At 51.7% G+C, this 71,171-nt stretch overlaps 1 protein-coding gene across 1 annotated transcript; it reads right to left on the reverse strand.

Annotated features, from left to right (window-relative positions):
- Positions 1-25,863: 25,863 nt before the first annotated feature.
- Positions 25,864-53,350, reverse strand: LOC139703277 (matrix-remodeling-associated protein 5-like). The gene is made up of 7 exons (XM_071606473.1): positions 53,151-53,350; positions 50,923-51,138; positions 45,330-45,459; positions 44,227-44,617; positions 35,934-40,838; positions 32,759-33,659; positions 25,864-28,751 (listed from the first exon to the last, which is right to left on the reverse strand). The coding sequence occupies exons 2-7, from the start codon at positions 51,108-51,110 to the stop codon at positions 26,834-26,836; spliced, it is 8,433 nt and encodes a 2,810-aa protein (XP_071462574.1). The 5' UTR covers positions 51,111-51,138; positions 53,151-53,350; the 3' UTR covers positions 25,864-26,833.
- Between the last annotated feature and the right edge of the window lie 17,821 nt (positions 53,351-71,171).

Below are 71,171 nucleotides of genomic sequence, written 5' to 3' on the forward strand. Positions count from 1 at the left end.
CAGTTCAGGGCTTAATAATTTCTTTATGTATGTTGTGTTTGCACAGGAACAAAATGGAGAGATACGTCATCCCTTCCCCCGATCCCTGAGGGTTCAGGGCGCCATATTGGAAGTCTTCCTTGTGAGGTGCATTCCCACAACCGGTACAGTTTTCACCCATAAAAATATCCATCAAATAGAGGCAAAATCTAAGGGCGTTGGTTAGATGCAAACCCACGTGGGCAGGAGACAGAGTGAGGGTGTTGGGCTTGCCTTGCTTCTCTTGGGGGGGGTGGTCACTGGGTCATTGCCAACTGCCCCTGTATACTTGGTGTGTGGTCAATATGTTCAACTGCCTCGTACAGCTATTGCCCCACGAGCTTGAGTCAAGGACAGAGGTACGTGTGACAGGGCTTCTGTCATCCTGGTGGAAATTAGACCAATTTCAGCTTGGAGAGGAACATCTGGTTCCTGGGAGCCTGCTCTTTGTCATGCAAAAAGAGAGAGGTTCTATGTAATGAACTTGAAAATCCTCAGGATCTTTGATCAGCCCGTAGAGTGTGTGATGCCAGGTGCTTGGTACCATGTGGTGACAGAGCATTTCTAAGTCCCTCAGCAGCCCCCATGTGCACTCAAGCTTGATTTAGATGTTCTCTATTCATTCACCAGGTTGCATTTCCAGGGTTACCACATTTGATGACATCACCCATAACAAAATTGGAGTTATTTTTGCACCAGTGTCCTTGTAAGAAAACCAAACACAGAAAGTTATGATTGACACCAAAATTAAAATTTTTATTTTTTCTTTTTCATAAAGGGGTAGGATCTCACCTTGGGCTGCTTTGAAGATGGCGGATGTACCAAAGGCTCTTGAGGGCATTTACGAATGTCAATGTGATCAAAGGCAAAGCGGGGAGACAATTCAAATCTCAATTTTGAGAAAATAAATGAAAATGGACATATGTTTTTTTTTAAGACTGGTAAAAGAACTCAGTGACCATGAGGACAATAGTATCCAACCAAGAGAGATGTTACCCCTTAAGGAGACTGACGCCTGAAGGTGTTATTAGCTGTAACCACTGTGTGGGGCTGCTCCTGGCTCCTGGTGTGTGGGGCCCAGAGAGGCTGCTCCACATCCTGCAGCACACAGCACAGCCCACCCCAGAGCACCCCCAGCCCCAGATGCCCCCAGTGCAGAGGATACCTGCAGGACAGAGTCTCTGTGCATCATCCGTCCACCCAGCTGTCACCTGTCCATCTCTATCACCTATCTATCTACCATCTGTTTATCCTCCATCTATCTTCCCTAACTGTGTGTTTTTCTATCCATTTATCCATCAGTCTCTTTCCTCTATCTATTCATCCACCCATGTCTACCAAGACCTAGTTCCTCTCTAGATTCTTTGTCTACAATGAGATGAGTTAGACTCACTCCTAAGGAAACCAGAGGGTTATCAACACAACAGGAATCCACACTCCCCCAGCCCCAGAGAGCAGAAGGCTGGACCCGGGTCCCCAGCTGAGCTCCCTCCAGGGCTCCAGGGGGCTCCTCCTGCCTCTCCAGCTCCTGGGCTCCAGGTGGCCCTGGGCTGGTGGCCCCTCACTGCAGTCTCTGCCTCTGTCTCCACGGGGCTCCTCCTGTATGTCTGTGTCCCCTCCTCTGTCTCTTGGGAGGACACAGCCATTGCACGAGGGCCGCCTAACTCAGGAAGAGCCCATCTCAGGACCCTTCACTAACGACATCTGCAGAGACCCTGTTTCCAAGTAAGGTCTCAGCCATGGTTTATATGTGTCTCCCCCAAATTCTTGTGTTGGAAACTTATTCCCCAAAGGTCTGGACCAATCATGTTTGTAGGTGGAGCATTTGGGGAGCAATTAGGGTTAGATGAGGTCATGAGGGTGGGTCCCATGGGGGCATTAGTAGCTGTATAAGAGGAACAGAGTCCCCAGGTGCCGTGCCTGCACTGTCTTACCACGTTGACACCCTGTGCCATGTTAGAATGGAGCCCAAGGCAAGTACCAGATGCCAGCACCATGCTCTTAGATGTCTAGTATCCAGATATAAGAGAGAGATTTTTTAAAAAGCTCTATTTTTTTTAACCAATCACCTGGTCTCAGACATTTTGTTATAGCAACAGGAAATGATCAGGACATACATACAGACAGGTACCTGCTGTTAAAATGGGGACCCATATTTATTTATTTATTTTTTTGGGGGAAACTCTTGAGCTCTCTGCAGTATGAACCTTCCTAACTGATGTGGGCAGAGGATGCTTCCCAGTGGATAGCAGCCGCCCTGGACTCTGAGGGACTCTTGGCTTTGTGATTTAAGATTTTAAGAACTGTGACTATATATATATATATATATATATATATATATATATATATATATATATAGAGAGAGAGAGAGAGAGAGAGAGAGAGAGATAAAATTCACTATGATGAATATTTTAAAAGTCAAGAATTCATAGAATTATTATCCAAAATCCCTCTTTTTCTCTTCTTCTAGGACATGTCTAAATTGGGTTATTCCCATTTCCCTTTATGACATCACCCTGGGAAGCCGACTAATTCTCTATTCATTCACCAGGTTGCATTTCCAGGGTTACCACATTTGATGACATCACCCATAACAAAATTGGAGTTATTTTTGCACCAGTGTCCTTGTAAGAAAACCGAACACAGAAAGTCATGATTGACACCAAAATGGCACCCCACTATCTTGAAAACGCCTGCTAGGTACCAACATCATTCATTTATTGGCCACAGAAAGACCAGGGGAGTCAGTGGGTGGGTGGAAGTTTTGGATAATGATTGACACATTGGTTTGACCAGTGATGGGCTCTAGGCACTCTCTAGGTCAAATAGGAGTCCATGAATGTTAATGTCCAGGCCGGGTGCTTGCCCCAGGGAACAGGCTAATGTCACATCATGTGTGCAGCCATCAGTGACCCCTTCTCAATAACTATTATGGTTTAGATATGGATCAAGCGTCCCCCAAGAGTTCCTGCGTGGTGACCTAACTCAAATGTGGTGCTGAGAGATGGGGGATGGGGAGGTGATTAAGATTCGAAATGGACATCAGGGTGTGTTGAGAGCCACAGTCCAAGTGGCCCCAGCAAACTTCCAGCTGATTGGCTCCTCTGCGGTGATGCTCATTGGGCTGTTTTCCCGCCCTTTCAGACCACGGAGGTGCTCATTGGGGGACTCTTTTGGCTCCGCCCACATGACCCAGCCAATCAGCCTCAAGAGTGGGAGGAGTGGGGGTTGAGAGGCTGGCTGGAAGAGCCGGTGGTGGCAGTTGGGCTCTGAGGGAATTCCTGGAGAGCAGCGTGGTGCTGTGAGTGTGTGTGTGTGTTCTAAAAATAAAGTTCCTTCATGCTTGACAAGTGGCTCATGAATTGTGCCCAGCCAGATTGCAGCAAGGGTGGATCCCCCTTGATTGAATTCTGGTGGCTTTATAAGAAGAGAGACAGACAGACAGACAACAGGACACACATGCATGCTCCCAGTGTCTTTCCATGAGATGTCCTGTGCCAGTCATAGCGTACTGCAGTAAGAAGGCCATCATCAGACGTGGTGCCTTGACATTGTACCTCAAGAACCCTGAGATCAAACAAACAAACCTCTTTTCTTTATGAAAGTGCCCAGCCTCAGGTACTGTGTTGCAGTAATGGAAAAATGAACGGATATAGGAGCAATTCTGCCCTCATCCTTTTCCAGGAGGACCTATAACAAACAAATCCACATTCCTCTGTGCAGCATGTTGTCAAGTCTTGGTCACGTTGAGCATGGACCTTGTACGTCCGACTTATCTGCGCCTGTGAATGAACTCATCTAACTTTGGAGGAGCATAGAAGTAAGACTTGGTAATCCTATAGGTGTTTTTACAGCATCTGTGCCACTGTCACCCAATTCTGGGGACCCGCTGGGAGAGGAGAGCACAGAAGCTCAGATCGATCCACTGTGCGTCACTTTGGCAGGCTACAGTGTGAGGTCCTCTCTAGTCTGAAGTGCCACCTGAGCGTGACTTACTGTTCTCCTAAAATCCTGTGATCCTGTGCTGTGGGATTTGGTGAGTTAGGTGGTAGTCTGCCCCCTAAAACCCACACTCATGCTGTTTAAGGCAGCCTTTGCCCTGCTGTGACCAAAAGACCTGACCAGAACATTTTAGAGGAGGAAAAGACTATTTGAGCTCATCGCTTCAGAGGTTCAGTCCGTGGTTGGCCGACTCCATGGCTCTGGCCCAAGGGGAGCAGAACAAGATGGCGGCAGGGCCTGGAGGAGGAGAGCAGCTCAGGACAAGGCACCAGGGAGCAGAGAGAGCTCTGCTCACCAGGGACAGGACAGAGACCCCAAAGGCACAGCCCAGGGACCCCCTCCTCCAGCCACACCCCACCTGCTGCAGTCACCACCCAGTGAGTCCATTCAAGTGGGTTAATCCACTCACAAGGTTAAAACTCTTATAACTCAATCATTTTATGTCTGAACTTTCTTTCATTTCTTCACACATGAGCTTTTGGGGGATGACCTATATCTATATTTTAACACACATCATAATCTTTGGAACCTGTGTGTTATGGAATATATGTTTATCTCCTCCTCCCCCAATTGACATACTGGATCCCTAACTCCCATGGGAATATTTGGAGATGAGACTTTTGGGAGAGATGATACTTTGGATCTAGAGTGTCCCCTGATGGCTTCTAGAGCAATGGAACCAGCCAACCATAGACTGAGACCCTTGAAACCAAGGGTCCCAAGTGAATCTTTCCTCCTCTAACTTGATTTTCTCAGGTGTTTTGTTATAGCAACGTAATAGTGACTAATACCGTCTTCAAAGTCCACATTGATAACATGACTGCTTTCCTAAAGTGTTTTCCATATGATGTCAGAAAAGAAATGAGAATTTTTATTCCATTGTAGCTATTTTATACTGTGTTCCTACATGGTTTAGTACAGGAATTGCATTCATTTAATTTCTCTGTCATTAATAAATATGACACCATTTTCATTGTGAATGTCGCATTAAGTCATGAAACCAACCTCCTCCTTTGTAGCAGGGCATGTCAATCAGCCACTTCATATATTAATATGATATCCATCAAGTTCCTTTTATGAACGCTCCATTGGATCAATCATCAGCAATGCTCCGATGAGCAGCACCCAAAGTTCCTGGGTTGATTCGCTCTGTTCCTAGAACTCATCCTTGAAACCACATTTAATCCCCATGATTCATGATGCTAATGTTCTATGAGGTCACTGGGAACACTGAACGAGCAAATATTGTGAGATTGCTCCAAGGGCAAAGATAGCCGTCGGTTCCTATGCCCTCTGGTCACAGCGGGACCGTCAACCAATCCATATGTGAGCTTGTCTTCTGTTGAAGGGCACCATATTGGAGATTGATTTACCCACATTGGACACACAGCCAAGTGTGCTATCCCTCATGTCTACACCCAGCTCTGTAAAATGTGCTGACATCTTTGGTATTTGCTGAGTATTGGTTCCAGGACCCCCCTGTGGACACCCAACTCCATCTATGCCAAAGACCCTAATATAAGATGGTGCGGTATTTGGACAGAAGCTCTGCGCATCATCCCCCAGATGTTGAAGTCTCCTCTGGAGGGCTTGTACTTCCCAATGGAATTTGAATGCTAGTTTTTTGGTACCAGTTTGTTTAGGTCACAATGATAAGGAAAAAAAAAAAGCAATTTGTGCTTTATACAAATTGTATTTCAATCCAGCCGAATTTCTTGCGCATCTATGGAACACAAGGGTGTAGACGGCTGAGTGTGTCTTTTGGTCTGTAAGGCACATCCCACTCTCCCTGCATTTAGGAACGCCGGACAGTATTTCAGCACTGTTTGTGGGGCTATTTTAAGCAGCATGATCCCCAACAAGAATTTCAAGTATGCAAACACATGGCACTCCGCAGACGACCGAAACGACGTTTATAGGATGACATCTAAAATAAGTAGGCAGAGTAGGATTGTTTTTCACCTCCGCTGGGAACACGCCGATCAGCTGAATGAACTCTTTCCTCTGTGCCTGCCAACGACCCCAAAACCCATGTGCACATTCATTCTGAGGTTACCTGCCCACTTTAGGGACCAGGTCAATTTGCAAATACAGAATCCATAAACAGCGATGGTTGATGGTACTCAGAGACTTTTAAAATTACATACTTCAAACTCTTTAGAATTTTAGCCAGCTCTGTGCCCTTTTATTTTTGTCAATGGTGTGAAAGACAGTCGCTGGGGTTGGCATTTTACATGTCTTTAAAAAATTACACAAAAGCCAGGCACGATTGTGCATGCCTGTAATCACAGCAGCTCAGGAGGCTGAGGCTGGAGGATCGCGTATTGGAGGCCAGCCTCAGCAATTCAGTGAGGCTCTAAGCTACCTAATAAGACCCTGTCTCAAATTAAAAAGAAAAATAAAAAGGGCTGAAAAGAGAGCTCAGTGGTTGAGCATCCCGAGTTCAATCCCTGATACAAAAAATTTTAAAAAATTATACAAATACTCTGAGAAATTTTTGCTGCTCTTGTGTAAACAATATTGGGAAAATAACTGGGGAAAATATTGGGAAAATGTAAAGATAAATCTTAGATGGGGAACTGGGAAACCTGCCTAAGGCTGGAAGTGTGTGCTGAGACTTGAACCCAGGTCAGACCAGAAGCAACGGTTAGAAAAAAACATGAAGAATTAAGTGATCTCATTCTGCTTTAACAAAACCCCTCTTCCCCCCCCCCCCCAAGTCCTCTCTACTCTTACATTTGCCTTTCCACTTCTCCCCGCTTCCTGCTGAATTTGCTCGTGTTCATCTCTTTCTCCACATGAGGGAGGTCCTACTTCAAAGTGCTTTTCATCCCTGCGAACGTCCCAAGTTCCTGTAGCAGAAACAAGAGCACGTCTCCTACTTTTTATGTATTTCAGTAACTACTTATTTGGCACTTCTTCCACAAGCTGAATGTGTGTGTGCCTTTCCCCGAATTCTTATGTTGAAATCCTCACCCTCCGGTGGTGGCATTAGAGGATGAGGGCACTAGGAGGTGATGAAGAGGATGAGTGACCTTATAAAAGAGACCCTGTCCCTTCTCCATGTGGGGACTGACTTGAGGGAGCTATGCTATTAACATACTCTTAACACATTTGAGTCTGTTTTGGGTCATCTTTTCATTGCTTTGACCCTGACAAGGTCAATTAGAGGAGGAGGACTTTATTTGGGGCTCATGGTTTCTGAGGTTGAGTCCATGGCGGGCTGACTCCATGGCTCTGGCCCAAGGGGAGCAGAACAAAATGGCGGCAGGGCCTGGAGGAGGAGAGCAGCTCAGGACAGGGCACCAGGGAGCAGAGAGAGCTCTGCTCACCAGGGACAGGACAGAGACCCCAAAGGCACAGCCCAGGGACTCCCTCCTCCAGCCACACCCCACCTACTACAGTCACCACCCAGTTAGTCCATTCAAGTGGATTAATCCACTTTTTAGATTAAGACTGTCATTACCTAGTCACTTTACCTCTGAATAAATATAATTTAACAGCCATTCACATGATATTCACGTTGCATTAAGTATTTTAAGTCATCTGCAGATGGTTTAAAGTATACAACAGGCTGTGAATAGGGTCTCTGCAATCACTATGCCATTTATAAGGAACTTGAGCCCCTGCAGATCTGCATATCCATGGGGGATCTTGGCATCCACCATGTTGTAGTTAGTTTTCTTGTTTGTTGCTGTGACCAAAAGACCTGACAAGAGCAATGATGGAGGAGGGAAAGTTTATTTGTGTTCAAGGTTTCTGAGGTTCGGTCCATGATTGGCCGACTCCATGGCTCTGGCCCAAGGAGAGGCAGAACAAGATGGCGGCAGGGCCTGGAGGAGGAGAGCAGCTCAGGACAGGGCACCAGGGAGCAGAGAGAGCTCTGCTCACCAGGGACAGGATAGAAACCCCAAAGGCACAGCCCAGGGACCCCCTCCTCCAGCCACACCCCACCTGCTGCAGTCACCACCCAGTGAGTCCATCCAAGTGGATTAATCCACTTATGAGGTTACATCTCTGAAGACGTAGTCACTTCATGTCTGAATAAATACAATTTAACAGCCATTCGCATGATATTCACATTGCATTAAGTATTCTAAGTCATCTGCAGATGGTTTAAAGAATACAAGAGGCTGTGAATAGGGTCTCTGCAATTACTATGCCAATATGTTATAAGGGACTTGAGCCCCTGCAGATCTGGGTATCCATGGGGGATCTTGGCATCCACAATGTTGTAGTCACTTTCCTTGTTTGTTGCTGTGACCAAAAGACCCGACAAGAGCAATGATAGAGGAGGGAAAGTTTATTTGTGTTCAAGGTTTCCAAGGTTCAGTCCATGGCTGGCTGACTCCATGGCTCTGGCCCAAGGGGAGGCAGAACAAAATGGCGGCAGGGCCTGGAGGAGGAGAGCAGCTCAGGACAGGGCAGTGGGGAAGCCGAGACAGAGAGAGAGAAGAAGGGGTCAGGGTCAAGATATATTCTGCAAAACCATGTTCCCATTGACCCACTTTCTCCAACCATGCTGCAATTGTGTACAGCCTCCACCATTTCCCCAAAGTGCCTTCAGCTCTCAATGGATTAATCCACTGATAAGATCAGGGTCATCATGATGCAATCACTTTCCAAAAGCCTGACCACTGGACAGTGCCAACAAGCCTTCCGCACAAAAAGATTAGGGGGATCCGTTCCTAACAATGACTCATCAATTTTCTGTCTCCATGAATAATTTCCTTATGCTGGAAATTACATGGACTTGAACCCACACAACACCTCCCTTTCTCTATCTGGCTTCTTCCTCTCAGCCTAATGTTCTCAAAATTTGTCTTTGTCGTAACGTGAATCATCACTGTAAATTTCTCTTCCTGGCTCCGTACTATTCCATTGCATGGATATACCATTGTTGTTTATTTATTCTCCCCAGTGGATGGACATTTGGGTTAGTTCCATGGTTCAGGGTTTTGAATAATGCTGTGAGAAACACAGATTTGTTTAAATACTTCCTTTTTCCATTTTCGATCCTGTCTTGTGGGTTCTACTTCCAGGAATCATCAAATTGTTCTTTCCTTTAAGGTATTTGGCTCTGTCTTAGCTGAAATATCGCCTCTTTACACATATCCTGCCATTGGATTTGATATCATTTGGTTCTGGAGTGTCCCCCAAGGCTTCTGTGTTGAAGGTTTGGTCCCCAATGCAGCAACGTGTAGAAGTGACTGGATCGGGAGGTCTCTGGCCTCATCAATGGATTAATCCATTGGTGGATTCCTAGCGGAATGGTCTATTGGGAGGGCGTGGAGACTACTGGAGGTCTCTAACTGGTAGGAGACAGAGTGTGTATTTGGGGACCTTCCCTTGAGGACTATATCCTGTCCCTGGCCCCTTCCTCTCCCTTGGCTTCCTGATTATCATGCATGAACCGAGAAGCTTCCTTCCACCACATCCTTCCGCCATGACACCTTGCTCACCTCAGACCTAGGACAATGGAGCGCTTTGACCATGGACTGAATCTCTGAAACCATGAGCCAAAATAACCTTTTCCTCCTCTAAGATGTTCTTGTTGGGTATTTTGTCACAGTAACAAAAAACTGATTAGCACAGGAATCCACCCGTGCGGCACCTACATGGTACTTTCTGATTCCCACCTGATTTATTTTATATCTCCCACACATCTCTGCCTTTCTATACAGTTTTTTTTTTTTAATTTACTCTCTGCCTCTCTGTGAGAGATGATGAGCTTCAACAAGTCAGTTTTATACTCCTCATCCTCGGACCTTTGTACCTTGCGTGAACTTAGTAGATGCTCAATAAATATTTGAGAAATGAATAATTAACCCATAGTGACCTTAATGCCAACGGTTCTGTCTGCGCTCCAGAATCTCTCCTCCAAACTCACGTTGGCAGAGAGGGCGGACATCAATTAAACTGATTTCTGGAGGAATTAAAATCTCATCGATGAGCTCTTATGGCCCCTTGAGGTGTTGGAGAGACCCGGACGGCAAATCCCAGCCTGGACTCTGACTCTTGCAGATGTTCCACAGATGGTTTGGGAGACCCAAAGCACAGATGAAGAGGAGCAAAGCGCCGCACACAGAGGTCCAGAGGAGAAAGGTGGAACAGCTCGTTTAACGACTTCACGATCCTGTCCAAATTGGACCGTTCCTCCGGGTGCCGTGCCTTTCCCTCTAAATTGGACTTGGCAGAGGGAAACGGTTTTCGAGCCTGGCAGGGCTGATGGTTGGATCAGCGTCTGTGGTTTCTGAGCTCATTTTTGGTCCCTGCAAGTCCAGGCAGACAGACCAGCTCTAGGGCTCTGTGTTGACGGCCCCAAAAATAGACAGATGGGATCATCCATTGAGGGGCCTCATTTCCCACCCAAGAATCCCACAGAGAGTCACAAGGCTGGACGTTGCCATCGCAAATACATCTGTCGTTGCATCCTAATCATAAAGAAGATCCACCGGAGCACCTCTTCCCACATGGCTCTTCCCCCCGGGGCCATGTCAACCGTGCAAGAGGCATTTGGCTTGCACCCACTGGATCTTTGCTTCGCGCCAGAATGATTGACTTATGGTGGCCGTCGGGCACGATTGCATTTGGCACTGCACCGTGTTCCAAAGGGGGGGAGTTAGGCCAGCCGCTCAGAGCCTGCGGAGTAACACAGTAAACCCTGAGATGAGTGACAGTCCTGACAGCCTGCGTCCTTGTCACGCTCTGGTCCTCAGGAATGCGGGCGGCTGGCCGTGCCAGCGCAGGGGGCCCGGAGATGTCCTCGCCTTGATAAATCTGCTTCTGCATCCAGCTTTTTCTGCCACGCTCTGGGCCCTGTCTTTAATTTATTGCCACTCTGGGCTTGGCAAGGGGAGCACCCATCTGCCAGTCTGCAGGACGATGCCCAGCCAAGACTTGCAGTTTCCAAGTGACTTCCCGGCAAGATCGTGGAGGGGCTGAGGAGCAAGGCACAAAAGTCAGATTGCACTCACTTCAGTCAACCCCCTGCATCTGCCCACAGCCCTTCTCAATTCCAGGTCACTTGGCAGGGCTTTGCAGGGGTGATTGCTCCTCCAAGGTGGTCTTGCACCCTCCAGCCGTCTCCAGAGCGGCCATGAGTCACTGCTTCTCCCTAAACAGGGTCGGGCTCTGAGCTGACTTGTCAGGGCCGTTGCAGGTCCCAGCCTGCAATCCCCACCACCCTCTGAAGGAGGCTGGTGTTTACACGTCAACTGGAAGGACGACTTAATTCCTGGAGGCTGCAGATAAATCGTGGGGGGCGGCTACACATGTGGGAACTAGCATCTCATCCTGCTACCCCCGGGGGGGGACAAAGGTGACCCCGGGGAAGAGAGCAGGAGACGGAGTGTCCATGGGCAAAGTCTGTTTGGGGCTCTGGGGTGACCCATCATGGAAGAGACCAAAGTGAAATGGCGTGTGGCTTCTCCCCTGTCCGCTTCCTCCAATGGAATACCTCATGGTGACTTGGCCTCTGCGCCACGTGAGGTTCTCTTTGGCAACGCACACACATGCTTTTGCATTTTGAGCTCGGGAGCCAAAATCAACTCCCCCACCTCCACCTGCAAGAGTCAAAGAACAAAGATCATTTAAGAATATTGGGTAAGGCTGGGGACCTTCTGGTAATTGGAGACCATGAAACTCCATCCAAGATGGCGGAACGCATTGGCTCCACAAAGCCCAACACTGCCTGAGGAAGAGTCCCCCCCTGTTGATACTGAAGGATTTGCTTTCCTGGGCACAGGACTCGATTCGGGACTCCCTTCCAGATATTGGGAAGACGGTACAGATTTTCAGCACCCTGTTGGGGGATTCTAAGGGTCAGATCCCTTGGTGAGAGGAGTGGCTACTGGACGGTGGTGACATGTGTTGGAGGAACATCCTAGGATCCAGGGACACCGGGAGCCAGAGTGGAAGAGGGCAGATGTTCTCACTTGGAATCCCAAGCAGCTGGTTGGGGCGGGTCCCTTGGGACTTCTAGGCTTGCTCGATGGGAACAAATGTTGGAGTTGGCAATTCTCTGCTCATCTGCAGTGCAGACAGCTCCCTCCCCTCTCTCTGTTGATATTAATTAAAGGCCAATTAAGCATCATGTGTGCCTCTTACAGAGAGATTCCCAAAGACCTCTCAAGCTGCTCTTCACGATTTCTCCCCAAAGTTCAGTAGCCAAGTTGGGCACCTGTCAAATCCATCATGGAAAGAAAAGATAAAAGACACTTGATAGGCAGGTACCCAGAGTCAGTTGACATGGACCCTGATCGTCCCCAATTTCAGATTTCGAAACACTAAACCTCAGTGGATGGTACCTTGGGATGAATGTTCATGGTGACCCCCAAATCAATATATTGGCACCGAATGCCTCACTGTAACGGTATTAGGAGTGGGGTCATTGGAAGTGATGAGGTCATGGGGTGCAGCCCAGGAAGGGGAACAGGGTCCTCATAAAAGAGACCCAGAGAGCCCCCTGCCCTTCCACCATGGTGGATCCAGGAGAAGGCGCCCTCTGTGAGCAGGAAGCAGCCTCAGCCAACCTGGCCTCGGCCCCACCTGGACCTCGAGCTGCAGCCTCCAGGGCTGTAGGGAAGGGCTCCTTTTGGGGTCACCCAGTCTAATGACATAATTGCTATAGCAACCTGATCTGACTAAGGCAACGGGATACTATCTGGGTCCTTACCACGAAGAAGTGTCTGAAAATTCAGTGGTTTAAGTGACACTTGGAAGTGAACAAACAAGTCCTCGACTGAGGATAGAAGAATGTGATTTTTTCCTTGTGGTCTGGGGAAACAGCAAGCATTTCCCGGAACTGCGAGTGTTGCAAGAATTTCACAATAAGCCAGGTGCAATGGTGCACACCTGTGAGCCCAGCAGCTCCGGAGGCTGAGGCAGGAGGATCACAAGGTCCAAGCCAGCCTCTACCAAAGTGAGGCCCTAAGCACCTCAGGGAGACCCTGTCTCTAAATAAAATGCAAAATAGGGCTGGGGATGGGTAAACCTTTTCCCCACATCTTCACCAATGCTCAGTATTATTTGTGTTCTTGATAGTAGCCATTCTGACTCGACTGAGACGGAATCTCAGCATAGTTGTGACGTGCATTTCCCTGATTGCTAGAGACGGGGCACATTTTTTCACCTATTATTTGTTGATGGATTGTATTTCTTCTTCTTCTGTGAAGTGTCGATTCAGTTCCTTAGCCCATGGATGGATTGGGTTATTTGGTTTCTTAGGGTTAAGTTTTTTTGAGGTGCAGGTGAGCACTTTTAATACACTCTGAACATCCCAGGAAGTCATTCAGTGGGGACTGAGAACCGCTGAAGTTGGTTAGTTTGGAAATCTCCCTCTACCACGAGGCCATGTCTTCTGTGCGAGCTCTGCACACGGCACTTCTCTGCCTCTCTGTACCTGGTTTCATTCTATTTTTCTTTCCTTTATGATTGACCATGGGCATCTGGGAGCACAGAAGAAAAGTTGGTGGTTCTCTTGGGGTGACCTGGGAAGCCCGACCTTGCCATTTATGAAAGCATCTATTATGTTCAAATATGATCCATTTCTTATACTGCCAGTGTGAACCAAATAGAATATTTAAAATCATCTGCCCCCGGGTGCTTCTTACCAGTGGATTTTATTAAAGTTTTGTAAAGGAAGTGCTCTGAAACCTTCCCCAGAAAATTCCACCCAGAGGATTCCCAGTCCCCTCCCCTGGGTCTTTCCATGCATGCTCCGCCATTTTGTTTACAAGATCCTCGCTTTAGTGGGTGATAGAAACCACTTGGTTCTAATTTACAGGCACATGTTATTACTTGGGGTTTTGCTGAGTGGAGACAGACAGAGTTTAGCAACAAGAACTTTGGGTAAGTTAAAAGAAAAGGCTTCCAGAGACGGGATTCATGGCCACCAGCGGTTTTTCATCAAGGAGCCAAACGACACTTTGTTCAACAGTGGGACTGCACCGACACGAGGGGTCCTTTAGAGATTGTGTTGCCTGCTGACACTTTGGCCATTTTACTTTATCTAAGGACACTCTGGGGTTTGCAGAACCAAGAAGCTGCCTCTTCCCAGAATCTACCCCTGCTATTGAGCAACACCAGACCACCACGGGATTTCGCCTTAGTCATAACCTGAGCCTGCTCTTTCCATGTTGTTAGATTTTATTAAACCCTGGAGATGTTTTATCTTTGCACCTTGCTCATACCTGGGATGCCCCTTTCTAGATTCTACCCATTCCACGGATGAAGCCCGGGATCCTGGGTACACCCAGAAGGAAAGAGCAGCAGGTCCAGGAATGACTGACAGCCTTGCTTGCTGCTCAGATCACAGGGTGAAGGAGATTTGGTGGGAGACCTTGCAAACCTGACCATGTCGCCTGAATATTGGATTCCCCTAAGAATTCGTCAAACACAGGCGTCTGGGAACCACTCGCTCCTCATTCAGTGGACCTGGGGAGGAAGTGTACATTTCTAGCAAGTTCTCAGGAGACTCTGATCATGGTGGCCCAGGGTCCCCACTTTCTTTTTCTTGGGAGGTACCAGGGATTGAACTCAGGGGCACTCGACCCCTGAGCCCCCTCCCCAGCCCTATTTTGCCTTTTATTTAGAGACAGGGTCTCCCTGAGTTGCTGAGGGCCTCCCTTTGGCTGAGGCTGGCTTTGAACTCACAATCCTCCTATCTCAGCCTCCCAAGGCTCTGGGATGACAGTTATGGGACACCAAGCCATCCTGCCTGATTTTTTATAAGGAAGTTGAATGGTCCTTGGATTTGGCGTTCTCGGGGTCTGGCTCCCATCACCTAGGGAACTACAGACCCCCCACCCCCACCCTCCGTTAACTAGATAAAGGACTTCTCCGTGCTCTTTTGCAATTTCCACCCCTCTATGCACATGAGTTACCTTTGCATCTTACCATTCTTGCAATTTTCCAATGAGAAATAGTACCATGCAACATAAAACTGGGTTCCTGCAGCACCCGTAGAATTTGCAAAATCACGGGTTACAAAATTTCACAGCGCTCCGATGGGTCCCAGGCATTTCTTCAGCATGGACATCGAACACGGCTGCAAGTTCGTATTTAGACACGTTGTTCTGATGAATTTTTTTTTTTTCCTTAATGCTCTCCTTGGGCTGCAATCTCAGCATCCTCCGTTGCCCGTCCCGCCGTATCATTTATCTCTGTCCCGTTGAGCTCTGTTGCATGACTTTGGTGAACTGTTCCTTTATCACGGGGGCCATGTGTCTTTGCACTGTTATTACACATCATATAAATCTCCCTGTAAAACCAGGAGAGAATTCCGGGCCGGGGGGGGGGGGGGGGGGTGGCTTTCTAAAACTTATGCAAGTACTTCTTGTTCTGCTTGACCCCGGACTTTTCTTTTTTTTGCTCCCATGGTTACGGTTTTTGGAAAATAAAATAAAATAGACTGCAAGGCTCTCCTCCAGGTCTTGTGTTCCCTGGGATCCCGCCTCCTGTGTGATTCATCGCTCAGGAATCTGCAGGGCGCTTTAGACAGAGCTCTTGGAGCTGCCCAGGCTTTTGTGAACTCCACCCTGAGCATGGAAACCATCCTCCCAGCCCCAACAGGCCCTCGCTCGCTCGCTCGCTCGCTTATTTATTCTGGCCTTTTGCATGACAGACGCCAGTTGCTCGGTGCACCGTGAGGACATCCGTCCAACGTTCAGGATCACGATCGTCTCATGCACCGGGAACACCCCGGGCGTCGTGAAAACCCTGCACCCTGGGTCTCCCTCTCCTTTGACCCGTTCTTGAGTTTTGCAAAATAAATGTGGGATTTTTTTTTTCCTCCCCGATTCTCTGCTTCAGCCTTCCGCTCGCCGGTTTCCGTGGTGGACAGAATGTCTGAGTCATTCCCAGTTGCTCAGAGTGAATTTCTCTTCATGCTTTTGCAAAAAAAAAAAAAAAGATTTTTTTTTTCTTGCAAGTGGGTGTGGGGGAGAGGTGGCATTTCTGGGTCTCGCCTTGGGCTGGACCCTGGGATCGCTGGGTCCATGCACATAGAAGGAGTTGACCTGGGACCTTAACGGTCACCAACCGGGTTTGGTAGGTGTGTAGGGACTTTGGCCCTGGCCGAGGGTGCTCTGAGCAGATTTTAGTGGGTTGCAGAGAAAGAGCCGGTTGTTCTCATTGAGCTTGATCGCCACATCTTGGACCGAGTCATGAAAGTTTCACAGGAAGCTCATTAAACCTTTCACCAATGTGCAATCAGAACAAGCTCGGGGTTAACCTAGGAGGCTTAAATCCAAACAAAAATCCACAATTTTGCCCTATGTCTCTCTGTTCTCTGGGTGCTCAGCTATAGTTTGAATTTTGCCCTAATCACCGAACCTTTTTTCTCTTTATCACGTTTGTTTCCCACATCCTGGTTAATGCGTAACAGTCCTTACAGCTAATGTTTAAAATAATGGGAGGGACGATTAATTTTTTTTTTATGGACTCATTCCCAAGCCGGATACTGAATGCACATCTGGAATGGTTACTTCTCACTATTGGCCTTGATACCTGCTGTCCAACATCTAACAACGGGGCTCTGTCTCTTGGCCTCTCCAACTTTGGTGGAATAAGACACCTTGCTAAGTCACTCAGGTTCAAACTCGACTTGACATTGCTATTTCCCCTCAGGCATCCAACAGTCACCCAAAATGCCACACTGCACTTTTATCTTTCCACCTGGAACCGCAGGCAGCCATTTCGAGCTAAATTGAACTCTTCATGGTTTCCCCAAATCTCGCAAGATCTTCATCCTCTGCTTGTCTGAGCCAATTATCCGCCATTTGCAAAAAAATGATCCTTGAGTGATCGTGCAAGCCAGTTGTCCACCATAGGCAAACCACATCAACAATTGTGTGACCTTCTCTATGGACCCATTTTCAAATCCAACCTTGTTCTCTCTTTACGGGTCTCCCAATTTCCTCTGCTAAAGAGCCCACTGTGGGTATCCCACCATGCCAAAAGTTCTCTGTCCCATGTCTTTCAGCAAAGGGCAAGTCATTTTCCCTGGTAGATATTCACCAACAATGAGAAGGTCTAAATGAACAAAACTGGAATATCAGTAATGGACATTGATTGATCTACTCCGTGCGCCATCTTGAATATTGTCACTCTGCGGGTTCAATGGAGGCTGGTGGAAGATTTTGGGAAGAAACCATTGCAACTGTACTCAACATTTGAAGCTTTTGTTGGTTATCATCCCCTGAGCAATTACAACAGCATGACATTCTCATTGCAGTAGCTGTCTTTGATAATCTAGAGAGGATTTAAAGTATATGGAGAATGTGTGTCCACTGGACACAAAGAGCGTGCCATCTGAGATAAGGGACCAGAACATCTGTCGATTTTGAGATCCTGGTGGGTTTCCTGGAACCCGTTATCCCAAGTGGACAGCAATGGCTGCCACTTCGGATCCAAGTCCATCTCTGCGAAAAGGAAACTCGGTCCATAAAAATGCAGGCTTCACATTTCATCAAATGCTGCGTGAATGGTGAACACTCCTGCCCGAAGCTAACGGTAAACTTGGTAAAGAAAGGCCGGTTCCTATCCGGCCCTCCTGCTGACCAGCCCAAAGCCCCAAATGCACACAGAAGAAACAAAATTCCAAGAAGCTTAGCACACGGGCCCGGTGGGAAGTCAGAGGGTGAATTCTTGCAACCTCGGCTTTTTCTTTCGTTTCTTTTTGAACCATGTGAAAACCATTCATTTTCTTTTTCCGTGGGAGTCCCTCAGCCGCACAGAGAGAATCATGTATCTGGAAACCAAACGAGCAGCGCTGGGGACCGTTTTGGGGGGAACTGGGGACGTCTTGAGAAAAGAGGGTCCTTTAGAGGATTCTCTGCAATCCTTGCACGAATTCCCAATTCCACGCTCAATGCTGCGTCCCAGTCTGTCCGTCACAAATCTCCCCCAAGGGACTGAGTCTGATGATCCGAGGTACCCAATGGAATGGGCTCCATCGATTCTGCTAAGTTGTTAAAAAATACATAAAACGTAGCTTCTCTGAACTGCATACAGGCAAATCCAGGCAGGAAACAACCATTTCTGTATATATGGGGAAGTCGGAATGTCCTGCAAAGTGACAGCGTCCAAGGTGACATTTCATTGGGTTATTGTAATAATTAGGACCATAAAAAAAAAAAAAAAAAGCAAATTGCACCTTTACCTCCCAGGGTGTGTTCCAGAGAGTTCCAAAGAGTCAATGTTTCAGTACGCCAAAAATGAAAAAAAAAAAAAAGATTATAAACTGTCCAAGTTTTATGTTCATTGAAGATCTGTTAATACCATGCTATGTTTTTTTTTTGGGGGGGGGGGGGTTTGGTACTGGGGATTGAACTCAGGGTTCCTGGACCCCTGAGCTCCTCCCCAGCCCTATTTTGCATTTTATTTAGAGACAGGGTCTCCCTGAGTTGCTTACAGCCTCACTTTCGCTGAGGCTGGTTTTGAACTCCCCAACCTCCTGCCTCAGCCTCCCAAGGATACTGTGGTGGGGTTTCAAGGTGGGATTTGCTTCAGTGATCACAATTTTTGGGGGAGAGATGTTGTTTCAACTTTCCTAAACCAGTATGGTACCTGTCAATCAAAATTATTATTATTATTATTATTATTATTTGCAGGGCTTTGGAAATGTGTTTGCACGAGCATTTGCTAGGGTCATAGGCTGCATTGCAATCATTGGACATCTCAGGACTTTCACAGATAAGATGAAGGGTTAAATTCTTCATCCCCCTCCACCCTGGGCTGATAAACAAAATATGGAAAAGAAAATGAACCCCGAGTCGGAGGGTTTGATGGATGAACCACTCTAAAACGACAGCGTCCTCACACCCAGTGTCAAGCTGAGTGCCTTGAGAACATTCGCGCTCAGCAAAGGGATTGCAAATCAGTTTCTAAACTTTTTTTCCCCCTCTATTTCTGTATCTTGATATTTATGGGCGTTGTAATAGGAAAGGAAGGCTTGTTACAGAACCCTGGTCGGGTTCCAGCCGTGTGTGTGAATGCATTGCAAATGGGCTCTTGCTTCCAAGAGGAGGCTTATCTGCCTCCCAGAGTCCGCTCCTCTCTGTCCCTCCGGCCACCTGGTCTCCTGATGGGTGGCCTTTGCCCCCCCCCCCCTGGATTCATGCAGGAAACACTTCAAGAAAGATCATTCTCCTTTATTTGGAAATATCCCCCATTGCAAAATCTTCTGTAGGAAAATAAATACCAGGGGAGATTTTTTTTTTTTTTTTCTCTTCCTATGAGTTTAAGTCTGGACTTGAGGAAAGTCTGAGTTTCCAATATCAACAACCATGAAACCCAACAGAAGATTTTTTTTTCCGGTGACCCTCTGAAAGACGTTTCATTTCTCTTCCTTTAGCTGTTTAAAACAGCCCTGGACCTGCTGTTGTTATGCAAAGAGAAATGCACCGAAAAGGGTACACACTAACCTCAGAGGCACATTTTTTTGGGGGAGAGCTACCAATTCCCACCGCCGAAAAATGAAATGATTGCATTATGTTCATGGGTTTCTCGAACGCTCCCATAACATCAAATAATAATAAAAATAATGATAAAGAACAGCGTGAGCTTTCGCGGTGGACAAGGAATCTCCTGAGGTTTTTTAGCCTTCTTACATTTCATTATCGTCTTAAAAATTCACGTTTCTGGACGCGAATGAAAAATAACCTTGGGTTTCCCTTCCAAGAGCCACAGGTCCACATTTATTTTATTTCCCATGACAGAAAGTTGAATTCAGTTTCCCATAACAATGCATCATTTTCTATTTTTGTTCCAGACCTCTTAAAAAAAAAAAAAAAAACTTAAATAGACTTTAAAAAAAAATAGTCTCTTAAATGACAAAGAGTACCTACACGTTTGCAGACGGTGAGGAAGGCTTGGTAGAAAATTTTAAGGTTTTATTTTGATTAATTATCCAGCAAAAAAATATGTCAGGGACGGATGCCGGGACGGCAGACGGTGTTTCTCTGTGGCCACTGGAGGGGAGGGTTGGGGCTGGCCACAGAGTCCCCCCCTGAGCCCTGCACCTCTCATTGAGAATAAGGATATTTTGCCAAAGATTCTGTCATACAGTTGGAAAAGGAGTTCAAGTGCTTTCCAAAGCCAAAGTGCAATGCATAAACTTGAATGACAGCATCATTGCATCAGGAAAGCGATAATAATTTCTGCAGCAATAAGAGCTGATTTGCACTCATCTGCCCTGATCCCCTGGGGAGACCCCCTTTGGATGCCTGAAAACCCTGGACAGGACCGAGCCCTAAATGTGGTGCCTTTTCCCACATACACATCCCTGTGATGAAGCTTGATTTATGAGTTGGACACAGTGGGAGATTAATAATAATAACTGATGGGAAAAAAATGGATCAAGGGCTATAGTAGGTGAATAAAAGTTATGGGTGGCTTCCCATTGGTAGATATTTACCACGTGGCCCAACTTGGTTGCAAGGGATCCTGGGAAATGTAGTCTCTTCTACATTCTGCAATATGGCGGAGATGCAGGGCGTTGCTTGTGCGTCTCAATGCAAATAAGGTGTCGGACGAAAGAATAAGAAAAACCTATTGATGCGGTTGTTTTGATTTTTTTTTTGCAATTATATTTCTTGTTCCAGAAAGTTAAAATTAAGATTTTTTTTAAAAATTCATATCTGGGGTTTGTAATTTTTTCCTAAGTTTTATAATATATATAATCTACCTATACGTGTGTGTATGTGTGTGTATGTATGTGTGTGTGTGTGTGTGTGTGTATATATATATATCACGTTTAAAAGTCTTTTATATTTTTTGGAGATTATGTAATAACAGAGAGAAGAGGTGGCATTCCAAGTGTAGGCACGAACAACTCAGAAGGATGCTATGGAAGAGAGAAAATATAACTTGGAGCCGGGTGCAGAGGTGCACGCCTGTAATCCCAGTGGTGCAGGAGGCTGAGGCAGGAGGATTGCGAGTTGGAGACCAGCCTCAACAACAGCAAGGTGCTAAGTAGTTTTAAGTTAGGACTTCTTCAGATTTGGGAAGATTTGCACAACACAAAGAGATCTCCTGGGGATGGGTCCCAAGCCTGGACGTGAGATTCATTTATGTCTCACGCATACCTCCTCCACATAGCTCTAAGGCATAGTATATGCTAATTTTTTTGTGCCTGTGTTTGGATTGTAACCCATCGCGTGAAGCCAGGTGAAGAGTTTTAAACTTGTTGACACCCTGTTGACTTTGAAAAAGTTTTGGATTTTGGACCCTGGATAGGAATTTGGAATTTTAGATTAAGGAATGCTCAGACTGAATACACTAAAATATGCATATATACTATATTCATATATACTGTAAATGAGCATGCATATCATGTAACATCATATGTATGTTATTTTATATTAATTTATATAAGGTTTTATATATATCCATCATCTATGTATCTACCCCAATCATTTATCCATTATCTATGTACATCTATTTATCTAGCATCTGTTTCCTATCATTTCTCATTTATCTTGTCCAAGACTAATAATGACAAAACAGTTGTTCCAATACCATTTATATTCTGTGGGTTTTTTTTTTCTTTTTTATGGAGGAATGATACTATTTATAACACTGTGCTAACGTGCCAAAGAATTCCATTGAACAAGAAAGCTATTCATTTTTTGCAGGGGAGGGGACCCAAAACATCAGCCATTCTTTGTGACTTTGCGCAGGGCCGGTGAGTCTTAGGGTGTGGGCAGGAGAGAGGAGCCCAGATATTGGATTTATTTCCTTTTTTCAGGTAATTTCAGTGCAACGGGCAGCCAGTGGGAAGTACCAGAGGTTAGGAGATTTCCCGGAACGTGGCACAGCTATTAAGATGAGATAAAAGAGTCCTGTTGGCCCCTTATCCCCTTCCTGTGGGTGAGTGAGTTACCTTATATTATTTGCTTCATCTCAACAAGCCTCAGATTCCCAGTATGCCCAGCGGGTCTATGACCTTGCTCCAGGGTGCCTTTGAGAATCAAATGCAAAAATGTATCAATCGGGATTCAGACTCAGCACCCTGTCACCCATTATTAACATTTTAAAAATTTAAATTAAATTTAATTTTCAATGAAGGAGCATGCATACATGTTGGAACTCATTATTATGGTTGCATTCAACTTTAATCTTTTATCTATTATTTTTTCCCCAAGGGATAGATGTCTAAAAACATAATATGGATTTCAACAGTTCCTCTTCATGGTCTATTTGTGGATCAAAGTGGTCATAGGTCGTCTGGGATGAAGGGACTTAAGGGTTAATTATTTCCAGCAGGGGTCAGCCATGGGACAAGCAGGAGTGTGGAGGAGACATGGGACAAGGGACATGGGAGCCTCCTTGGATTTGACCTTGAGCTGCAGCCTCTGAGCTCCAGCTGAGACACCAGCTCACTTTCTGAGTGCCCACGGCCCTAGTGAGGAGCCTCAGGCATTTTTTCTCTTTGCACACCACCCCTTACAGAAATCCCCTTCCACTGGAGACAACGTTAGCGCTCAGCCTTGGATGTCTTGGCTTTTACATAATCAAAAAATATCGTAGAGCCAGGCAGGGTGGTACCTGCCTGTTATCCCAGTGGCTCTGGAGGCTGAGGCAGGAGGATCGCAAGTTCAAAACCAGCCTCAGCCAAAGTGAGGCCCTGAGCAACTCAGTGAGACTCTGTCTCTAAATAAAATGCAAAATAGGGCTGGGGAGGGGGCTCAGGGGTCGAGTGCCCCTGTGTTCAAGCTCTGGTACCAAAAAAAAAAAATTTAAGATAAATACCAATCCCCGTGGTTGTGTGTGAGCCCCCAAGTGCAGGAACACATGCACACTTGGAATATCCCCCCGCACCCCTGAGCTGTAGGCTGACGACTTCCTTCCATGCAACTGGCCATTGACTGACCATCACCCTGGGGTATAACGGGAACTGCCACACTCCATCGGTTTCCCCAATCATCCTGCCAGGACGGTGACACCAACCGCACTCGACAGATGAGAAACGGAGCCTGGGTGGCCCTCCTGGGTCTGCAGCTACTCAGTGGCTTGCAGTTCCACCCCGTCCCCCAAAGCTGGGCACATGGATGGTTCTGATCCTGGGGAAGTCTTTCATTTGCACGGAACATGTGCACATTTTCCTTTAGTGCCATGATTCCCCGAGTCCAGCGGGGGCTTGAGTAGCAATTCTACAGCGTTAGGTAGCACAAGTCACCCACAAAGGGTTTAATTTAAATAAAGTCCACGGAGCGGGGGGATGGTTCAGTTCCTGGGCCATTTTGGAGGGGAGACTTGAGCACCTGTGGATGTTGATATTTGCAGGGTCCTGCAAGCAAAGAGACCGAGAGATGACCGCTTGGAGTGGGACCCTGGCATCCCGAGCGAGCACCACATTTTCTGTTGGCATGGTGACCCCCTCGCTTACCAATCCGATAGCAGAAGCACCTAGATGCAACGAAGGCATGCCCAAGCTTGCAATTTCTGCACGGGGAGGGGAGCACTGTCTCCAATATGGCGGAAGGTGGCCCTTGAGATTCCCCCAGGAATGGACACCCACCATCTACCCATCGGTCACTCAGAAACACGGCTGGCGTAGCAGGTAGGATTGCATTCCCCCCTGCAAATATGTCTGTGTCCCAACCCAACACCCTGAATCCACGCCCTGTCAGCTTATTTGGGTGACACGCAATCACGGGATGGCTCTCCAGAAGAGGTTGTTCTGCACATCGAAGTGACAGATGTCCTCGGAATAGAAAAGATGTGTGGGAGGCCACTGGGTGTGCACCAAACACCAGCGGTCCGGCCATTCATCACGGTGGCTGAGCGCCCCTTAATCCCGGGACGCTCTGCAAGCCAGTCAGCGAAGAAGTGGAAGCCAATTAAGTTGTCTCCCGAAGCCGTCACGTTCCATCGTGGCCGGGAGCTCTCAGAACGCGCTGTGGTTCCGGGACCCGCCCCAATAGGCAACTGGCGTTTGGGACATTTTGCTTTCTTCTTGGTCTGGCTTTGGTTTGCTCCAATGAGCTACTGAACTGAATGGGATTTTCCTTTTAGCAAGAGACACAACAGGAGGCAGAGACTGCAGTGAGGGGCCACCAGCCCAGGGCCACCTGGAGACCCAGGAGCTGGAGAGGCAGGAGGAGCCCCCTGGAGCCCGTGGACAGCTGGATCTCACATTTGGGCCATTGCAGCCGAGAGATAATAAATTTCAGTTAATTGGAGGCATCAAGTGTACGGTCACCTATTAACGCAGCCCCAGGAACACGGCAGGATGTGAGGGTCCTTCCGTCTCTGCAGGTGACCAGCAGAAGGTGAACCCACAGGAAGCCCCGAGGATACATGTCCTAACAACATTCCAGCAGAGAAGTCCCTATAAGAAAGGAGGCTAGAGCCAGCCCCTGGGGTGGCCGAAGTCCACCTGTGGGCTTTGCTCCACCTGGTGTGAGGGGCTACTTGCCAGTGCAGCAAGTCAGGACCCCAACCTGCCAGGGCCATGTTGAGCCGGTGATGGGATCACCCCGCCCAGGAGACTTGAGCCTGCACAGACAGGAGTGCAGGAAGTCTCTCGTGGCTGCAGGGCCCTTCGCATTGCATTGGGTTGCGGGGTGGGGAGCTCCCTCCCCGGGTCCAGCGTCCACCCCGTCCACAATAGCTGCGTCTGCTTTTGCAAGCTGGATCACAGAGCCTGGTTGTAATTTGGCTTTCCAGTGAGGATCTGGGAGCCATAAAGAGTGGCAATGGATTGCGAGCTCAGGATTCTGCTTGTGCACACAGATTTACAAGCTCCAACCCCAGATGGTAGAAGTTAGCCCTTTGGAGGGAGGAAAGAACGCGTTTCTTTCAGTTAGGATTTTTTTTTGGAAAAAAATATATGAATATATATGGTGCATGCTTAAGTGATTGCACCGAGGGAGCAGCTCAGAGCTCCCGCGTCCTTATTCTGGGGAAACTGGTTCCGATGCTTTTTGATGTGGCTGAGTCACGAGCTGCCCAGTGCCTCTCACTTATCCAGCTCCACCGCGGATTGTTAAGTATCTGGGTTTGTTCGCTGTAGCTGCGTGCACCCAGACTAGCTCAGGGAATGGGAGTTCATCACACAGTAGGAACTCTCTATCCTCTTTATCTGTTCAGCAAGCCTCTGTCTGTCATCTGCCAATGTGTAGGTGTCTGTCCCAACCTGGGTGGGGCTGCTCCTGGCACCTGGTGGGTGCAGCCCAGAGAGGCTGCTCCACACCCTGCAGTGCACAGCACAGCCCACCCCAGAGGACCCCCAGCCCCAGAGTCCTCCCTTGGGAGCACCAATCCTTCAGACAGGATCCATTTCCTCCCCAGGTGCCTGTCCTGTTCCTTGCCCCTCATTAGGTCTTCAACAAAACCCACGTATTAATGAATAAACGAGAGATACCTCTGTGCTTCCCACAGACTCGTGAAGGAGAAGCAAGCATTCTTTCCATGCAGGGACGGAAACGGTTCAGCATTTGGCAGACGTGTGCTTGCCAAAATGCCGACCCGACGGGCCCCCGGTACCTTCTTCCCGAGGATTTATCTTAAGTTTGCTGTTTTTCTCCCTCCCCCAGAGAATTCCAAAGAATGAGAGTCTCTCCGAAGAAGCAAAGGAATGAGAGATTTTCCTACTTCAGGAATGCCAAGACATGTAGATGTGTCTTTTGAGAGAAAGAAGAAGAATTTTTGCAAACAAAGCAAAAATTCCCGTCTCCTTCCCTGTCTAAAAACTTACAGAGAATAGCTGAAATGCAATGCATTAAAGCAGGTTTTTTTCCCCCCAAAAGGTCTGATTGAGCCCCCGATTCATTGGCTCTTGCAAAACTCACAGCCCAGGTCTTTGGAAAATATCACTTTATTGTCAAATGTACAGCATATGGACCTTAAAAATACAATAAAGCAGTCATGGGGACAGCAGCTCTCCTGACCTCCATCAGTGCCTCCTGACCTTGGCAGGGGTGTGGGGGGGTGGGCAGCTGGTTGGACTTGATTGACAGGTAAGGCACTGCAGAAAAGACTGGTGGCTTTTTACATTTTACTATTTATTTTTAGAAGACTCTGCGGTGCCCTTCTATGGGGGCCTGGATTCCTCTTTTCCTTTGGCTCCTGTTTACATCACCCAAGGACAGCTTTCAAGATGAATTTTACATGCAACGAAATTTAATATCCCAGCCTCCACCCCCACCAACCACCACCACCCCCACTCACCACCAATGTAGGGTTCCGGAAGGCGGCCCGGGGAGAAATTGGTGTTGAATGGCATTTCCATGTCTGCTCTAATGTACCCGAGTCTTGTAAAGACCAATAATTTATTATGTTTTAATGAGCTAGAAAGTCTCTCTCTTTCTACTCTCATCGTCTGAAGGGGGAAGAAAACAATTTTTTTTTAATATTTATATTTATAACAGTATAGATATTTCCGGAGAAAAGTCTTTACATCTGACACGGTGTGCATATGAAACCAGAGATTTAAAAACAAAGGCACTGACCCTGTCTGGCTCTGAGCCCTTTAAGGGACACGCGGGAATTCTGAAGCAACAGAAATTTCTAGAATGTTCCATCCTGTGAAAAAAAAAAAACACGGCTGAGAATTCACCAGGTGATCATGTTTCACAGGGATAGCAAGACAATCCGGGTCCTCCTTGCTGGGGGTATCAGCGCTTCTTTTGGCCAAGGACGCTAGGTCAAGGTCAGCCTCACCTTGAACCCCACGGGGACCAAAGTGCCCTAGTGCGACGCCTTCCCGAGCTCCAATCCTTACGCCCTGAATTTCCTTACCAATGACCTCTGGGTCTCACCTCCCAGTGAGCAGCGGCCACCCACGTGCGTCCTGCGGAGATGGTCAGTAGACATGGACGTACGTGGTTTTGGAGTCCGTGCCCAGGATGTTCCTGGCGGTGCACTTGTAGAAGCCGGCGTCCCTCTGGGTGGCGTGCTGAATGGACAGCGATCCCTGGGGATGAAGGTACCTGTTCCCGTAGAGACGGGCCTGGGCCCCGGCGGTCAGCTGCGACTTGTCCGGGAGCTCCCACGTGATCTCAGCTTTGGGAATGCCCATGGCCAAGCAGTTCATCTTCACCGTGTTCCCCGGGCGGGTGTAGACCACCGGCACCGGCTCGCTGGTGATGCGCGGCGGGTAGGCGATCACGATGACCGGGGTGCTGACCACCAACGAGCCGTACGGGCTCTCCACCCTGCACACGTAGGTGCCCCTGTCAAACACCGAGGCCTCGCGCACCGTGAGGCTGCCGTTTTCCGAGACGGAGACGCGTCCCAGGTCTTGGGGACCGTCCAGAGCCATTCCATTGGGGAGCGTCCACGAGAAGCGGCCGCGGCCGGCCCCAGGAGGGGCGCAGGGGAGCTGCAGGTTCTCCCCGTTGATGATGCTCACCAGGTTGTGGTACTGCTTGCTCGGTTCGGGTTTCAGCCCCACCTTGAGCGACACCAGCCTCTCCGAGTGGCCGGCGGCGTTGCGCGCCACGCAGCGGTAAGCCCCGGCGTCCACCGAGGACAGGCCGCTGATGTGCAGCATGCCGTCGCGCTTGTGGTAGAATCGCTGCAGCTGCTGGCCGCTCGGGAGCTCCGTGCCGTTGGGCAGGACCCACAGCAGCGTGGGCGGCGGGGTCCCCGAGGCCGAGCAGTTGAGGCTGATGGTGTGGCCGGCCATGGCCGTGATCTTCTCGCTGACCGGGTCGTGGAAGACGGGCTTCTCCAGGGGCTCCAGGACGGTGAGCTGCACGCTGAGCCTGGCTTCTCCGCCCTCGTTGCGCGCGATGCACACCAGCTGCACCGAGTCCGTCTTCCTCACGCTCCTGATGTCCAGGGAGCCGTTGCGGTGGACGGTGACCCTGTTTCCGTAGTAGGGCGCGGGCAGGATGACGCCCTCTGGGAAGGCCCACAGCACCCTGGGCGACGGGATGCCCCGGGCTTGGCAGTCCAGCAGTTTCCGGCTGCCGGCGGTGGCCACCTCCCGGACCGTGGTGAGGGCGCTGGGGTGGCCGTTGATCCTGGGGGGCTGCACGTGCACCTGGACCCACACCGTTTTCCTGTCCTCGCCCGCGCTGTTCCGGACCAGGCAGGTGTAGTTCCCGCTGTCCGAGCGCTGCGCCTTGTGGATGAGGAGCGTCCCGTCCTCGTAGACCTGGTACTTGTCCGATGACGACGACGACGCGGGGATCGGCCGGTGGGCTGGAGAGAACCAAGTGACCTTGGGCACGGGCTCCCCCTTGGCTTCGCAAGCCACGGTGGCCACCTCTCCGTAAGCCACCTGCACCACCGAGTGGGTCTTGTTCCGGATGGCCGCGGGCTCGGCCACCACCTGGACGCGCACTCGCATCTCGTCCTTGCCCACTTGGTTCTCGGCGACGCACGTGTAGTCCCCCTCCTCGCGCGGGCCCACCTCGTTGAAGTAGAGCGTGCCGTTGTGGAAGACCACGTAGCGCTTGGTGCGCGCCCCGCTGTCGTCCGACTGCATCAGGGAGTGGACCAGGCTGCCGTCCGGCAGGCTCCACGAGATCTCCGGGTTGGGCAGCCCCGTGGCCACGCAGTCCACCTTGAGGTCGCCCCCGTACAAGACGCGGTGGTCATTTTCCTCCTTGTGCTCGATCTTGGCGGGCTTCATCTCCACGTTCACCTGGAGCACCACGTAGTCGTCCCCCACCTTATTGCGGGCCACGCACAGGTAATCGCCCGCGTCTTTGTCGGTCACCGACTTCACCACCAGGGTCCCGTTGGTGAACACCTTCACCCGGGCGTCAAAGCTGATGGAGAAGAGGAGAAAACAAGTCAGGGGTCAGTCTGGCAAAATACCCCCTGCCCCTGGCTTTAGGTGCCAAGAAGAACACAGAAATGGGCGGATTCCATAGGGGGAATTTGGCTCACCATCATTTATCACCTATGTCCAAAAAGGGAAGGTGTCCCATCATTCCAACACCAAGATATGGTAGGAGGTGTTGGAGATGCTGATCACCCTCAAATTGAGCACTGCACATCTTGAACAACCATCCCAGGATGGCTCATAGATATGTGCAATTGTTGTGGGTCAGTTAAAACCAAAGCCTGAACCTGGGTGGTGCAGGCCTGTAATACCAGTGGCTTCGGAGGCCGAGGCAGGAGGATTGAAAGTAGGAGGCCAGCCTCAGCAACTTAGCCAGGCCCTAAGCAACTTAGCAAGACTCTGTCTCTAAACTTATCCAACTGTAACTGTAACACATGAGTCATCTTCTCCCCCCCCACACACACTCTCTCCTTGCTTTAAAAAAAGAAAAAATACAAAGAATCAACAAAAGGAAGTTTCTTTTTTCTTTTCTTTTTTTTTTCTTCAAAAGAGTGAAGGAAACCAACCTACACTTAGCTACTACACCAAGATAAAAAGTGAGAAAGTTTAAATAAATGAAGTCAAAGATAACAAAAGAGACCTTTGACCAGATTCTGGGGAATCCAAAGGATCCCATTTGCAACAAGGCCACCCCGAGGACTTTGACAACCTGCAAGAAAAGTCCAGATTCCCAGAAAAGGTCGGTTCAGAGACGGATCGGGACATGCAGCTGCCTGTACGGAGCCCCATGGATTTCTGCAGCATCCAGGGGTTGGCGTCCAGAGGTGGACGATTTACCACACAGAGGAATTCCCTGCATGTCTGACCTTGGGCTGTCCTGGCTGCAGATTCAAGAGTGTGGAATGCGATCCGACTCCTGCTCTGTAGTGTGTGTGTGTGTGTGTGTGTGTGTGTGTGTGTGAGATCAAATGTCTGCATCAGGGTGCAAAGTTTTGTCTTCAGACTTGCCCTTTGGAAATCTCAATGCCTCCTGCTTTCTAGCGGGAGCCTATAGAAGCTGCTTATCCTTGGATTCCAGTCCCTTAGTAGTTCCTACACATGGCTCCATTCTGATGGAACATCTAGGGTTGTGTCACAGAGTTTTAAACACACACACACATGCACACACACACACATGCAAAAAAATCTGAACATTATAAATACATGTATAGAGAGAGAAAGAGAGATGCATGGATCATCTGTATATATTCTGCTTGCAGAATATGTATAATATAAGCAGAATGCAAAATATATTTGTATATATGCAATATATATATATATATATATATATATATATATATATATATATATAAAACATAGAGTCTCTATATATGAAGATGGATGATTGATAGACACAGACTTATTTTCTTTTTTCTTGGTACCTGGGATTGAACTCAGATGGACTCGACCCCTGAGCCCCGTCCCCAGCCCTATTTTGCATTTTATTTAGAGACAGGGTCTCCCTGAGCTGTTTAGGGCCTCCCTTTGGCTGAGGCTGGCTTTGAACTTTCAATCCTCCTGCCTTAGCCTCCAGAGCCTCTGGGATGACAGGCATGGGCCACCACACTGGGCTTGATCATTGTTAATAAAAGCAAGCACTGACGTTGACCAGTTAAACTGTGTGGTTTGGTCTGTTTGTGTCCATCAAGTCACAGACTTGGTAAGTGGTCTGAGAATAACAGGGCGGGGGGGGGGCGGGAAGCACATTTTCTTATGCATTGAAACAAGTTTGCATCCAACATTTCGTAGGGCAGCCAGCATTTCTGAGCCTAGGGAGCTTCTGTAGCAATGATCCCCAGCTTGGGGTGCAATCCGGACAGCAAACCTGAAGCATGCACCGGGGCTGCCCGACCCCAGGGATTTGGCCTCTGCAGGGACATTCCGAGAATCTGTATTTTTAAACAATGCCCGGGCCTCTCTGCATCTGTAAAGAACTCCCAAGCTGCCGGCTGGCCAAGGAGCCCGCTCCGTGATAGATGAATTCCTGTCACAAAGGGGCTTCCCTGCTCATGTCTCAGAGTGTAATTAGCCGGGATTAGTAAGAAGGAAGCCTCAGAGAGCGAGTGATTTACGGGATCCGGGTTCACGGGGACACCCTGAGAGAAGCACTCGCCAGCCAGCCAGCCGCCGGCAGGATCCGCATTCCTGAGCTGTCCATGTTTCAGCGCTGCCCGGGGCCAGGCATCTGCTGGGCTGGAAGGGATTCCAGGGAAAACCGGATACGTGGAGTTTTGCAGGGATTGTGCAAGACGGGCCGGCACCACTCGGCTGCCTGGGGTGGGAAGCGCAGGGGGGCAGAGGGGCTGAGCCTCATCCCTGCACTGGGAGGGTCCTGGAGGGCCCCAGGGTGCACAAGGGACCTGGAAACCCAGTGCCCGGGCTTTTGCCTGTGCAGATGCAAGACACAGACACACATGCACACACACACACACACACGCCTTCCTCCTCCTCTGCAGGAGCAGGATGAAGCTTCTCCCTAATTTCCTGCTCCTCCAACATGTCTTCTGTTTCTTGAGAGTCGTATGAAACAGACCTGGACCTGGGCTTTTGCACACGAGCATCTACACATGGGTGCATCGCGGTGGTGGGGGACACCCTGGCACCCAGCATAGACAGCAGCGGCATCCCGGGTCCCCAGCCACCGGGAGCCAGGAGCACATAGATCCTCCAGGGAGACACCAGAAAGGTCTCCACAGTCCCGCGTGTCCCCTGGGGGTGGGGGACGACATGATTTCCCAGTGAGGATGGTGGCCATCAGTAAGTGATATAATGGATATTAAACTGGTGGGTCATCAAGAGCCAGGACATAGAAGATAGATGATGGACTATTGATAGGTGATGGATTGGGGCATTAATTGGTGACAGATTGACACATGATAGATAGATGAATAGACAGATAATAGGATGGATTATAGGATAAAAGATGGCTAGACAGACAGGGGGTAGATAATAGGTGGGTAGGTAGAAAAGGGTTTAGACGGTGGATGGATGATGGACAGAGACTCTGTCCTGCAGGTCTCCTCGGCACTAGGGGCCTCTGGGGCTGGGGGTTCTCTGGGGTGGGCTGTGCTGTGCGCTGCAGGAGGTGGAGCAGCCTCTCTGGGCCCCACACACCAGGTGTCAGGAGTAGCCCCACCCAGGGTGTGAGAGCCACCTGGACAGACAGGATGGGTAGATAACAGAGAGATAGATAGACTTATAGACAGGATCAGTAGATGATAGATGATAGATAGACAGGATGGGTAGATGATAGACAGATAGACAGATGGATACAGATAAGACAGAATTGGTAGATGGCAGATAGATATATAGATAGACAGACAGACAGACAGATAGACAGACAGAATTGGTAGATGACAGACAGATAGGTAGATAGATATATAGATGATAGATGATAGATCAACAGGATGGATAGATAGATGATTGATATCTTTCTACCGAAAGATAGGTGACAGCTGGGTGGACAGATGATGGACAGAGACTGTCCTGCAGGTCTCCCCTGCACTGTGGGCCTCTGGGGCTGGGGGGGGGGGTGTCTCTGGGGTGGGCTGTGCTGTGCGCTGCAGGAGGTGGAGCAGCCTCTCTGGGCCCCACACACCAGGAGCCAGGAGCAACTCCATCTCAAAGTGACAATCACCTAGATAGATTTGGTAGATGACAGACGATAGGTAGACAGACAGATGGCAGCTAGACAGGTAGACACTCTGTCCTGCAGATCTGCTCTGCACTGGGGGCCTCTGGGGCTGGGGGTTCTCTGGGTGGGCTGTGCTGGGCACCAGGAGGTGGAGAGCACACAGACCTCTGTGTGTGGACGAGGGCACTCAGGGCCCAGTGCCTAAGCGTCCTCATGGTGGACACGGATTCTCGCCCCTTTGGGCCACCAAGTCCGTCCCCAACACGCAGGCCGAGCGCAGGGCCCAGGGATGCGCCGGGAGCCGGGGGAGCCCCTACCTGAAGAGCGCGTCGATCATGCGCTTGGACGGCAGCCTCCAGAGGATGCGCGGCCAGGGGTCCCCCGAGGCGCTGCAGTCCAGCCGCAGGGTCCCCCCGTACCGGACGTCGGTCCTCCGGGGCGAGGTGCCCGTGATGCGCGCGTTGGCGGCGGCGCGCTGCACGGTCAGCTGCACGGTCCTGCGCGCGGTGCCCACCAGGTTGGCGGCCACGCACTCGTAGCGCCCGCTGTCCTTGGGCGCCAGGTTGCGGATGTAGAGCGTCCCGTTGGGGAAGACGAAGAGGTTCCCGCGGACGAACTGCGAGGGGCGCACCTGGGAGCCGTCCGAGAGGAGCCAGCGCACCGTGGGCGGGGGCGCGGCCCGGGCCGAGCAGTGGATGTGGATGCTCAGCCCCGGGGGCAGCGAGATGTTCTCGGCCTTGTCCTGATGGATGACCGGGGGCAGCGCGGCCACGTGCAGGCGGATGGCCAGGCTGTCGGCGCCCGCCGCGTTGCTGGCCACGCACTTGTACACGCCCCTATCCGAGAAGGAGGCGTCTTTGATGGACAGGGTCCGGTTCTCGTGCAGGGTGATTCGTCCCTCCACGGGGGACACGGCGTGCCACACCCTCCTGTCCGGGAAGATCCAGGAGATCTGGGGGAGCGGGGTGCCCTTGGCTAGGCACTCCATGGCGATGGTGTCTCCCAGGTACACGGTGACGTCCTGGTAGCGCGAAGCCAGCATCTGGGGCTGTTGCACGGTGACCGCCAGCGCCACCACCATCTTGTCCACTCCGTGCAGGTTGCTGGCCGTGCACATGTACTGACCCCGGTCCTGCGTCTGAACCCTCCGGATGACCAAGGTGCCGTTGGCGAGGACCTCAAACCTTTGAATCCGGGTGTTGGGCGTCATGAGCGCTCCTGGCCAACAAGAAAGAACGCGGTTAGGTCTCGGCCCCAAATGCACCGATTTCCCTAAAAACCCAGCAACCACCAGGGCTTGGTCAGGGTGTCCTCCTCTTGAAGCCCCAAACTGCGGAAGGAAATGTGCAAAGATGTCACTATCCACGAAAGGAATGCACATTGGATCACACGGAGGTGTCACAGTGGCACCTGATAGAACAGGGTCACCAAGAATCAGGAAGGGATTCTGTGCCCATGGCTGGGGATTGGAATGTCCACCACAAACACCAAGGAAAACAGGCCAGAGGTTCCTTCAAGGTGAAAAAAAAAATAATGCTAGGGTCTTGGGCTCCAACCATCACACCCCTGAGGGTATGTCCATAGACAAGGGAATCAGTGTAGGGAGAGATATCTGCACCTCGATCTTCATAGCAGCGCCATTCACAGTCGCCAAGATATGGAAGCAACCTAAGTGTCCATCAAAGGGGGAATGGATAAGAAAACGTGTCTTGGGGGCACCAGGGCATCCATTCCGGCTTTGCTAGGATGGAGATCCTGCCCTTTCCAACAGCACAGATCAACTAGCAGGATATGAAAGGAAATGAGCCCAGTATAGAGGGACAAAAATCACCTGGTCTCACTCACGGGGGGATCTAGCTACAAAAGCTGAATTCAGAGGCAGAGAGTAGAAAGGTGGTCACCAGGGCCAGAGGAAAGGATGTGGGGTGTCCAGCCAGATTTTTTGTCACTGTGATCACAACAATTTTAGAGGAAAAGTCTATTTGGGCTCATGGTTTCTGAAGGTCAGTCCGTGTTCGGCCGACTCCATGGCTCTGGCCCAAGGGGAGGCAGAACAAAATGGCGGCAGGGCCTGGAGGAGGAGAGCAGCTCAGGACAGGGCACCAGGGAGCAGAGAGAGCTCTGCCGACCAGGGACAGGACAGAGACCCCAAAGGCACAGCCCAGGGACCCCCTCCTCCAGCCACACCCAGCTGCCTACAGTCACCACCCAGTGAGTCCATCCAAGTGGATTAATCCACTGAGTAGGTTACACATGTGTGTGTTGCGGGCATGGACACCCCAGTCTTGAAGATCCCATCCACCTCCACCCACAGGGATTTCCCTGAGTTCACAGGAGGAGAAATTGGCCAGTTGTTGTGGTTGAACTGAGCGTCTCTCGTGTTTCCCTGGGGTCATCTAGAATCACCCCCTGCAGCCGGTCGGGGGGCAGCAAACAGAGACCTGAGTTCAGATCTCTAAAGTTTCCATATTTTCCAGCCCCAAAGGCTCCTGAGCCTGCTGACATTTCTCAAGGCTCTTAATTCTAAGCCTCATTACTTCCTTCCCCCAGGGACCAAAAAAATGACCTTATTTCTGGACCCCTTCCCCACATTTCTTTCTTTCTTTTTTGTGCAATACTGGAGATTAAATCTGGGGGCTCTTTGACACCGACAGGCAACCCCAGTCCTTCTTATTTATTTTTTGTTTTGAGACAAGGTCTCCCTAAGTGATTAGGACCTCCCTAAGTTGCTGAGGCTGGCCTCCACATTGTGATCCTCCTGCCTCAGCCTCCCAGTTTGCTGGGATTTCAGGCATATACCACCACACCTGGCGTGTATTTATATTTATGTAGATGATTTGTTTGAGGTTTAGCTTTTCTTTCTGTTTCCAATCTGCCAAGAGTTTTTGCTATGACTAAAACGGCTCATGCTGTCTTCCTTGGTATTTGGTTTTTGGTGACCTCCCGAGTGACCTGCTTATGCTCCTTATGATGATGCTTTCCCTAAAAGAGGGGTTATTCCAGCCAGAACAGCTGGATTCCAAGTATAGGTCATTATCATGGAGTGAACTGGGTTCCCCCAAATTGACCCACTGCAATTCTAACCCCCAAGACCTAAAGAATTGATCAAGGGAAAATGAGGTCCCCAGGGTGACCTGACCCCAGGACCTTGGGATGTGCTGTGGGTGGAGATGGGTCTTTGCAGAGGTGATGGAGGTGCCGAGAGATCCTCAGGGTGGCCCTGACCCAGCAGGAGGATCCCTTACAGAAGATCTCAGAGCCTAAGATATTTCCTATCGAAAGGACCAAAGGATGTGTTCCCATGCCGCCATTAACGTGTCACCCACAGGCTAGACCCTGGCGTCCATTCTCTGGAAAGGAACCAAGTCTAAGTGCTCAGATGCTTCCTCTCATCCCACCGACCCCTGAGCTTCCCAGAGTTGTGGCCCTGCCTGAGTCCACAGATCCAGAAGCAGCCCCCAGGGTCCCAATCCAGATGCGTAAGCCCCGTACCTGTGGAAACCTTCGTCCACGTGATGAAGGGCTTGGGCTTCCCTGTGGCCTCACACGGGAACGCGAAATCCGTCTCAGCCGTGACGGACACAGTCTGCGGAGACTTGGTGACAATTTGGGGCTTCTCCCCCAGCACCCAGAATTTGGACGTCGACGGTCCTCCAACAAAGATCTTGGAGGTGCTGTGGTAGAAGGTGCCAGAGGACTGGGCAGGAGGCGTCACCGAGGGGACGGAGCTGCGGGTGGAGTAGATCAGGGGGACGTTGTGTAGGCGGGTCGAAGGGGGTGCCGTGGTCCTGGAAGGGCGCAGAGGAGGAGCGGGTGGGCCAAAGTCCACGTGGATGGTGCCCTGAGAATGGACCCTGTTGTAGGGACCGGGGTTCATTTTGTTGTCTCTTGTGACTGGGGCAGGAGAGGGGGACGTCTGAGGCTTGAGAGTGACCCCCAACTTTGGGAAAGAGGGAGTCCTGTTGATGAAGAAGGGGAATCGCCCAACGGAATATGGGGGGACCATTGACTTTGGAAGCTCGCCAACAGGAATTCTGGACTCGGGGATGGTGTTACTTCCAAAGAGTTTGTTATCGCCGTTGAGTCGGTCCATTCTTTGGTTGGTCCGCGCACCAGGAATGGCGGGTTTGGGCAGGTGCAGCGGAACGCGAGCTGTTGTCGTAGTCGCTGATTTTGGAGCTGTGAAGAGTTTGTTCTCTGGGAAAAGCCTTGAAGGAAATGCAGTTACTTCTGGCTTCCTGGTCGAGTGACGAGATGGCTGGACAGTTGCAAAGTATCGTAAGGAGCTCTGAGTGGCCATCTCTGGTGGCCAGGCTGTTCCCCTTGGTAGCGGAGGTCTGGCAGGTTCTCTGGCAGGCGGCTGAGAACTATGGAGTCTCCCATCCTGACCTTGAGTGTCTGGAGCGCGGAACAGGCTGTTTCTGTGGCTACCGTCAAATGCTTCCTTGCCCAACTCCTGCCGCGGAGATGCCTTCAATCCATCCTGGTGGGAAGACGGGGTAGATAACTCACTGGGCATCCCCTGAAGCTGAGTTCCCTCATTGCTTCCTGGGGGAGCTTTGGTTTCTGGAGTCCCCACAGAGTTCAAGAAAACATGATCCTTGTTCCCTGCAGGTGTTGGAGACGTTCTCACGGTAAGAAGGAAGGGTTTGGTGGTGGCTTGTCCCAACGATGCAGAGGTGGTGGGTAGCAATGTAGAGGCCACTTCCTCCAATGGAGCAGGATTGGAGATGGCACTCTGTGGTTCTGTTTCAGAAGAACCAGGGACCACAGTGGTTTCACCCTCATCCTGATCACTGGTGGTGGTCTCCACCTGACTTGAAGACCACTCTACTTGGAGGTCTGAGACAGGGGTTGGGACACCAAGTCCCTCCAGCTGGAACGGTGTGGACACCGGAGCCGAAGGGGAAACTTCAAAAGTAGAATCCACCTCTTCCAACTCTTTCAAAAATGGCGGGTCTGTAAGTTCTTCCCCCAAATTGGTCACAGGTAGGTCTGTCTGCAGTGTCCTGGGCTGGGCTGTCCTTGGGGGACTCCAACTGGGGACTCCCGGAATACCTAAAGGAGGAGATTCTTCCTTGAAATCCCCCACAGTGGAAGCCCAGGAAACAGAAGTTGGTGAGACACTCATGGAAGATGCACTGGGGACGGAAGTGTCCGTTTCATCACGGTTCACCTTGGTGACACCGTCATTGGCCATTTCTTTTCCATCTGACTCGGGTTTATGGGTGACCACAGTGGTCCCTTGGACGGTCGCATGAGAGGAAGGTATTTTTGTGGTGGTTGTCACTCCAGTGACCTCATATGGGTCCCCGGTTCTCAGAGGGACAATTCTAGGCAAAACTGTGGCTTCCAGACTCGGAGGAACAGCATGTTTAGGTTCATTTTCTGGAGAGGGGCTGGGCTTGGACACGGACGCCGTGGGACTCACCGTGGATGTGGAGGACCGGTGTTTGTTTGGCCTCTTCCCGTTTTTCCTCCGTGGGGTTCCCTTGGATCCAAGCTCTGGATGCTTCTCCAGGTCCAGCCGCTTGGGGACGTTGACGGTGGTATCAACCCAAGAGGTGGGGACCAGGGATCTGTCCACTTGGCTTGGGGTCTTCGTCTCAGGGACCTGAGTTGGTGGAGTAGAAGACGTCCCTGGCGGGGGCAAAGCTGTTGCTGAGGTCTGCTTGTGGCGATGGCGAAACTTGTTGGGGCGAAACCTCCTCCTCCCGTTGGGCCTCCTTCGAGAAGTGGGAGTGGCCGATGCTGAAGGTGAAGTGGCCTTCGGACTGGACGTTGTCATGGCTACCACGGTGGTACCCTGGTGGGGTCGAGCTCCAGTTGTGGATTCCCCGGGCTGAACAAACGGAGAAATGTGGGTCGTGGCGGTCAGCGTGGGTTTGATGTCTTGCCCTTCAGAAGGTCTGGACGCGCTCGGGTCTCCCCAAGACGTCTCCGCCATGTCCTCTTTAGTGAGTGGAGGACGTTGGGTGCTTAGGCTACTCTTCTCAAGGTGGGAATTGTCCGTTGGCCCTTGTAGAGGTGACAGGGCTGGGTCATCCGGTTCCCCTAAGGAGTCCGATGGACTGGTGTCACCCACCCACGCGGTGGGGGTCAGAGGAAAGTGTGCAGAGGTCCTCTCCTCCCCTGGTTCTGAATTCGTCTCCAGAGCTTGATGATAGGACCGCACCGTCTCAGACTCGGCCAAGGAGATTGTCTCCAATGGAGTCTCCTCATCTTCTGTTGTACCTTCTGGCATGGACGTGGCATCCACAGCTGGAGACCAAGTCTCGGTTGCTCTCTCTTCATCTGTGGGCTCCTCATAGACTGTGTCTGAGGTCCACAGAGCAGGAGATGAGTCAAGAGGCTCAGACCTCAGGGTGGTGGCTGGAACCCACCTCACGTCCACCTCAGTGGGCGCCACGTCCTCGGTCCTCTCGGCCAACTCATCCTCAACCTCTTCCTCTAGACGTGCCTCTGTGACTTGGGGTTCTCCGAGAACAACGTCATCGTGGGCCGTGCCGGTGGACGACAGGGTGCTTGACACCTGCTCTTCTTCACCGAACAGAGACACCTCTTCCGAGGACCCTTCGTCAATGGTGACCGTCTGCACTGGAGACACAGAGGGCGGAGACATAGCAGGGGACAGAGAGGTCACTTCTGGACTCGTGGATGGAGAAGTAGTGGTTTCCGGGACCTGGGGTCCTTCGGTGCCTTTGGGGAGATTTTTGCCTCGCACCCTGGCTAAGATATCCGCCCAGCGCTCGGGATTGATCTGCTTGTTCTCCATATTGATCCTCCGCCTGGACTCGAACACTCTGCGGCCCTCCGCGACGTTGGCCTCGGGCTCTTTCTCCGGATGCTTCCAGAGCTTCATTTTCCTCCGCCCCTTCTTGATCTTCTTATCTCCGGGGGGAGCCTCGTCCCTCGACTTCATGATGACCTGTTGGTCCTTGGGGTGTGGAACTCTCCTTGAAGGGTCGTCTTCCTGCCCTGTCCCTGATCCTCCTTCGTCCTCCACAACGTCTCCCCTCACTCTGGAAAAGGCTTTAGCACCTGGACGCCTGCCCCTCTTGGAGGACCGGCCGGGTCCACTCTTCTGCACGGTGATTCCCACCGTGTAGTGGTCTGCCCCTTTCTGGTTGACGGCCACGCATCTGTAGTAGCCACCGTCACCGACCTGGAGCTTGGGGATGGACAGAGACCCATTTGGGAGCATATAGGCATGGGATGTATTAGCCGCAGCGCTGACCAGTCTTCTGTTTGGAAGGATCCAAGTGACGTGGGCTTCGGGTATTGCCAACGTACTACAAGGTAAGATGGCGGACTCCCCTGGGTCTTTGTCAATGGTCACTGTCTCTCTGTCCAGGGGCGGATTGGGGGCACTCATCACCAGCACCTTGTACGCCACTTGGGCAACTTCATCCGTCACCTGAGCCACGCACTGGTACAACCCTGAGTCCGACGGCGCCATGGATTGGATCCTCAACTGCCCCCCACTGAGGATGGAGAACCTGCTGTCCTGGTCACTCGTGGGCGCCTTCAGGATGGAGCCGTCTGGAAGGACCCAGGAGATGGATGGACTCTCGGACGCTTTGACGTTGCAGCTCAATTGGCACTGACCGCCTTCCAAGACCGTGTGAGCGCTCTGCGTGGCCCCGTCGATCATGACCCAGCTTGTGCCCCGAGCATTCCTGGTGTCTTTGGGGGACACCGTCTGGGAGTACTGGGCCTGGTAGGAGAGCAGAACCTTCTTGGCCGTGCTCTGCCTTCGGTTCAACTGGATCTCGATGGACGGCTGCATGACCCACTCGGGCTCCGCGAGAATCTGGGCCCGGACGCCGGTGTAGTAGAGGGCGTCCGCGTCGGCGTCCTGCCGGTACTGGTAGCTGACCCCGGGGTCCTTGCTGAGCATAACTTCTCGGTGCAGCCTGACGGGGACCTCGCTGTAATAGGCGATCAGCTTCCACAGCTTTTCGTAGTTGTCCCTGGTCATCGGACACTCCAAGTCCAGGGCCAGGGTGGCGTTGACGTCGATGTCCGGGGGGTCCGTCTGGTTCAGCTGAACGCTGGACAGATCCCGCGGCTTCTTGATGTCACACAGCAGCAGGACCATGTTCCGGTGCTCGTCGGTCATATTCAAAGAGATGTTCCACGGCGGGGATCCGAAGCCCTCCGGGGCCCGCTGGCTGTCCCCCGCCTCCTCTTGTTCCTGCTCCTCCTCTTCCTCCTCTTCCTCCTCCTCCTCCAGGTGACTCTGGTTGTGTCTCAGAGGGGACTCTATGGAGGGCTTCAGGCAGGCGATGTCGGTCACCTTGAGGATCTCCTGCTTCTGGAGCTTTCTGGGGCTGGAGCAGGTGGCACACAACTGGCCACCTTCGTAGGCTTTGTCCTTCTTGCACTTGAGGATGCCTACGACAGAGAAGCAAGAAACACCCAGTGAGTTCAGGAGAACACCAGAGCGCCGAGCCCGGCAAGGAAGCCGGACAGTAAAGACTGTGCTTCTTCGTCGGACAGAGGTTCATAACCACGATGATCCACCAGCAGCAACTGTCTAGATCCCGAGTCCCCAGTTCCAAGACACCATGCGCTAACTCACCGGAGTCCTAAAACGAGACTCCTGCCACCCCGTCGTGAGGTTTGGACCCTGATTAGCAACCCTCATGATGTTGGTCCCCTGAGAAGTCCCCCTGCCTGGTGATGTGGTAACCATGGTAACGACCAACAGCAGTGCCTTATTCATGAGCTGATGCTCTTGCACACAAAATCAGCAGATGTGGAGAAGTACAGTGAGACCCACTGTGTGCCTGCTGCACGTCCTAGTGCATCATGGTAAAGATGTTACTGGTTTATGTAGGGTGTGGCTTAGATGTGGGGTGTCCCCAAGATCTCACGGGTGGGACAATGCTAAAAGGTTCAGAGCAGAAATGACATGGCTTCAATTACCACCCTTAACTTAATAAGTGGATTAATCCACTTGAATGGACTCACTAGGTGGTGACTGCAGCAGGTGGGGGGTGGCTGGAGGAGGGGGTCCCTGGGCTGTGCCTTTGGGATTTCTATCCTGTCCCTGGTGAGCAGAGCTCTCTCTGCTTCCTGGTGTAACCTAATAGTGGATTAATCCACTTGAATGGACTAACTGGGTAATGACTGCAGCAGGTGGGGTGTGGCTGGAGGAGGGGATCCCTGGGCTGTGCCTTTGGGGTTTCTATCCTGTCCCTGGTGAGCAGAACTCTGTCTGCTTCCTGGTGTAACCTAATAGTGGATTAATCCACTTGAATGGACTAACTGGGTAATGACTGCAGCAGGTGGGGTGTGGCTGGAGGAGGGGATCCCTGGGCTGTGCCTTTGGGGTTTCTATCCTGTCCCTGGTGAGCAGAGCTCACTCTGCTTCCTGGTGTAACCTAATAGTGGATTAATCCACTTGGATGGAGTCACTGGGTGGTGATTGCAGCAGGTGGGGTATGGCTGGAGGAGGGGGTCCCTGGGCTGTGCCTTTGGGGTCTCTGTCCTGTCCCTGGTGAGCAGAGCTCTCTCTGCTCCCTGGTGCCCTGTCCTGAGCTGCTCTCCTCCTCCAGGCCCTGCCGCCATTTTGTTCTGCTCCCCTTGGGCCAGAGCCATGGAGTCGGCCCACCGTGGACTGGACCTCGGACACCATGAGCTCAAATTGACTTTTCCTCCTGTAAATTTGTTCTTCTCAGGTCTTTTGTCAGTGATAAAAAAGCTGATTAAAATAGTTACACTCTATTTTTCCTGGTATTTTAGAGTGTGCACTTTGCTTAATGAATTATCACATAGTTTTTTTCCAGTATTTTTAAAGCCCAAAACATCATCCACATGCATTTATACAGTGTGCCTTCTGTGAAGGTCCAGGGGAAGCCACAGAAATAAGGGAGACACATAAGAATATTTCCAGGTGAAGGGCCAGCTTTGGTACGAAGCCCTTTCGCATCTTAGCTCCCATTTATCCATCTTTCCCCTTGCTACATTATCTGATTTTCATTTGTACAGTGCGCACCTTGAGTTCCTGTCTCTTGGAGCCCTGCCTCTGAGATCTCTCGGAATTTCCTTTCTGGCCACTGCTCCGTCTCCTTCAATGATCCTCTTCCCCCTGCCCAATTCCTTCCTGGTACAATGCACTGATTAGGTTGCGACCCTCTTTCTCCTGGCTGAGCCTCATGGAGGAGGGGGCTTGAGCCCGTGCTTGGCTTCAATTACCAACCCTCAGCCAGAGATGGCTCCCATATGCCTGTCCCCTGTCCAAACAGTCTCCGGGTTCCACGCCCAATTGCATTCGTGACACGTCTATTTAGACATTGCAAACCCTCCATGAAGTGGCATGTAGGAACAGCACCACACTCCTCTGCAGCTGTACCCAGTGCCAGCCTTTGGGGAAACCAGAAGAGAGGAGCACGTTTAGGTGGCTCCCTGGGAGTCGGCTCCTCCCCTTCTGTTTCCAACTGGAAAGAGCCAGCTGCAGGGCTTTATCTGGGAACCTCCCTGTGTGACTTTCACACATTGAGCACCTTGGAGTGAGCATGTTGGGATTCTGTTTGGAAGTCACCGTCCTCACACAGAGACACACATGCATGCATCCCGGGTCACGTGTGCACACCACGGGACAGTTACACACGTGCACACACAAAGGTATATGTGTGCAAAGGCATGCACACGCTTAGACCCTCTAGATAATGCCAGAGGTAACTCTCGTGCATCAGAGCTTTGCAGTTCTACTGTCCACGGTGCAGGCTGCTGGAACCTAGTGAGTGGATTAATCCACTTAAATGGCCTAAGTGGTGACTGTAGCAGATGGGGTGTGGCTGGAGGAGGGGGTCCCTGGGCTGTGCCTTTGGGGTCTCTGTCCTGTCCCTGGTGAGCAGAGCTCTCTGCTCCCTGGTGCCCTGTCCTGAGCTGCTCTCCTCCTCCAGGCCCTGCCGCCATTTTGTTCTGCTCCCCTTGGGCCAGAGCCATGGAGTCTGCCACCAGGGACTGGACCTTGGACACCAGGAGCCCCAAGTAAATTTCTCTTCTTCTAAAAGCTCATGTGTGAGACACTACAAGAACCTTCAGAGGGGAAACGAGTGGGTTAGGAAAGGTGTAGACTCATAGTGGATTAATCCACTTGGATGGACTCACTGGGTGGTGACTGCAGCAGGTGGGGTGTGGCTGGAGGAGGGGGTCCCTGGGCTGTGCCTTTGGGGTCTCTATCCTGTCCCTGGTGGGCAGAGCTCTCTCTGCTCCCTGGTGCCCTGTCCTGAGCTGCTCTCCTCCTCCAGGCCCTGCCGCCATCTTGTTCTGCCTCCCCTTGGGCCAGAGCCACGGAGTTGGCCAGCCACGGACTGAACCTCGGAAAACATGAGCCCAAATAATATTTTTCTCCTTCAAGTTGTTTCTCTAAATCAGTAGAGAACCTCTTTCTCTCTCTGTCTCCCCCCCACCCTCAGCCTTCTCTATTCCAAGTATTCCCTGATGCATTTCACAGCTCAGGGACCCCAGGACCCTTCCCCATCCCCGTGGCTTCCTGCAGTCTAGCTACAGTCTGGAAATCATAAATCTCCCTGCTGAGACCCCCCAACCCATGGAACAGGTGAAGCAGTGACTTTCCGTGCATTTTCCTCAAGGGCAAATAAGTACCTCTGCACCATTAAAGGGAGGGATCCTAACCCCCAAGTTGCAACCTCTGCCGTGGGCGCCGATGTCCCCCAGTGCAAGATGCACCAACCGCACGAGAAGCTCTTTCCTGGAAAATGGAACAGTGTGCGCGCTGAGCGTCCAGCCAGGTCCGCCCTCCCGGCCTTACCTCTGGACCTGGCGCCCCATCCCAGGAGCCACGCCATCCCGCAGCCGCAGGCCCAGGGGTTCCCGTGCAGGTAGAGGTTCTCGAGCAGCGGCATGTTCTGCAGCATGCCGTCCGGCAGGGCCTGCAGGGCGTTGTCGGCCAGGTACAGGTGCCGCACGGTGGACAGCCGGAAGTGGTCCAGGAAGGTGAAGGTGCAGAAGGTGTCCGGGTGCAGCTGGTGCAGCACGTTGCCCTCCAGGTGCAGGAGCCGCAGGGACAGCAAGCCCTGGAAGGCCTGCGGGTGGACGAACTCGATCCTGTTGTGGTCCATGTGCAGCCGCATCAGGCTGGACAGGCCCTGCAGCGTGTGCCGCGTTATCACCTGCACCTTATTGTAGCTGAATTTGAACACCTACAAGGAGACGGGGGGCAGAGACGGAGCGAGAACAAACCAGTGAATTAAAAAAAAAAAATCCAATTTACAGCCAGGCGCACACCTGCGATCCCAGCTCTGGGGAGGCTGAGGCAGGAGGATTGCAAGTTGGAGGCCAGCCTCAGCAATTTAGCAAGGACTTAAGCAACTCCATGAGACCCCATGTCCAAATAAAATACAAAGCTGGGCTGGGGATGTGGCTCAGCGGTTAAACATCCTTGGGTTCAAGCCCTGGTACTAGGAAAAAAAAAAATCTGGTTTACGATTGAAAAAGCCTCAGCCACACGGAGGGTGTTGGCACACACTTGGGATCCCAGCAATTTTGGAGGCTGAAGCGGGAGGATTGCAAGTTGGAGGCCAGCCTCAGCAAGTTAGAAGGCACTAAGCAATTTAGCAAGAGCCTGTCTCAGAAAAATAAATAAAATAAAATAAAATAAAATAAAATAGAAAGGGCTGGGGGTGTGGCTCAGCGGCTAAGCCCTCTTGGTCCAATTCTCAGTTCCAAAAACATAAAAAATAAATAAACTCACAGCCATTACAAAGGGACAGGAACCTCAAGTCATTAGGCTTCCCATTTAATATCAAAAAAATAGCCATTTTATAGATTATCAGGGGAGAATTAGAGTTTTCCCTCTTTACAGATCGGCTCAGAGGGTGGGATTAACCAGGGTCCTCAATGCCGGGGACTCACCTGCAGAGCGCTGAGGTCCCGCAAAGCCCCATCGGGGATGCTGGGGATGTTGTTACCGTGGATCATGAGCAGTTCCAGCTTGGTCAGTCCTGCGAAGGACGTCTCCGACAGAGCCTGGATACTATTAAACCTGCGCAATACGAGGGTCACCGTTAGAATAAGCCACGGCAAGTGTTTCCCCCATGGGACCCATTTCCCCAGACCCCTCAGGAGCCAATCGAGGTTGCGCCAAGTCCTTGAATCTCTGTGTGGCCTCGCCCATCTCTGGGGTGTGCAAAGGACCTGATGCATTTTTTACTCTCTCTCCACTAAAGAATAGGCACCAGAAATGTCGGCCTCAACTTGCTTCTGGAGTCCAGAGACTCTTGTGGAGGTTGGTACGACCTAGAATTTTAAATGAGTCTGTTCCACACGGGGAACTGCAGTTTAAAATGATAAGGATCACAAAGCTAGCCAGAATGAGCCGGGTGGGGTGGCCGTACCTGTCATCCCAGCCACTCCGGAGGCTGAGGCAGGAGGATGGCAAGTTGGAGGCCAGCCTCAGCCACTTAGCGAGGCCCTAAGCCTTAGCAAGACCCTTTCTCCAAAAATAAAAATCAAAATGGCTGGGAATGTGGCTCGGTGGTTAAGCACCCCTGGGTTCAATCCTTTGTACCAAATAATAATGAGGACTTGCATTTTTGCGGCTGCCCCAGGGACATTACTTAACTCCTTGGAAGCCCAACTTCCTCATTAGTAATGCCACTGATAACTCTTCCTCCAGCGGACTGTGTGGGAAAATGACCTAATGACAAGTGACATAGCGTCTGTAGTCTGTCAGGGATCGGTGGCTGGGATCTCTGGCTGGAATGGAGTCGGACACCTGGCCAAGAAATATCAGGGAGATCGGAGGAGAAACTAGGAACATAGAATGAGCATCAGTAATAAAAATAGCAACTACGTTGCTCAGGTCAGAGGAAAGCAGGAGTTAGATGCCACAGCAGCCAATGCTTCGTCATAGCACACGCAAGTGCTTAAAAATCATGAAAATTGAGAAATATCGTAATGCAAAAAAATGAGTTAATATTTCTGGTCCACTTGGATTCTTCTCAGAAGCACTTTGCTCTTTTAAGGAATCTCTCTCTCTCTCTCTCTCTCTCTCTCTCTCTCTCTCTCTCTCTCTGCATTTAAATGCAAACACACACAATTGAGCACAGGAGATCATTTATCAATTGGCCAGGCACGGTGGTGCACACCTGTAAAATCTCAATTCAAAGCCAGCCTCTGCAAAGGTGAGGCTCTGAGCAACTCAGGGAGACCCTGTCTCTAAATAAAATGCAAAATAGGGCTGGGGAGAGGGCTCAGGGGTCGAGTGTCCCTGAGTTCAATCCCTGGTACCAGAAAAAAAGAAATTCAGAAAACAACCCCTCACAGAACGCACCAAGGTATTTCCTTGAGCAGAGTATCAACCGTGAAGCATCCTGAGATGCCCACCTGTCCTCCCAAGCGAACTGAGATGCACACCTGTCCCAAGCGACCAATTGCGCTCCACAGAAGCTTGCGGCCGACGGGCAATCTCAAATCTCACCCGTGCATTTCCTCACCCATTTTCTAAACCTGCTTTCGGCAAACAGGAAATGCCCGGGTGGTTTTGAGGAGAGAGGAGGGAGAACCCGGCTTAATGGGTACCGGGTTCCTCGGGGGGGGGTGATGAGAATATCTGGAACTCAGCGTGGATGACGACCTGTCACTCAATCGTACACCTGGAGGGTGCAGTTTGAAGTTACTTGATTTTCACCTTTTCCAAAAAGGGCCATTTACAGGATCTCTGTGGATATACTTGGTTCTCTACTCTGTGGGACAGCTCACCCTGGAATCAGGAGATGTCAACCTTCTCTCTGTCTTGGGGACTTTTCTGGGGTACTCTATGGGTATGACACTTGGACTTGACTCGTCTAACTCAGAATTCCCTGACCAGGGTGTGATAAGTGGACAGTTCCCACCAGGGCACAGCTGGTGGTGTCTGGAGATGCTGTTCGGTGTCACGTAGGGTGGACGTTGCTACGGGAATCTGGTGAGTGCAGCCCAGGAAGCTGCCTGATGTCCTACAGTGCACAGGGACCTCCACCACAGAGAGGGAGGGGGCCTCAAACAACAATAGCACGGAGGTCTTGGAAATATGGCCTTAGTATCGAAGTATCCATCCATCCACTCATCCAACCACCCATCCATCCATCCACCATGCATCCATGAATCCATCATCCATCCATCCACCCATCTATCCCATCTATCATCCATTATCTATCATCTGTCCATCCATCCATCATCCATCCATCCATCATCCATCCATGCATCCATCTATCCATCCATCCATCCATCTATGCATCCATCCATTATCCATCCATCCATAGTCCATCCATATATCTATCTTTATGTCAATTATCATGTATTTATCATTTAATAATAATAATCTATTTATCAAATGATAATAACCTATGTATCCATCATCTAATCGACCATCTATTCTGTATCTATTTATCACCTATCTCCATATCTACCTGTCTCTCTACCATCTATGGATCTATGGCAGTGATTCTCAAATAGGACTTCTGTGACCCCCTGGGGGACACTTGGAATCCTCTGGAGACCTCCTTGTTGGCCCCAGTTACGCCACTAGCATCTCAATTAAGCATCACTTTGGGGATGCTTCTGAAATCCTAGACAGGACAGGACAGCCCTGTGAGCAAGAACCACCTTACCTCAAACAGCAAACAGGTCCTCGGGGCCAATTGTGCTGGGGTGGACCAGCCCTGCTCTGTCCCCAGGTAGGGCCTCTGCACTGCCTCCTTATCTAGGATTCCTCAGTTAGTCTGTCTGGGGTGGCGAACTCGCTAAGGAGAATGTATAAGAGCATCGAGAGCCTTTTCTGATTCTTGGGTCCTTAGCTGTGTCTGAAAATGGTCACCAGAGGGGGGATGGCCTTCGATGGAGCAGGTGGGCTTGTGAGGTCACTAAGAGCCCAGAGAGCCATGTTCATTCCAAGTCCAAGGGGCTAGTGAATGGTGGGGGGTGGTATAGGAAGGGTTGGCAAGAACCCAACTGGGCATTCAAACAACCCCGTTGGCCACCGAGGAGAAGTCATGGCAGGTGGACAAGAGAAGAAGTGGAAGACCAAGACGGATTGTCTGTCTATCCTAGCACCTACCAATGGAGGATGAGCATCAATCATCTCTGCATCACCTAAAATCCAGCTGGAGACCCATTCTGCAACATATAAGCACCTAGATGTATGTGCTAGAGTATATTTATCACCCATTGATGGGCACCGACTGTATACATAGCAAACTCAGGAAAAAAAGTGGCTCATGTTAGACACTCTATGCAAGATGGAGTCTCAGAGAGCATCAAAAGCAAAATATGATCAGGGGGTCTCTCTAAGTTGTTTAGGGCCTTGTTCAGTTGGCCTCCAACTTTTGAGCCTCCTATCTCAGCCTCCCGAGCCTCTCGGATGACAGGCGTGTGCCACCGCGCACGGTGGCAAAATTACTTTTAAAAGAATGTGGGCAGTGGAGAAATATCAACAAATTCCTCTTGTGATCCGAGGGGGGACGGTATCTTTAAAAGTGTCTAGACCCGACGCTCGATGACTGATTGTGTGTGTGCGTCTCTTTGGAAAAAATATTTGGAAACTCCTTTTTCTGGAAAGCTCTGAGGCTTTCCAAGCAGGGAGCAACAATACCAACTGCGAACACTAAACACAGCTGTGTGGGAAGGAGACATTTCATTAGGACACTGGCAAGGGGCCCTCCTTGCTGGAGACTCACGCTGTCTCTCCAAACCGCCGGGAGATAATTCAGATCCCGAGTTTTCTCAGAGTCGGGCCTCACCCCCTTGTCTCGGGCTGCGTCTCTAATTTTGCAAAAACATGCACGAAGCCGACTTCACTGTCTACTGTGAAATCATGAGTGATTTAAAAAAAAATGGTCTATTAACCCACATGACAAATGAAGCCAGTTGGAATGGAAATACTTGTTGGTGCAACGAACAGACACCTTATGGAATTTTAATTTCTTTCTTTTTTTTTTGGGGGGGGGTACTGAGGATTGAACCCAGGGGTGCTTAACTACTAAGCCACATTCCCAGCCTTTTTATTTTATTTTATTTAGGGACAGGGTCTCACTAAGTTGCTTAGGGCCCTGTTAAGTTGCTGAGGCTGGTTTTCAGATTGCAATCCTCCTACCTCAGCCTCCACAGCCTCTGGGATTACAGATACCTCCCCGCCTCCCCCCCATTTCTTTGGTTATATGTGACACTAATCTATCTCAAGATGACACAGGCGCCAACAGGAAATAGCATTCTAATGTCTTACTGCTTCGTGACTCCTGGCCTTTATTATAGGATGTTTAAGTCAAAGACTGCAGAGTCTGGGCTCTAATTTGGAGGCTGGTTACATTTCGTGCTTACAAAAGAATGCGGTTTAAAACGGGTTGGTAGAAAAAACAACCCAGACCAGCTATAGGATGGACGGGGATCATCATACAGATGAAGCAACTTGAAAGCAGTTGCACAATTATCAGCCTTCACCTTGGGGCGGATGCATGGGGATTTTTTTTTTTTCTTTTTGGTACTGGGAATTGAACCCAGGGGCTCATCCACTGAGTCACATCCCCAATCCCTTTTTGTATTTTATTAGAGCCAGGGTCTGGCTGAGTTGCTTAGGGCCTTGCTAAATTGCTGAGGCTGGCCTCCAATTTGTGATCCTCCTGCCTCAGCCTCCCAAGCTGCTGAGATTAGAGGCACGAACTACCATGCCTGGCAGTTTAGACAATTTTTAACTCCCATCAGAGAAATACTAGGAGCCAGGCACGGTGGCGCATGCCTGTCATCCCAGCAGCTCGGGAGGCTGAGGCAGGAGGATGGTGATTCAAAGGCAGCCTCAGCCAAAGCGAGGCCCTAAGCCACTCAGGGAGACCCTGTCTCTAAATAAAATGCAAAATAGGGCTGGGGACGGGGCTCAGGAGTTGAGTGCCCCTGAGTTCAATCCTTAGTACCCAAGAAGAAAGAGAGACAGAGATTTTGAAGGAATCTCATTTTTAAAAAATTACTTTATCATAGTAACTGATGACCTTGTTTCTTAAAACTTCATGAATATTCTCATTTTTCAATCGGCAAATACAGAGGACCTTTTCGCATCCTCCATGAGAGAATCCTATCAAGGGATGCCGAGGTTTTCTACCCATTTGACTTATTCCTAGGGTCCGAAGTCTCTCTGTTTAAATAGGCACCGCGTGTTTCACTGTGGCCACAGACGTCCACGTGGACCAACTGTTAAGGCAGCTTCCAACGTGTGGATGCAAAGCTATTAATCAACTTCATGCATGTTGCAGCCAATTGGTGGATACAGCCAGATAATCGCTGGGGAGGATGCATTTGGAAGAAAAATAAAAATAAAAATAATAAAACACCTGTGATCTCTATTTCAAGCACAGAGATGAGCGACGCTGGACAGAGACCCCCCCGGGGGAGTTCAGCAGAGACGCACGCGTCTATGCAAAACCCGATGGAGACGCGCTGCAAAGACATCGAAATTGCTCCCAAGGAAGGAGGTACCAACCCCAAATTGATCCTCTCCACGTGTTTAGAAATCCCAGCCGGAACCGCAGGCAAGGACCGGAACGTGCAGTGGACCTCGCTGGGCACGTAGCAGGCGCAAGGGTGAGGACAGGCCCGCGCGGCTGGCGGCTGGCCCCAGACCACAATCAGCACCACGGAGAGTGCCCCCCACTGCGCCTGCGTCAGCATCCTGGGCGGGTGCGGGGTCCCGGGACACCTGCGGGCGAGAAGGCGAGGGGGTCTTACTTTCCGGCCGCCTAGTAGACCTGGTGTCGTGACCTGTCCACGTTCTCTTTAGTCAAGAGGGTAGAAAATGACCTTCAGTCTTGACATTGATGGTTGGGCTGGGAAACAGGGAGGGCGCAGCCGAGGGGGGAGATATACTGACGTTTTTGCAAAATAATAATAATAATAATAATCAATAACGAGTTTAATCTCTGTCTTCCAAAAGCATGAGCCAAAATCCACAATCCAAATTTAAATTTAAAAAAGAACAACAACAAAAAAAGTTGTTCTTGAATAGGATCATAGATTTCCTTCAATGTCAAAGTTTTCATTCGAGTGCCCAAAGACGCGCGCAAAGGAACGGGAATCGTAGCATTATTTGTGAGGGGGAAAAAATCGGCTGATGTTTTTTTTTTTTTTTTGGGGGGGGGAAACGCATGGGTTGTAATGGTGCGCTAGGGTGGTTTGCTGGGAGTCAGCTTGGGGTGAACCTCTGTAAAAATCGAGGGAACACGTGCCGACCCAACAGAAATGTTGAAAAAATATATATATAATGAAATGCATGAAATAGGGAACGCTCACGAAAATGTTCGGTAGCCCGTTTGGATAGCGGTGATGCGGCTTTTCCGTCACGCCTTAGCGACCTAATGATTTTGGGCAATTCTTGAAGGCGGTTGACTTGGGGATGGTGATGTGCGTGGACAGGACACGGCGGCCATCTCTCGCTCCTGCAAGCGAGCGCGGTCCGCAGCCCCCCCGCTTGCCCAGGCGTGGAGGACCCCAAAGTCGGTCCTCTCTGAAGCCCGTGTGCGCGGCTCGCGGTTCCGCTGCGCGCCAGGCTCGGGCTCCGCGGCTGAGCGCGGGCGCCACCGGCTCCCGGGGCTTGGTGAGGGGGACTTCCTCGCCGCGGGCGCCCGGGCTCTCCCCGCCCGCCGGCCAGCGCGCCAGACCTGCGGCTGCTTCCTCCAGGCGCTCCCCGGCCAGCGCCCTGCGCCCTGCGCCCAGCGCCCTCGGGCAGACCTGGCCCCAGCGCTGCAAACGGACCCGGTGGTCTTTGCTCTTCAAGCGACCTCCTCCGCCCAGTCCTCCTGCTCCCCGGGAGGACTCGCCCAGGTAACCCTGCTCCGAGGGGCCCCGGGCGGCCCTGGTGGGCAGGCCAGCCGTGGGCGGCTCGCTGCTGGTCCAGCGCCGAATACCTGGAGCGGCCGGGCGGGAGGCTCTGCGCCCCTGGCCGGCTTCCAGGGCCCGCAGGGTCTCGCCCCGCCGTCGGCGGCGCGGAGAATTACGAGCTTTCCTGCCCCGCGGCTCGGGGTGTCCCCGCGAGTCCCAGTCGCCTGCGGCTCGGACCTCCAGCCCCATCTGTCCCCAGCGCTGATTCGCGGGGGTTTCTGCACAGCTGGGTTCCCATCTGGACACTGGGCGGTCCCCCTTTCCCACAAGAGGTCTGGGGGAAAGTGAGGGAGAGGAAGAGGGGGAGGGGGAGGAGGAGGAGGAGGAGGAGGAGGGGAGTGGGTGGGCGAGGAAGAGAAGGAAGAGGAGGAGGAGAGGAGGAGGAGGACCGCGAGGAAGGGGATGAGGGGACCGACCGGAGGGCTAGAGGGAGGAGGGGAGGCGGGGGAGGGGGAGGGGGAGGGCAGGAGGGGAAGGAAGGGGACCTGAGCCAGAGGAACTTGGAAAGGAGCCCGGGGTATTTCCCCCAGGATCCCAGGAGCAGACTCGACCTCACTTCGAAAAGCGTTTGGCAGCCCGGTAGAAAGCGGCTTGGAGAGCTGCTGGGGGGAGGGGGAGGCGGGTGTCGCGTTGGCCAGAGAGAGGGGGGGGCAGCAGCCTCGGGTTGCACACACATCTGTTCCAAGCCCCCACTTTAAATTGCGCCACGGACCCTTGGATGCGCCTCCCGACCCTCGCGCCCAGGTCCTTCCGTTGGGCTTCCTCCCACTCCCCTACCCCGTCTGCAGGCAGAGCCACCGTGCCCCGCGCGCCTTGGCAACCCCAGGTCCTCACCTGCCCTTGGGAAGCCGAGGTCCGCGGGAGCCGTGCGTCCGGAGCGTCGACGGGTCTGGGGCGCGCGAGTCACCGCCGCGAGTCGGTCCGCGAGGCCATGCCCTCGCCGGGGCCCGGGGCGAGGCTGCTCCGCTTCCCAGCGCGGCGCCACCAGCCAGCGCCCTTTTATCCCCGACGCCGCCGGGAGGCTTCCCCGAGTCCACGCCTCGGCCCACCCCCACCCTGCCCCACCCCGGGGAGACGGCGCGCGGGCCTGAGCCCAGGGACCCTGGCCGCGCCGCTGCGCGCTCAGCCCTCGTCTCGCCTCCTCATCGCGCCAGCCCGGGGCCGGGCAGGCCGCGCCCAGAGCCCAGCGCGCACGGCGGCGAGGGGAAGGAGGAAGCCTCGTCCGGGAGCGACCGGGTCCGGGCGAGGACTCCGACTCGAGAGCGCGGTGGGAGCGGCCGCCGAGAAGTTGCAGGCCCGAGAGGCCGCAGGGTGGAGACGGTGTCTCCCCTTTCAAGGGAAAAATATATTTAAAAAAAAAGAAAAAGAAAAAGAAGGCGCGGAGCGTGCGCTCCTCCAGGCGGGACGGCGACTCCTCTGGCCGCTCCTCCGGCCCCGTGTGCAGCCAGGAGCCCGCAGCCCCCGCGGGCAGCCAGCGCCAGGCCCCGCTGCAACGTGAGCCCCGCCACGCCCTCCCCCGCCGCCCTCCCCCAGGCCCGAGCGCTCCAGCCAAAAACCCGGAATGGCTGCTCCTGCAGGGGGGAGCCAGGGCCCGGAACGGTGGGAGCCTGCTGGTAGGTGCCCGAGCGAGTGGGCGACCCACGGGGCCCCGGCCAGGCCAGGCTAGGGGACGGGGAGGGGGCTCTCCTCTGGAGCCGGAGACTGGGGCCCCTGGGGACGCACACAGGTCAGGCTGGTCCAGGGAAAGCAGGGCAGGGGCTAGCAGCAGCCCACCTGGGGGGAAGGAAGGGGCCCAGCCCGTCCCCCCGGGGGGTTCCTGCCCTGTACCCACAGTCTGCTAGGGGTCTTGGGGAGCAAGCAAGAAAGGAGCCCGTTTGGGGAGACAGGGGCATTTCCAAGCACGGATCGCCTTCTTGGCTCCTAAGAAACACAGTGGGCAGCAATTCCCACACTCAGGGCTGATTTGCACAGACAGGTTCCTATATCCGCTTATTCTGCAGCTTTTCCATAGGTGTAGACAAGTGTGCAGATGCCCATCAGTGCCTTTGAGAATTCTGTTTCTCTGCATGCACCCAAGCCACAGACGGCATTCAAATCCAAGGTCGTTGGATGTGTTATTGGCAGGCCACCACCTCTTGCCAGTCTAGTAGACTCTGAGTCCTAAGACTGTGTGAGGGGACAACTTCTCTTAGGTCCTTTTTCTCATTGCGGAAGTATAGTCAGGCTCCTGTCCCCGAGCGTCCTGCCGGCCGGCTGCATCTTGCACCAATCCCTTCTTCTCTCAGCAACCCAGACCCTCCCTGAGACCTGGAGGGTGGCTCCAAACCAGAGCCCCAAGTGTGTGCGTAGCTGGATGGCACTTGTGATGCCAAGTGCCACTGAGCCAGTCCCCAAGGGATCTGCTCAGATACCTGACTTGTGACAGAGGCCAAGAGATGGATGGTCACTCACCTCCTTGGATGCCCTTTATTATTAATCAATTAATTTTTTGTGGTACCCAGGATGGGACCCAAAAGCCTTCTACCACTGAGCCGCATCCCCAGCCCTTTGAGACAGGGTCTTGCAAGTTGGCTTAGGGCGTCGTTGAATCGCTGAGGCTGGCCTCCAACTTGCCATCCTCCGGACTCAGCCTCCGGACTCACTGAGATGACAGGCGTGCACCACCATGCCCAGCCTTTTGTTTGAATGCTGTAGTAGCGTCCGAGGGCATAAGACCCGCGTGAAACTGTCCACGCACCAGGTATTGAACTCACTGACTCAGTAAGTGAACGAAGGTATGTGAGAACAGGTGGGTGAATGAGATTCAGTTCTGTTGAGAAATTTGTACTTTAGGAGAAAAAAAAGTCACCGTGCATAATTAAAGCATTATTTATTAATTTATTATTAATTTATTAATTGCAGGATCCCTTGATGTACCAACAAAGTCCCGCGGATATGGACGTTCGAGGTCCACGTCGGTTAAATTGAATTCATCTGTCTGCTGACAGGAAGAGTCTGGTGGTGTGGAGGGTGCATTTTAAAATAAGCAAAAATTGTTTTCTGCAAAAAAAAAAAATAATAATCTTATTTTTATCTAAAAAAATCTGCATTTGTGTAACTTTTGCACACACACAAAAAAGCCCAAGAGTGTGTTTAGAGTCCTGTTATTTATGTTTTAAAAAAATGTGGGCATGGGATTACAGAATTCTCAGGAATTCATCTGCCTAAAATGTCTCTGGGAGCCTCACTGGAAACTGAAACCATCAGAAGGTTCCGGAGCACGCTGATTTAGGACAGGGATCTCCATGGTCATTGTGTTGGGCTCTTTTCAGTTTGGTACAATGTGGAAAAGATGTCAGCCTAGAAACGTTTTGTTTTATTAAAAAGGAGAGAAAACAGAAAAGTGTCTCTTTCTAAATGCAACCCTTTGAATTTGTGAGCAGTGGATCCACTCAGTATACATTACCCTCATGTGAAAAAGCTAGTAGCTTTGGTCTGACATATGAGAATGTAGAAGTCGCGGCCACGGTGTGTGTAATAAGTGCTTAGGGACCCCGTCCCCCAACTTCACATCAGGGTGCAGGCCTCGACCGCCTCACGCCATCACAGGAGGGGCGAGTCCCACCTGGTAAGGTGTTTTTTGAGAGAGGGAGAGAGAGAGAGAGAGAGACCACCTTCACATGAGTTTTATTAGAGGGTATTTTTGCAATAGTTCAATTTCCTTATTGACTACAGTTATTAATGTCTATCACGACTGGGAAGTGAGGGGTCCCCCAAAAGTCCAAGGAAAACAATTCAGAGATGTTCAGAGGTAAATGACTAGATTATGAGAGGTGTGACCTACTTAGTGGATTAATCCACTTGGATGGACTCCCTGGGTGGTGACTGCAGCAGGTGGGGGGTGGCTGGAGGAGGGGGTCCCTGGGCTGTGCCTTTGGGGTCTCTGTCCTGTCCCTGGTGAGCAGAGCTCTCTCTGCTCCCTGGTGCCCTGTCCTGAGCTGCTCTCCTCCTCCAGGCCCTGCCGCCATCTTGTTCTGCTCCCCTTGGGCCAGAGCCATGGAGTCGGCCACCAGGGACTGGACCTCGGACACCGTGAGCCCCAAGTCAACTTCTCCTCCTCTAAGTTGTTGTGCTTGTGTTCTTTTTTCAAAGAAGACTCTGAGGGTCCCCGTGTCTTTGGCTTCTCGGGGATTGTCAGAGTCATTTCCAGGTTGCACATTCAGGGGTCCACCTGGCTCACGTGATCTATCTCATCCTGAGTTTTGCTACAATGACAGGAAGAGACAGAGAGAGAGAGAGAGAGAGAAACTTTTTAAAAATTCCTGCACAGGAAGTCTGTGCTCGGTTCATGACCTCCCAGCGCTTGGGCGTCCCTCGAGGAAAACACTTTTGAAGCCGCGTCTTTCTCTGAGCAGAAACAGGCTTCCAGGAATCTTCCCTGGGAAACTTCTCCCAGGTCCGTTCGGGGTAAAACCTCAATCAGCCGAGGACCCGAGGGGGGTTTCATTTTGCTTTTTTTTTATTGGAGATAGCCGCCCCCCTCCACCACCACCACCACCATAGAAGCCTCTTTTCTGCTGCATTTAAACAAAATGCTTCCAGATTTTTGTGCGTGTGTGTGGCCTTTGATAAAAGTCGTTCAGGGAAGGGTCAGTGCATCGGAAGTTCCTGTCCGAGACACATCTGAGCTCTCTCCTAAGCAAAGGGAAATTGTCTTTTTTGCAGAGCCGTTTGCAGGCAATGCTGCTCCCGTTGCTCGGGGAACTCGCGGGTGGACGTTGGCTGAGGATGCAGGAGTGGGTGTCCGTGGAAAGGAAAGGGGTAGAGTCACCCCTTGGTGTCTGCAGTGCAGGGGTCCCAGGAATCCCGGCGAACACCAGAATCTGCAGCTGTTCAAATGCTTTGTATAAAATGGTGCAGAACCGGGCACCGGGGTGCGCGCCTGTGATCCCAGCAGCTGGGGAGGCTGAGGCAGGAGGATCGCAAGTTGGAGGCCAGCCTCAGCAACTTCGCGAGGCCCAAAGCAACTCTGTGAGATCCTGTCTCAAAATAAAAAGAAATTAATAAAAATAAAAAGGACTCAGATGTGGGTCTTGAATTGGGGAAATGCAACTTAAGCACCCCTGGGTTCAATTCCTAGTATCCCGCCCCAAATCGTGCAAAATTTTTATAGATATGTCCTTCTGCATGCATTAAATCCCCCCTAGATGGCTTATAATACTTCATACAAGGTAAAGGACGGCACACTGTGGTTTTGAGGAAATAACAACCTAAAAACAACAACAAAAAAAGAGAAATATTTGCATATTTTCAATCTGTGGTTGGTTGAATCTACACATACGGACGGCCAAATGCATACGAAATTTTGTGCACCTACGTTCAGTTTGGCTGTGAGCCTAAGACTGTGCAAAAACAGGCTTCCGCCAGGCCCAGTGGCACACACCTGTCATCCCAGCGGCTCAGGAGGCTGAGGCAGGAGGATTTCGAGTTCAAAGCCAGCCTCAGCCAAAGCGAGGCCCTAAGCAGCTCAGGGAGACCTGTCTCTAAATAAAATGCAAAATGGGGCTGGGGAGGGGACTCAGGGGTGGAGTGCCCTGAATTCAATCCTTGGTACCCAAATAAATAAATAATTTTTAAAAATCAAGTTTTCACAAGTATGTGATGAAAACATCCAAAGTTTGTTCTTTCTTTTCTTTTTTCTTCTCTTTCTTTCTTTCTTTTTTTTTTCCCTTTCTTTCTTTCAATGCATTTGGGCCGATTCTCCTTCCTGCAGCCGAGCTGATCCCTGGCAGAGAGCCATCCAACAGGTTCTACACAGAAGGGCTGGAGGTACACGTGTGCTCAGAAGGCTGCTGGAGATCCTGCCCTTTCATGGGACCTGAGGCTCCATTCTTCCTACCTCAGGACACATTCAGGAGACACCCAGGGAGGTGACGTCAACCTCCTTGGTAAGATGTCTGTTTCGTGAATTAGAAGCAGCAGCCTCGGTGAGCAGACTTGATGTGACCTGTGACTCAAGTCGGTGTCCCCCATCCCCGAAGCAAAGAAGCACAAATCAAGTCCTTGAGGTCAGAGCGGTTTGAGAGTCCCTTCCTGTCCCCGAGGGTGAGTCATCCGAGGTCTTCCCGGTTGTAAATACAGGTGCGTGTTTGTAAGCAGAGGCGCTTGGACATTTAGCAGGACCGCAACGGAACTCAAGAGCAATGCCCTTCAGAGAACTATCCAGACTCTTTGGAAAACCGTCTCTCAAGATGTAAATAAAATCCGCTTATAAACAAATGGGGGATGTTTGGAGAACCTGGATGGGAAAATGAAGGACCCGGGCACGATTTCTTTGCATAGGTCACAAAACACAAAGGTTAAAAAAAAAAAATCCAAAAAATCAACGTAGAAACGATGCAGCGTGATTTCTGATCAGGTGTGAAATGTCTGCATAGATGGTACCCTTTTGCTTGCTCTGCTATAACAAGTCACCACAAAATTGGTGGCTTAAACACAAGAGGCTTGGATTGTCTTCAACTTGTGAGTTTCCCAAAAGGACACCCCACACATGCATTAAGCCATCTTTTCTATCGTTCCCTGATTGAATCAACCCCTGCAACCGATCTACTTTTCTGGGTACAGGTTGAAATACATTTTAAAAAAAAACCCTCTCTGGAATCCATGCATAACTTTCTTTCCAAGAACTATAATGAAAATCATTCTTGAAAATCATCTTGTTAGCCATTAGGTAAGGTCGACCCTGATTCACCATTGTTAGGCTCATGATCCTTAAGGTTGTTTCCCTTCTTTGTGAAACGGATCCTGGCAAGTTACGCTGCATCAAAGTGCTTCCTGCAACATGCTGGACAGGAGGAGGAGGAGGGGGAAGAGGAGGAGGAGGATGGAGGGGGGAGGAGGAGGAGGAGGAGGAGATGAAAGAGGAGAAGGAGATGGAGGAGGAGGAAATGGAGGAGGAGGAGGAGGAGGAGGAGGAGAAGGAGGAGGAGGAGGAGGAGGAGGAGGAGGAGGAGATGGAGGAGGGGGAGGAGCAGGAGGAGGAGGAGGAGGTGGAGGAGGAGGAGGAGGAGGAGATGGAGGAGGAGCAGGAGGAGGAGGAGGAGGTGGAGGAGGCAGAGGAGATGGAGGAGGAGGAGGAGGAGGAGATGGAGGAGGAGGAGGAGGAGGAGATGGAGGAGGAGGAGCAGGAGGAGGAAGAAGAAGTCATGAATTTAAAGTACCAGAAGAGAAATGCAAACCTTGGGGGCTCCACGCTCTGGCCAGTCGGGAGGGCGGGCAGGTAGGAGAGGGCCGGATGCACTTGAGACCTGCTCTGAGACCGTGGGACCCCGGATTCCAAGACAGCCACCCCCGTGCTGTGTCCAGGTGGTCAGCATGGCTGTCGCTGTCTCCCAGCTGCGCCCTGTCCCTCTGCCAGCTGGTGGTGGAACCGTTTCCAGGAGACTAAACATTCCGTGATGCGTTCAAGGAGCCGATGGGTAAATACATGTTCCCACCGAAGCACCCCCCTGGGCCAGGGCCCCGGGCAGCACCTGGAGACTCTCTATTGGTCATTTTGCAGGGAGACAGATGCACTCCGTGAATTTCCCCCCAATGCAACCAAGGATCCGAGTGCACCATCTGGATGGAGGAGAACCCAGCAGAATGCACAGGATGACCCACATCTTTGTCCTGCTTTGTCCACCAGGAGGGGAGCTGGGGCTGGATGTCACGGCCAGCTCCTGACCCAGGCTTAAGGAACCAGCGTGCCCCCAGGTATCAACGCACTGCCCGGACCCTCACCAAGGTCCTGCCCAGCCTCCCATGATGGCCAAGGACAGCCCTGTTCTTTCCAGGTGGGCACACTGGGCAGTCAGCCAGGTCCTTGGGGTAGATTTGCTTCCTTGGGAAGCAGCATCCCTCCCTGAGCCCGTTTCAGCGGACACGCACGTCACCAGACGTGTTGTGTCTGCATGGACGCCGTTCAGGATTTTCCAGATGCACGAAGAATCCCCGGGGCTCCCTGGATTTTTGTTTAACTTTGAATGAGGAGATGGTGATGCAGATGGTGCTGCGGTCAGCTGCCACCTGAATGTTGGAGAGAGAGAGAGAGAGAGAGAGAGAGAGAATGCATGGAGTGGACACACTCGCACATAGAGGAATTACAGAGGAGAGATAATAGTAGATGGATAGATGGATGGACAGACAGAGATATGCAGACCCACAGAAGGACCGACACACGGACAATCCTATGTCTGATGAGTGTCTCCTGCAAAATTCCTGTGTTGACCCCTCACCCAGGGGCTGGTGCTGCAGGTGGGGCTCTTGGAGGGGCTGAGGTCACAGGGTGCAGCCCATGAAGGGGACGAGGGTCCTTATAAGAGAGACCCAGAGAGCTCCCTGCCCGTCCACCATGGAGGACCCAGGAGAAGGCGCCCTCTCTGAGCGGAAGCACGTGTGGACCCTCCTAGGACGTGTGGTCCTCCGATAGAGAAGAAGGGAAAGGTGACACGGCCACCTTCCTGATGTCCAGTACCAATGAGGCTCATCCACGTCCGGCCCAGTGCACCTCCTGTTTGGAAACCTTTGTCCAAATGCTGGAAGATGGACTCAGACCCCAACTCCTCAGAGGGCTTTTCCTGGAAGCCTCAGTTTTCCAAATCACCTTCACCCACCTCTTGACACCAACTGCAAACTGTCACTTACACTGGGGTGTAGGTTTTAGGGTACCTCGCCTGGGTGCCTCGCTGGAGCAAGTCCTCTTACATTCTGTGGTGACTATGGAACCCAGTGAATGAGATGGAATCCTCCATCTCCTGTGCAGACTGTAAGATTTGGGATGCACCAGATGGACATCTTCCTTGGCTCTGGCCCTAGGGGAGCAGAACAAGATGGCGGCAGGGCCTGGAGGAGGAGAGCAGCTCAGGACAGGGCACCAGGGAGCAGAGAGAGCTCTGCTCACCAGGGACAGGAAAGAGACCCCAAAGGCACAGCCCAGGGACCCCCTCCTCCAGCCACAGCCACCTGCTACAGTCACCACCCAGTGAGTCCATTTAAGTGGATTAATCCACTGAGTAGGTTACACCTCTCCTAACCCAAGCATTTCACTTCTGAAGGTTCTTGTAGTGTCTCACACATGAGCTTTTAGAAGAAGAGAAGTTTACTTGGGGCTCATGGTTTCTCAGGTTCAGTCCCTGGTGGCCGACTCCATGGCTCTGGCCCAAGGGGAGCAGAACAAAATGGCGGCAGGGCCTGGAGGAGGAGAGCAGCTCAGGACAGGGCACCAGGGAGCAGAGAGAGCCCTGCTCACCAGGGACAGGACAGAGACCCCAAAGGCACAGCCCAGGGACCCCCTCCTCCAGCCACAACCCACCTGCTACAGTCACCATCCAGTGAGTCCATTCAAGTGGATTAATCCACTTCTAGTTTACACCTAGTTATTTACCTCTGAACATCTCTGAATTCTCTTCTGTGAACTTTGGGGGTACTTCTCATGTCCAAAAACTAGATGTATTATAGGGGTGTAGATATCCAAGTCAGTGGGCTGACTAAGTGCAGGCTGCTTCTTGGGGGCACAACGTATTTCTCATTAGAGGTGAGGATGGCACGAGCCATGGGATTTTTCTAGGGACACACAAAATCACATCCAGTCCCCACGGAAGTCAGACAGGCAGGACATCCCCCGTCACGTGCGAGCTTCGTAAACACTCATATCTGTGCTCCTCTTCTCAGAAATTACACTTCATTGGTCCTGGGTGTGGACGGGACTCTGGGGTCATAAGTGGTTTTGAAGTGAGTCTAACATTCAGAACATAAATATGATGACCCCACACCCCTGGAGGGAAGTCCAATGAGAGAGGACATCAGATTGACCCAGGATTCAGGAGCAGATCTCGGGGAAGCCGAAGCCCCCCAAGAAAGCAGGTCTTCACTGCAAATGAAATTCAAGTGAATCCCATGTACTTGAAAGGAATCCATCAAGTCCAATTTTAAACGTGGGGAAGACAACGCAGGTGTGTGTTGTAGCTATTATCCCCGCAGGACTTGGCGGTCACTGAACCCTTAATGGATAGTCACGGAATCAATATAGTTCACTGTAGCAAAAGCAAGTTTGTCATTCGGATGCATTGGCAGTCTTTGAGATCCGGCTGTGTACACCGGTGAAAGGCATCGATCGGGGTTGTGGGAGACAGTAGGGAGAAATGTGAGTGGGTGGGTAGAACTTTCCCATCGACTCCCAAAGACAATGGAGGACGTGTCCCCAGCTACTGCTGAGTGAAGGGACAGCTGCTGTTTCCTTCTCAGATGGGACCACCGCCATCATGGAACCATGCAGGAGACCCCATTGGAACTAAAGCGTGGACCCTCAATGGGTAGCCAGAGCCCCCACCCGATGCCATATGGAATTTCATCATCGTGCAGACACCAGGGGGTTAGGAGGAGGGACATTTTACCTCCTGGGCAGAACCCCGGGGAGGAAACTATCTGGGATTCTGCAGGTAAGTGGTTTCCATGGCGCCATTTTGTTTGACAAGAAATAAGGAGAGAAGGGTCGTTGGAGTGGATCCCGGCCCTGGATGACCCCGCTGAGATTCTCCAGGGCACACACCTGATGCCACATGCTGCGTGGATTTCCTAACAAGCTCCACGGCCTGAACCCTGGGTTTATTCCCTTTTGGGGGCCAGACATCCAAGATGGGTCTCCCCAGGTTGGAACCAGCATCTTGGCAGAACCAAGTTCCTCCTGGGGTCTCTGGGGGGTCTTTCGAGCTCCTAGGAGACACCCCATTCCTTGGACCATAGCCCTGTCCTGCATCTTCAAGGTCAGCAAACGGTGGGTCTGTTCTTCTCCATGCCATGGTGGTCTGTCCTCCCGTTTGAGGGCACAAGTGGTGACATCGGAGATTCGGACATCAAGTTGCAATTTGAACAATGGCATTGGCAGGGAATATAATCAGTGCCTTTGGGGTCCCCAGGGCTTCGTCCCTTCCACCACCATCTTCTAACTGCCCTGGCTGTCACCCATCGATCTAGGTCACCCACCGTAAGATGTCCCTGTGATTCTCTCTCTCTTTTTTTAAATGAACACCTAGTATTTGCCCATGTTAATGGCTCTGGCATGGTGACCTGATCCCCGTGCATCAGGTCATGCCATCTGGTGACATGGTGGACATCCAGGTTTGCAACCGCTGATCGATTCCTCAATGGTGTGATTCCCAGAAGGGAGCCCGGACATTTGGGACCGGACATGATGATCTTGGTGGCAATTCATAATGCTGCCAGGTAGGACTGCAGCCCGGGTCACCCCCAGGCGGAGCCTCCCGTGGCACCACACAACATGCCCAGTCATCTGGGTCTCTGTGGGTTGGGAGCCCGGGGCCAGCTGGACCAGGATCCCCCAGTGGGTGCAACCCAGGTGTATTGGGGGCTGCAAGGTCCTCGTGGCTTGTGGGGGTGGATTGGCTCCCAAGATCCAGTCACAGCCTCCATCTGACCTAATCCCCTCCATTGCCCTCCATTACGGCCGCCATATTGAATTTGTTGGAATCACGCGTGAAGCCTGCACTGAAGGGACACTTATTGCACATGATCCCAAGTCCCCAGGGGGTGACGCTCTTTGGATCCCACGGTCCACACAACCCCCTTCCTGGCAGCAGACAGAGGATCTCTGTTTCAGGGTCAGTCGAGGCAGCTGAGCGGCCGTGAGTGCCGTGGACTAACAGATCGGCATGGGGTGGACATGAACCCCCGTCTGTCACCCTGTCTGCAGAGGCAATGCTGCGTGCTCAGCGCTTTGCAGAGACTGGCCAGCTCCGGTGGCATCTGCTGGGGACATGTGCACACACGTCCCTCCTCTCACAACCCTGGAAACCACGGAGCCTTGGAAGCATGTGGGCAGCATTTGCCTTGCGCTGGGTGCTCTGCTTCCAAAGCCCAGGGGCACTCGGTCCTCTCCAGACTCACACGGAGCCACACACTGGTGCATACAGACGGGGAGCACGCGGGGACGCTGGCAGGCGCTGGTTTCTGGGACCAGTACCTGGTGGAGGCTGGAGGATGGCTTGACCTCCACAGCCTCCACAGGAGCAGGAGGAGGCTGCAGGACGTGGGGCGTCCTTGGAGGAACTGGGTCATTGCAGGTGTCCCCTGGAAAGGTCTCTCTCTTCCCTGTGTGCTCCCTGGTGCCCTGTCCTGAGCTGCTCTCCTCCTCCAGGCCCTGCCGCCATCTTGTTCTGCCTCCCCTTGGGCCAGAGCCATGGAGTCGGCCAACTATGGAGCCCAGACACTCTCTTTTCTGCTTTAGGTTGATTTTCTCAGGTGTTCTGGGAGCTTTCAAAATATGTTTCTTTTTTTTTATCTTTTTTTTCTTTATCTTTTTTTTTTGCATTTGCAATGCATGATGGGGCCAGCGCTGGGAATCTAAACATGGCCCCGGTTCAAAAAATTGCAAAGCCTCTTCCTCCTCCGTCTGGAATCAGACGCAGCCTTTGATGGTATAGAAACCCCTCGGACACCTCCTCCCACCGTCTCCGAGAGGAAATTTAAGTTGCATTTTTTAGACGTTTTTTATTTGAAGCATCCTTAAGGGATTAGAGCCCAGGAAATAAATTAAAAAAAAAAAAAAAGAATCTGAGTTTTTAGGATCATGGGAAACACTCAAGATGCAAACTGAACCTACTTTCAGCAACTGTGCAGATGGCGTGTGGTCCTACTAAGGGCAAGGGAAACAGATGGTACCGCGATCTGTGGCTTTTCAAAGCAGATGCTTTAGCCGTGTCGCAACCAGCCACAGCAAAATGGCATCGATGTCCATAGTCTTGGCTACGACTGGGAAAACTGTCACCGTCCGCATCAAATGCAGACCTATCAAGCGTCGCGAAGCAGGTGGGCGGTCAGAAGATAAACCACGTCATTTTTGCAAAAGCAAAATGCAAAAGAAAACTATCTACATGCAAAATAAAAAGAAGCGAGTGTTCAATTTGCAAAGAAAACTTCTGTCCCCGTCCCCCAGAACGGCCCTCCTGGGAATTGGCGGGTTGCACACGGCGAACGTGTAATTTCTTTCTGAGACACCCCCACGGTGGCCTGGGAGGGGGGTCGGCGTCCTTTTGAGGTCGGGCTTGGGTTCAGAAACCGAACATTAAAAATTTAAAAAAAATAAAATAAAATAGAGGCCAAGAAGTGTTTCTCCGCAACGTTTTCTTGGAAGGAGGTTGGAGATCTCTTTGGGGCTCGTCACGGATCCTGCCTGGAATGACAGGGAGATTGGAACAAGCATCTATCTATTAAGGAAAAAAAAAATTAGAGATTTTAAAATTTTAAAATCATTTTAAAACCCTGCTGCACAGAGCTGAGAAATCACCCCGAACCAAGGTTTCAGACTCTTGCATGTGGACAGGGATCTCATTAAAAGGCAGATGGCGGCTGAGCAGGTCTGGGGTGGGGGGTCCCCAAGTCGGCTTTTCAAATGTCCCCTCAAAGATGGCTGATGCTGGGGAACGCATGGGCCACACTTGAAAGAGGAGCCCCCCATTCCGGAATAATGGACTCAAAACCTGGTATTACATTTTTATTTATTTATTATTTATTTATTTGGAGTTGGAGTACTGGGATTTGAGTCCAAAAATGCTTAACCACAGAGTCATTTTTAAAATTTTTTATTTTATTTTATTTAGAGACAGGGTTTCTCGCTAAGTTGCAGAAGATGTTGCTACGTTGCTGAGGCTGGCCTCCAACTTCTCATCCTCCTGCCTCAGCCTCCCCAGCGGCTGGGATCGGATTCATTTTTAAACTCTTTGGTTGATACTGATGTGCAGCCAAGGGTGAAAGACGTGAACTGGCCGAGAAACACCCAGGTTTTCCCGAAAAGAATAAGATGTTCAACTGGAGATTTGATTCATGGACCGGATTTGGCCGACCTCACAGCCAAGGAGGCTGGTATCATGGAGACCACCAGCCCTTTGGCCGACACCCACATTTTGCTATCTCTGCAGCATACGCGGTCTGAAGAACATTTACAGATGCGCTTCCTTTCCATCTCCATCTTCCACATATGAGAGAAAACCTATCACCTTGATCTTCTGAGCTGGACTTATTTCTCTTAACATAATGGTCTCCAGTTCCATCCGTTTTCCAGCCAACGACACAATTTCATTCCTTTTCATGGCTGCATAATACTCCATTGTGTGTCTAAACCACGTTTTCTGTATCCATTCATGTGTTGATGGACACCTAGGCTGGTTCCATAGTTTGGCTGTTGGGAATTGTGCTGCCATCAGTATGGGTGTGTCCTCTCCAGGTCCCCGAATTGAGAGTCCAGCTCCCATTTGGATGATCCCAATCGTTTTGAGTTACGGGTGGAGGAAAAAAAGGTCATTTTCGTACAGCAGTTGGGCAGAGATGCAGTGCACAGAGCCATTCGGGGTTTACCACTTGATGAATCAAGACACAGAAAACTCATTTCAGGTCTTGATGCTGACAATCCCCTCTTCCTCCTTGTCCTGACCCTGCCGGACACACCAGCTCCGGTGTAGACGCCAAAGGTGCAAGATGCTCACAGCCTCGCATTCAGAGCCCCGGGAGGGCCCCAGCCAAGGTGAGGCTGGCCCCGCGGGCCCTGGGGATGGAGCACAGCAGAAATCAGGAGAAATATCAGGAATCCCTGGCAGCACGAGGACCGCGAGATTTCTTTCCTTTTCATAGCTGAATAATATTCCATCGTGTGCATTTGTACCTGAGAGAGACCCGTTTGGTTTATTCCTCCACCAGGTACGATCTTGACAACTTCCATCCACCAATTATTTCTTATCACCCAGAATCATTTCACTACATATTTCTCATGGGCTGCCAATTCTCTCTTCTACAAGAGCCATATGTGACCTGGGAGGCAGAGAGGAACCCAATTTGCCTCCGAGTACAGTAGCCAGTCCCTCGGGTTCCTGACCCCCAGTCTTTCCTGCTGTATCTCCGCGTGGGAGTCCGGTTTCCTCTCCAGAATCTCGCTCCCTGCAGCTTCAGGCGAATGATCCAAGCCTGAAACATTTCCTGTGGTTTCCACCCAAACCAGAGGCCACTCCATAACCTTTGGGTCCTTTTAGGAAAGAAGAATCCGTTCCCTTCCTGCCCTGGGACCCCTTGGCTAAGGACGCCCACCGATTCCTCGCTGGTCCTTGAACCCGAGCCAGTGGCCTGTCTCCGTGGGCCCCAGGAGGTCGATCAGGCTGCACACTGACCCCCAGCACAAGGGCCCCGAGCAGCTGGAGCCGGACGGCCTCCTCCCGGCGCAGGGTAGAGGCGGCCTCCGCGGCTCAGCTGCCTCTCGGGGACTGGATCGGCTTCCCACCCGCGGGAGGAACAGCTGAGCCCATGGGTCTGGAGGTCGGGGACCCTTCCGGGGTCTCCTGGGACAGATGGGGCTTCGGAAGCCGTGGACACGGGTGTTAGAGACGGGTTTGCTCCTTTCTGTAGAGTCGCTGAGTTTGGGGACATTTTGAAGGAGAGAAGTGACCCGTCTCTGTGTGTTTATGTCTGTGGCACGTTTCCAAAGAGAGAGAGAGAGAGAGAGAGAGAGAGAGAGAGAGAGAGAAACACGATCCCCAGCTTCTGCCTGAATGGAAACCCTGGGCACATGTCCCCAATGGGTGGCTCCAGTCCCTATATTTTTAGGTACCTGGGGTCCGTTTTGCTCTGAAAATAATTTATTGACCCTTCCATATCTGAGAGAGCAAATGCGTTATCTGCCTTTCTGTGCCTGGTTTACGATGTCCCTGGGGATCACGTGCGTTGTCCCTAATGGCAAGATTACCTTCTTTTTCAGGGGTGAATAGTATTCCCTTGCATTTTGAGGTTCCTTGTCCTTTATTGCCCTCTCTGGTTAGTCCGTTTGGCTGCTCCACATTGCGGTGGTGATGCAGGAAATACACCGACGTGTCTGACGGGGTCTCTTGACGGCCGTCTGCGTCCAAGGCACTGTGAGAGCCACAGGTGAGACCAGTCCTGGTCGCCGTCTCTGGTTGCTTATGAGCCCAGGCTGCGGAGCCTGCTCGGATCGGCTTCTGAACGGCCCGGCCAGGACGGGGCAGGTGGACGGCGTGGCGAGAGACCTTCTCCGTCCCGAAGCAAGAATGAACTTGGTTGGTCTGTGGTGGCCGATTCTCCCTCCGAATGAGGGGATCCTCGCGTTCTCTGTTGGCAAGCAACGACGGTGACCTGGGCAATGATCTGTCGGAGGAACGGGACCAGAAAAAGAGCTGAGCATGCTAGCGTGCAAGCCTGTGCGTGTGCAAAGCCATCAGAATTAGAATAAGCCAAGAGCCGTGCCGCACCCTTGTCATCCCAGCAGCTGGGGAGGCTGAGGCAGGAGGATGGCGAGTTCAAAGCCAGCCTCCGCCAAAGCGAGGCCCTGAGCAGCTCAGGGAGAACCTGTCTCTAAATAAAATGCAAAATAGGGCTGGGGACGGGGCTCAGGGGTCGAGGGACCCCAAGTCCAATCCCTACTACTCAAAAAAAAAAAAAATAAGTCAATAAATAAAATGACGTCCTGTCCTAAAGGTGGACCGACACAGAGAGGGACCGTTGGACGTGCTCATAGGAAAGAAAACCTCAGCTGCCAACACTCTCCTGATTCCATTTGGCATTTGCCCCTTGATATGTCCACTCCCCTGTAGTGGCCTTGAGAAGGATGGTTGGCATTCTTTGGCGGGAGACAAAAATTTTTTTAAAAAGAGGTCGTTTTTTTCCCCGTGAATCTGCAAAAACCTGAGTTCCTACAGCAGCCGAAGACTCCCAGAAGCTAAATGATTCTTTGGTTTTTCTTTTCACCACATTCCTGGGTCCTGTGACAGGTTGAAACGTGTCCCCAAATTCCATCCTGGCCCCAGGACCTTGGGACGTGCCTGTGTGTGGAGATGGGTCTTTGCAGAGGGGATGGGGGTGCAGTGAGGTCCCCAGGGTGGCCCTGGCCCAGCAGGACTGGGGTCCTTGTAGAGGAGGGACACAGACACACAGACGGACGACCCTGGGGGGGACACAGGGAGAAGACGGCGTCCGCCAGCCCAGGAGAGAGGCCTCGGGAGGAGCCCGCCCTGCCCAGCCTGGACCTCGCACCTCCAGCCTCCAGGACGGGGGACACTAGATGTGAGCTGTTTAAGTCTCCAGGTTGTGGGGCTTTGGAGTGGCACAGGAAGGGACACTCGGCCTTGTATCAGTGGCCATGTCCTGTCCCCTGGTCCTGTGCCACCTGCCCGCGGGCACCCACGTCACCAATGTGGCTGTCACCGCATCCTTGGCTCGATTTTGACTTTCGGGCTGTGGGGCTTAGCTGGCCTCCGGGCTGCCCGCTGGGGGGACACAGGCCACGTGCCCCCCACGCCCTCCTCCTGGCCCCACGATATCCCCGGCCTTTCTCACTCCAGTTCCCAAAACATCCCGGGCTTCCTGGCCCTGGTCCAGCCCCAGGAGTGGGGCAGGACTGACCACGGCCAAGGTCAGCAGCGAAGCAGGATTCCCTGACGGCCCCAGCCACGTCCTCCCCTGCCGTCCCTGGGCTCGGGAGGGGGCACCTGGGAGGAACAGGGAGGGACACAGGCAGCTCGGGGTGTCGCAGAGCCCCCGAGCCCACTCCAGCAAAGGCCGGTGAGCAGGCTCGGGCACTGTGCGAGTGCGTGTGAGTGTGCACGCTCGTGTCCCCCGGAGACGGTGCAGACGGGGTCATAGTGAATGCAGCATGAGCCCCCGTCTGTCCCCCGCGGAAAGCCGGCCACACGGGGAAGTCCACCTGCAAACCCGCCCAGGTTCCCAGCTCACATGGTCACCCGCTGCCCGGGACTAAGGAGCAAAATGCACCTGTGCCCATTGGCATGAGTCTCAGCCCCTCAGGCTGCTGTAACCGAGTCCCCAGCCCCAGGGACTCCCAGACCCCAAGTGCCCCCAGCTCTGGGCTGCAGCCCGAGGACCAGGCAGGGCTGACCGGGGTCAGCTGAGGCTGCTTCCTGCTCCCAGAGGGGCCTTCTCCTGGGTCCTCCATGGTGGAAGGGCAGGGGGCTCTCGGGGTCCCTCTTATAAGGACCCTGGTCCCCTTCACGGGCTGCACCTGGTGACCTCAGCCGTCCCAGAGCCCCAAGCACCTTCTCCGTCACCTGGGATCTGGCAGAATGCACTGGTCTCCTGGAGGCGGAACCGACTGTCAATCAAAGGGAGCAGGAGAGGGGACGAGTCCACAGAGGGGCCTGGGAGCCCAGGGTGTGCGGAGGCCCCACCCGGACCCCAGAGGCCTCCCCACCCAGATCTTAATATATTTTTTTTTTTACAAGGAATGAGCCCAGGGGCCACGTACCCACCGAGCCACACCCCCAGCCCTTTTTACTCTTTATTTAGAGACAGGGTCTCGCCGAGTTAGTCAAAGCCTTGCTCCGTCGCTGACGCTGGCCTCCAACTTGTGATCCTCCTGCCTCAGCCTCCACTCGTGGTGGGACTGTAAATTACTAGGACCACCGTGGTGCCCTAGGTTGAGGGAAGACGGCTCAAGCCAATCGCCCTGCCTAGCGCCCAGGGCAGCCCTGCGGCCAGCCAAGAGGTCCAGAAGCTACCCTACGAGTCTGTCCATTTGCACCGATGATCAAAACCTGTGCGACGAACCCCTGAGGGTGTGCATAGGAGTGTCCCCAAGAGCTGGTGCGCAGGACAGTGCAAGGAAATTCACGGTCACATCACGAGAGGTAGGGGTGTGGCTACAGGAGGGGACCCCGGGGTGTGCCTTTGGGGTTTCTATCCTGTCCCTGGTGAGCAGAGCTGGGAGCCGCCGGGGAGCCCTCCGGGGTGTCTCAGCCCAAATGACAACCGTAAGGATCTGCATGTGCCCCTTTGCAGAATGCCAGCGTATCTGTGGCTGTCACCTCT

The sequence above is a fragment of the Marmota flaviventris genome, chromosome X (assembly GCF_047511675.1).
Source record: "Marmota flaviventris isolate mMarFla1 chromosome X, mMarFla1.hap1, whole genome shotgun sequence".
Taxonomy (NCBI): Eukaryota; Metazoa; Chordata; class Mammalia; order Rodentia; family Sciuridae; genus Marmota; species Marmota flaviventris.

Excerpts from the sequence above, each read along its gene's own strand:
- LOC139703277 (XM_071606473.1), bottom strand. The coding sequence starts at position 51,110 with ATGCTGACGCAGGCGCAGTGGGGGGCACTCTCCGTGGTGCTGATTGTG. Across the intron at positions 45,460-50,922 it reads GTGGAGAGGATCAATTTGGG|GTTTAATAGTATCCAGGCTC; the intron begins GTTGGTACCTCC and ends CGTATTGCGCAG. Across the intron at positions 33,660-35,933 it reads GTGGACGAAGGTTTCCACAG|GAGCGCTCATGACGCCCAAC; the intron begins GTACGGGGCTTA and ends CTTGTTGGCCAG.